Raw genomic sequence first — 72,089 nt, forward strand, 5'->3', positions numbered from 1 at the left:
GTACTTTTCAAGTCCAGCGAATCATGGCCGGACTCCGCCGAGGACCGCGGGTACCAACTGTCCCGCCCTGCAAGTTCGGTAAGTCATCAAACTTTTCTATCCGCGTAACCCAAAGGAAGCGCTTAACGTGTTTTATACAACTCTCCCAGGGCTGGACGAAGAAGGCGGAGCGGATCCATTGCCCGGCCCCGCTGCCCGAAGAGCCGGCCGTCCCACTTCTGACGAAGATGCTGGTCCCGGCGCCTTACAAGGTATCGAAGAAGACGGCCGAGAATGAGGCCAAAAAGACCCGGGGCGGCCTTCGTCGCCGCGGCACTTCGGACACAATATCTGAAGGCTCTGATGCCCATTCCGCCTCCGAAGAGGACGAGGAGGAGGAGGAAGATGAATCCCCCGCGGGGGGAAGAAAGAAGAGGGCGGCCTCCGTACACTTGGAGGCCGAGCTGCCCAAAAGGGAAAAGGCTCCTCTTCCAGAGGAGTCCACTGCCGCCGCCGACAGCGGCCCGGCATGGGATCCCAGGGCCCAGCCCCTGGTGAATTCGTAAGTATATAAAATCCGAGTACGTTTTAGGCGTCCGGACTCATCATGGCATAGTATTTTAACCTAAGCCATATTTTTTGTAGTCCGGCGAAGTCCCGTACCAAACAATCCTCATCAGAGGATTCGCTGAGCTCAGATGCTATGGAGAGCGGGACGCCCCCGAAGGCCCCTTCCTCCAAATAGGTGCATAACACTGAGGCTTCATCCCAGAAGGACCCCGGCCAAGGAGGAGAGGAAAAGATCGTGAAGGAGGCGCCTAGAGGTCAAACCTCAGGGGCCCGACACATGGGGGAAAAGATTTGCATGGGAGATGACGACGGGGGCCATCCTGAGTTCGGCTCCCAGCCGGATGCGATTCCGGAGATTTATATGGCTCCAGAATCAGGCAGGCAGCCCCCCTTGGCTGGAGGGGGCGTGCCTGTTCCATCGGCAACCTCTGTCCAACCAGAGGTGTCGGATGCTTTGTTGGTGGCGCTGAAGAGCGCCTCCATCGTTGATGAACACCGTGCCCTTATGGGTGCGGTGATTGAGAAGATTCAGTCAGCTGAGAGTGGACTGAACGAAGCCTGTGTCAGCCTTATAAGAGGCTTTGAGGTATGTTTTTGAGTTTTCGAAGAGTGTCATAGTATAGATAGTAGCCCCTGATGCACTGTTCGGTGAAAGAAAGAACCGGACAGAGGATCGAATTTATGTTCGCGGGAAGACTCATTGAATGACATCTATTTCTCTTCTGTTATAAGCAGGCGTCTGTAGCGGCTGCTGCTTCTCATACTGCGGAGATCTCCGGGCTGAATCAAAGTCTGGAGCGGGCCAAAGAAGAACTTGTCCAATTGAAAATGCAGTTGAGAGATAAACAAGGTATGGACAAGTCTTGTTCGCGTTTATTGCGAATGAATTTTTAGTATGAACTAAGCTTCATGATTTGCGCTAGGGATTGTGATCGAAGTCGAAGCCCTTAAGAAGGCTGTGGCCGAGCCGAGAAAAAGGCAGCAACAGAGCAGGCTCTTCGTGAGAAGCACGAGGCCAGGGTTATTAAAGCTGAGCAGGAGTTGCAAGAGGCCGTGAGGAAGTGCGAGACCTTGGAGCAGAGTTTAACGGAGAAAGAATCCGAACTCACCCAGGTGCATCAGGCCACGAGCGATGCCCGGGGGAAAACCCAAAGTGCCCTGCAGGGGATCCAAGAGGCGAGAAAGATCGCGGCGGGTAAGGATTTTTCCATGCAAAGCAAGTATTTGAGGAGAAAACTATGTTTCTAATTTTGAATCCGGATTTCTCAGGGGTATTTGCCGAGCTACCCCGCAGCATATCAGATGTCGCCCAATTCTACCAAGCCGAAGAAAGGAACACTGCAGATAAGCTCTTCTGGTCGCACTATTTGGCGCCGAATTATCCGGTGCCTTTTGCCGATCAACTGAAACAGCTGATCGAACTGCATAAGGCGCCGGAACTAGCCATGAAAGATTTGGTTATCCGGCTATGGCCTGCTGAGCCGATTCCAAGCAGCTACTTCGGGCTCGTGAAGCGGCTTGTAAGCGCTTGCCCTCGACTTGACGTCATCAAGCGGTCGGTCTGTATAGAAGGTGCGCGAATGGCCTTCGCCCGCGCAAAGGTGCACTAGGGGAAGATGGATGCTGAGAAGCTGATGACCGAAGGGCCGCCAGAGGATAAGGAGCACCGCAAGCCCGAATTATATTATGAGAGTGTCCTGAAAGGATCCTACCTTGCAGCGGGGCTATGCACCAAGGACATTATATTTCCATGAATGCCAATCATGTTGTCCTTTGTAATGTCTGAACAAGGTCATTTATTTGTTGCCTGTTATATAAAAGTTTACCCTCCTGTGCGGCCGTTTTATATGTTAAACCTGAGAGTTGGCCAGTCGTCGGCTTGTGCCCCCATGTAAGAAGTACGGGGGTATTCGGGATAAACCTGAGCACTCTTTATCCCAGTTTTGGGTCCTTCGAAGGAGGTGCTCAGCACAACGAACTAGGCAATCGGACTATAGGGCTTTATCACTCTCACTTAGCCATAGGAGCTTTAGTATGGTAGGCGCAGCCCCTGGTGTTCGGAAGACCGTACTAGGGGCTCTATAAGCACCTGATCGGAGAAAAAAACGATCCATCGCACGCTGCATTGGTTATGGCATTATGCGGGAGCAATCCTTAAAGATTTTGTGACCTCTCGAACAACTGACCAGCTCTCACCGTATCATGACAGTCAGTTTTCGGCTTTCTCTACTGAGGTGCTCGTCCGGAAGAACCGGGACACAATCGCAGTAGTTCTCCCAGTGCGACCTTAGCCGATATAGCGGAATGTAAGGTACCAACACATGGGAGCCGGGCAAACCCAACTATTGATCCAAGACATGATTCGGAGCTGATGCATATAATGCTATAGGTTCGGGGTGCCGAACTTCCATGAAGGTGTTCGGACTTTATTGCCGTGTTATGGGTAAACCGAAGCCCCTGGCATATTTTAAGGCATATCACTGTGTACGGATGCCACTTGACAAAAGAATTTCAATAAAAAATAACAGCAGGTAAACGTCATATAAATCCACATGTTGTATTTGAATAGTACGTCTATGCGTATGGGTACAAGTAATGTGATAAAAAAGGAATATGATTGCGGAACCTGCTGAGACCAGGGGGAAGAGGCTGAGTGCGGATCCGTAATATAGCCGGATGGTCATTGCGGGGAATGTCTAAGGATTCCCTTGCGCGTTCAAGCTGCCTCCGTATAGCCCGTCCTGGTCGACGCGAAGGTGAACCTGTGAAGGAAATGTAAGAAATATTTGCGTGCCGGAGAGCGGTTGAGCCGCTAAATGCGGCCTGTCCTGGCCTTCGCCGGAGTGTTTAATTGAGCTCTGGACGAGCCGGGCTATCCTTCCGTGAAGTAGTTCGGAGTCCCTTGACGGTGTCCGGGAGCCTGGACGTCGACTCGAGGTTCGGCTGCAAGGTGCTGCTCGTTGCTTCTGCTGCTAAGGCAGTTGTGTATTTGTTGGTGCCAAGGGAAAGTTCGGCCTTGCCATTAACCGTGATGACGCCGCGTGGACCGGGCATCTTGAGCTTACGGTAGGCATAATGTGGCACTGCGTTGAATTGAGCGAACGTGGTTCGTCCGAGTAGTGCCTGATAATCACTGCAGAAAGGGACGATTTTGAAGATTAACTCTTCGGTACGGTAATTTTCTGGTGATCCGAAGACTACCTCAAGGGCAATGGAGCCTGTACAGCTCGCTTCCACGCCTGGTATAATGCCTCTGAAAGTGGCTTTAGTGGGTTTGATTGCCGAATGATCGATGCCCATTTTGTGCACTGTGTCTTGGTAAAGCAGATTTAGACTGCTGCCTCCGTCCATAAGGACTCGAGTGAGGTGGAACCCATCTATTATTGGGTCGAGGACTAGTGCGGCTGGATTGCCCTGATTGGCGTTAACTGGACGATCCGTGCGGTTGAAGGTGACCGGCCCTAGTTTATATTATGGGACAACTAGTTCCGTTAAGTCGGCATCCCTAAGGGTGCATATTCGGTCCGAGTTGGTAATTTGGGTGGTATTTACCACATTCACCGATAGAATATGCGGGGGGAATTTCTTTTGCCCTCCCGTGCTCGGTGATCTGGGCTCTTCATCGCCATCATCGCTTTGAGACCCCTCTTCTCCGTCTTTGGCGCCTGCCCTGTCGGCTTGTTTGAAGACCCAGCATTCTCTGTTGGTATGGGTGGCTGGCGTTCCTGGGGTGCCATGAATTTGGCATTGGCGATCGAGTATGCGGTCCAGACTGGATGGACCCGGATTGTTATTTTTGGGCGGCCCTTTCCGCTGACCGGACTTTGAGCCCCTGAACCCGGCATTAACTGCTGTATTTTCGGCGTTTTCACCATATTTGCGGCGCTTATGTTTGTTGCGTCGTGGTTTGCCGTTGTTATCCATGGCTTATGATATGCCAGGTTTGCTTGCTGTATTGCTACTACGAGCCAACCAGCTATCTTCGCCCGCGCAAAAGCGGGTCATAAGTGTTGTGAGGGCTGTCATGGATTTTGGCTTCTCTTGGCCGAGGTGCCGGGCGAGCCATTCGTCACGGATATTGTGCTTAAATGCCGCTAAGGCCTCTGCATCTGGACAGTCGACAATTTGGTTCTTCTTAGTTAGGAACCGGGTCCAGAATTTCCTGGCCGATTCCCCTGGCTGCTGAGTTATATGACTTAAATCGTCAGCGTTCGGCGGTCGCACATAAGTGCCCTGGAAATTGTCCAGGAATGCATCTGCCAAGCTCTCCCACTTCCGATGGAGTTTGCCGGCAAGCTATTGAGCCAATGCCGAGCCGGCCCTTTGAGTTTTAGCGGGAGATACTTGATGGCGTGTAAATCATCCCCGCGGGCCATGTGAATGTGGAGGAAGAAGTCTTCTATCCATACCGCGGGGTCTATAGTACCATCATATGATTCAATGTTTACGGGTTTAAACCCTTCTGGGAATTCGTGATCCATTACTTCATGAGTGAAGCATAGGGGGTGTGCAGCGCCTCTGTGCCAGGCTATATCACGACGCAGTTCATACGAGTCTTGTCTGCTGTATTCGGCCCGGCCGGACTTGCTTTTAGCGTATCCGGCGTGACGGTCATCGTCCCGCGTTGGGGCGCGCCCCCATGATCCGTAGATCGATCTTGCATGTTTTGCTTTGTTTTCCAATACGTCTCGCAGGTTCCGCGTGTTACCCCGGGCCTTGGTATTTTTGTTTGAATGGCGGCGGGGTGCGGGCTGTACTTCGGGCTGATAAGCCTCTCTGTCTCGGCCACGAGGTGGCCGGTCAGCCGCATCATACGATGGTGATGTAGGTTTCAATGTCTCCTCCTCGAGTTGGGGTAGCAACCTGCGCTTTGGGTAACTCTTGGTTGGGCGCGCGAGTTCATAGTCTTCGGCCGCCAGGACTTCAGTCCATTATCTGCTAGCAGATCTTGATCAACTCGAAGCTGTTGTTGCTTTTTCTTCAGGCTATTTGCTGTGGCTATAAGCCGGCGCTTGAAGCGCTCCTCCTCGACGGGATCCTCAGGCACGATAAATTCTTCGTCGCCGAGGCTCACCTCGTCTTCGGAGAGAGGCATGTAATTGTCATCCTCTGATTCTCCGTTTGCTGCGTGTTCCGGAGGGCTAGCTTGTTCATCCTTCCGCTCGAAGTCTGGCTGGAGGGGATTATCGTCATCTTCGGCACTATCCGGAGCGTTATTGTCTCTTGTGCCAGTATCGCTGCTTTTGCTATGGCGAGACTTAGAGCGGCGCCGCTGACGCCGGTGCTTGGATTGCTTCTTGGAGGGATTATCCTCCGTTGTCTTATCGCCATCCCCCTCTTCGGGGGTGCCACCATGTATATGTCATACGATGAGGTGGCAGTCCAGCGCCCTGTGGGCGGTGGTTCTTGTTCCTCTCCTGCATCGTCGTCCATGTCGTCGATGTCTTCGGAGCCAAAATCGAGCATGTCGGTTAAGTCGTCGACAGTGGCTACTAAGTGGGTGGTGGGTGGGGAGCGAATTTCTTCGTCGTCCGCATCCCATTCTAGCCGGACATAGTTCGGCCAAGGGTCTCCTGACAGGGAGAGAGACCTCAACGAGTTTAGCACGTCGCCGAAGGGCGAGTGCTGAAAGATATCCGTGGAGGTAAACTCTATGATCAGCGCCCAATCAGATTCGATAGGCACGAATGCAGGCAGCTCGGAGCCCATGGCCGGGGACGAATCCAATGGTTCGGCAACACGGGTCTCGGAGGAGGTGAAGTTAGTATTCGTCTCTATCGCCGCTGAGTGTGCGGCCTTCGCGGCGGGGTCCACCCACCCGTCCTCAGATGGCGCAATTTGTTCCGGATTGAGGGCCGGAGTAGTTGCAGGTGTGATCTCCCGAACACTGTCCGACGGCAGAGCTAAATCATGCTCGTCGTGATTGTGCGGCGCACCTGACATGGGCTCGAATCCATCGGAGATCAAATCTCCACGGATGTCGGCAGTATAGTTCAAGTTTCCAAACCTGACCTGATGGCCAGGGGCGTAGCTCTCGATCTGCTCCAGATGGCCAAGCGAGTTGGCCCGCAGTACGAAGCCACCGAATACGAAGATTTGTCCGGGGAGGAAAACCTCACCCTGGATCGCATCGTTGCTGATGATCGAAGGAGCCATCAAGCCTTATGATGACGGCACAGTGGAACTCTCAATGAAAGCACCAATGTCGGTGTCAAAACCGGCGGATCTCAGGTAGGGGGTCCCGAACTGTGCGTCTAAGGAGGATGGTAACAAGAGGCGGGGGACACGATGTTTACCCAGGTTCGGGCCCTCTCGATGGAGGTAATACCCTACTTCCTGCTTGATTGATCTTGATGATATGAGTATTACAAGAGTTGATCTACCACGAGATCGTAGAGGCTAAACCCTAGAAGCTAGCCTATGGTATGATTGTTGTCGTCCTACAAACTAAAACCCTCCGGTTTATATAGACACTGGAGGGGGCTAGGGTTACACAGAGTCGGTTACAAGGGAGGAGATCTACATATCTGTATTGCCAAGCTTGCCTTCCACGCCAAGGAGAGTCCCATCCGGACACGGGACGAAGTCTTGAGTCTTGTATCTTCATAGTCCAACAGTCCGGCAGAAGTATATAGTCCGGCTGTCCGAGGACCCCCTAATCCAGGACTCCCACAGTGGCCACCCTTCCATTCCCTTCTTCCTCCTCGGCCACCCCTTCCCCTCCCCAGCGCCACCCCTTCCCGTTCTCTCTTGCCCTGCTCACCGTGGCCAGATCCCATATGAACCGCCGACGACTGCAGTCCACTCCGGCGCCGGCCTTCCCTTCCTTCCTGGCCCTGCGATGGCCATCTCTTCTCCCTCCGGCGCTGGCCCTCCCCCTCCTTTCCATCGGAGCCCATCTCTTCTCCCTGGGCCCTCCTCAGCAGCCCCTTCTTCTCTGGCTGTGGCAGCCCTCTGTGCCGCCGGAGCCTTCTTCCCTTGCTCCACCCAGCCCCTGCTCTAATTCTTCTTCTTCAATCCCCTTGTCCTGTTGTTCTGATTCATTTGCTACCCGCTGATGTATTTGCAGGTTGGCCTAAAATTTGGAACCCCTCTAGTATGAATATGATGCAATTTTGTGAACCAATATATGGTCTGATCTCCGATGCATGCTTATGTGTGATATGGGGATATGATGCATGCTTATGTGTGATATTGGGATATGATGCATGCTTATGTGTGATGTTCTTGTTTGTATTGTTGAACTTGGACCTATCTAAACTATTTGTTTTGTTACATTTGGAACAATGTATTGTTCAACTACAACTTATTTGAACAATTGTATTGTTAAATTTGAAACTATCCCTTCTTGTCATTGAGAACTTGGAACACCTATTTAAACTATATGTGTTGTACTTTGTTGGTGTAATTTTTTTTTTGCGTCAATATTATATGATGTCGTCCTCGATTTCTAGAATATGATAAAAAATTGCTATATAATCATCCAATTATAGTCACACATTATATTACTTCTGTTTTTGATGCATATACTAATGTTGCTATCAATTCCATAGTTTGACATCCAAACATGGTTTCGTATTGAAACCTCGGAATAATTCCGTGAGCCAATACAATAAACATCCAAACAACAGAATTCGTATTCATGTCCATTACAATTTCCTGGCTGAATTGGAATTGAAACCAATACAATACGGAGGCTTCCAATACAGACATCCAAACGCAGCGCAAAGGATAAACATGTAAGAAACATATACCTACTGTCCAGGTAGGCATATATACTGAATTTTCTCTTCTCTAACATATGTGACCTTCTATGTGCTTTAATCTCCAACAGACATTTGGACATATATAAATACATCTTGTCTTAGTAAATAGATTGAATATGAAAGTCATCTTCTACTCGCGAGCTCATTTGAACTCACGGTGAACAGTAAAATCTAAAAATAATGTAAAATGTTTCAAAAAATTCTGAATTTATTTTGGTGCAAACATTGACAAAAGTTCTCAGTGCTTGCAAAAATTTATCACAAAATGACATTTGTGAAAGTCGTGGAAAAAAATTCAAAAAGAATCGGCACTCCAAAATGTTTTCCAAAATAACACTTTTGGAGCATCATTTTTGCATATTTTGCGATGACTTCCACGAATGTTATTTCGTGATGAAATTTTGTGAGCACTGGGAACTTTTGTCAATGTTTTCCCCAAAACAAAATTAGATTTTGTTTTCAATTTTTATTCTTTTTTTGCGGATTTTATTGCTCACCCAAGCTCATTTGAGCTCGACCTCAGAAACACCACGTCCGATTGAATAGTACATTTGGATATTCATACTTGCAACTCGTGATTTGCACAACACCACAAACATACAAACAAAATAGAGGAAAGGAGAACCTGAATCATGTGCAGACTACAGAATGAGAACCACAACATCAAATTCAAGCAATATGAGATAGATTTAAGGCACTAATAAGGAGCATCTCATACCAAGCCCATTTGGAAGGAGCATATATATATATTAGATTTTAAAGGAGCACTAATTTAGATCTCTCAAGATCGCTTGAAAGTGTGAAGATCATGCTTGCGACGCCTCTCATTTTACCTGGCTCATTGGACGCCGCATACCCTCGTCCCAAGTGCACCACGTTGCATTTCACATGCTATTTATTTGTTATGTTTACCGATTGTCTCCAAATGTGATAATGTTTTGTTGCACCTTCTGATGAACCAAATACTAAAATGATTTCCACTTGAATATAAATTTAATTGTAGCATTGTTATTTCAGTTTGCAAATACCATAGACAACTGATGATTATTATGAGCTTCTAATTATTATTAGTTTGACAAAGCTGCAACCGAATTAACACTTTGGACAAAGTCGGACCAAAAATATATGTGAAATGAATATTCCTACTCTGAGACTGTAAATGAACTTATTGTTAAAGCTGAGGTGTGTATACAAAAGGGGGAAATCTATGTTTCTACATACCACATCGGTTTTTTCATAGTACAAATCTTGATATATTTCTCATGATTACAAAATGCAAGTAGATCCTATACAGACTGTTGTGCATGAAGATATATATTTCTTCTACTAAAACAATTTAACATAGGTAAAGAAAAAAGGGGAAATCTTCTTATTATGTAAGAGACATACCAGAGATGAATGGTGGTAATCTTCCTTGGGGTACAAAGGAAGGCGGTGTAGTATCATTAGGATCGAGCTAAGTAATTGACAACCTTCTGTAGTCAAGCGTTCCTTAGAACTCAGTGGAAGCATATGACACTAAGAAAAATAAACAACACTACAAATAACCATTATATATTATTGGAGTGGCAGCACCACCACAAGAACCAAGAAAATAAATGGACCGACTAAAAATAAGATGGGCATGAATTGAAGCAAATGACCACACACGCTCATATTATTGGAATGGCAACACCCTATTGAATTGAAGCAAATGATAGCACACGCTCATAACCAAACTCGTACTAGAGGGTGATGCTAAATACCGAGAGACCAAAACATAAGATGGGCACGACCGCAATCGGGCATACTCGCGCTTGTACCAAGCCACTAAACATTATTTTGTTTATTCTGGTCCAAGGCCAGCGGGTAACTTTTTAACTATTCATTTGTGCTCTAATTTTCACAAATTGCCTTCGAAGCTACCTAGCCTGTATTTCTCAGTAGCACTTTATGTTTAATTTTATTTTCTTAACTCAGATGCGTACATAACTCTATTTGTATACCAAGTTGTTTCTTTTAATTTCATGTGTTTTTTTCATAGAGTCTTGGATCTTATGTGATGCCACGTACGGTGTGGTGCTAAATGTATAAAGACCCGCAAAAGCCGCTCATTTGCTACAATTCGACAAGCTTTAGCCACAAGTGCATGTTATTGTCTTTCATCTTGAACCTTGATAAATAAAGGTAGTTGTAGTGTCAAGTTTCTCGCCTTAAGTGAGACCTATATTTTAGTTAGGCACATAGAAGGTTGCACACTTGTGTTTTATATCTTGTCTCATTCAATCTTCGCTTAGTATCTAGGAGGTTCGAAACTTCTAGACTTAGTTTGTCAACTTAAGCATGGTGCTTAGGTTAATGAACCAATCTTTATGTGACTGATGTTTTTATCACTTGTGAGCAAACCCTTTATGCTACAAAAATTAGAAAACTTCAAAAATGCAGTAATACTTTATTTTCATTTTAGTTTCATTCTAGCAGGCTCTCCCTAAAGGTAGCCACCGACCACAACAAGGGAAATTTATTGAAGCATAGGTCCATGTCCATTGAAGGAGAGGTCATCAATGCCTAAAACGGTAAAAATGTATCACTCTAGCTTAATGTTAAGCTTCGGGAGGTAACCACTTCTCACGCTCTCTTTTAATAACCACACTTTGTCTTTTAGTTTCATAATTTGTTTGAGATTAATATTCCAAAGTTCTAAGATTAGGGAGGTTATTTTTGCATGTGTAAAGACTTGTGCAATGTTCTCTATCTTACAGTTTTCATGCAATCGTGTGTTCCACTGTTTTGACATGCTTATTTTGTATCCGTTTTACCTAGCTTGAGAAATCTTATCCTATGAAAGACACTATTATACTCTCTTTTTGTCAACAACAATAAAGGAGCCCTCTGAACTGTTGCCTTTCTTTCACCTAAATTGTGAACTTGTGGACTTTAGTGGTGGCTTGATAGAGCTATAATGGCGTAGAGGCTTTTTCTAATGAACCCAATGACTTTGATTGATCCTCGATGCGCATCGGGTAACCCCCCAACCTAACCCCCTCAGGGCACTTAGCTTTTGAGTCTTATGCAATATGATACCGCAACACTCTTGTGTAGTGCTTGAGTTCTTTATGATTAATGTGAGTTTGAAGCTTTTGCACTTTTGTTTCATCTTATATTGCTAGCCTCTTCGGTGTCACACATTGCCCACTCTCACATTGGGACTTGGTGCATACTTCGGTGGCACATCTAAAACTTTGGGAGGACTTCCTCTTGTTCTCCTGCAAATATGCCCAACATCTTCTTAAAGAAACCACCATATTTACTTATCATGACATTTCCATATCTACTCTGAGTATATCGCTATGCGCTACCATCACTTTACTACATTACATGACTAGAGGCATGTTCTTTATTTTCATATGCTTTTACTTGATCACATAGCTAGCTTCATGTTATTCGGCACACATAGCTATTGTTCATCATTGCCATTATTGGAAATATGCCCTAGAGGCAATAATATTGTATTATTATATTTCCATGTTTATAATTAAGAGTTTATATTCTATGCTATAACTGCTACGATCCTGGAAAACTCGTATGCCCGTGTGGAATGATAAACGATAAAAATATGATTCCTAGTCTTGCCTCTAAGACTATATCAAGCGTTGTTGGTGATCATGTTTTTCGGATCTTAGGATATCGTTAATTGTAACGATAGTCCTAAAACAACTTTGAGAAAATGACGTTAGAAGAACGATCATATTGAATTGACCCAAACTTGTTTGTTACACTTTGAGATACAATCATCAGAAGTCAATTGTTATAACACAGAGAGTTAACATGTGATTTAGTTCCTTAGACCATGAGAGTATTGTAGTCACTTCTTACCGTACGATGAACTTTGGGGTTGCTCAAACTTCATTTTGTAACACGGTGATCATAACAACAACTTACAGGTTCATTGAAAAATTCGACAAAGGACTAGATAGCTCAAGAGTAGGATTTGCTCCTCCCGCGATGGAGAGATATTCTTAGGGCCCTCTCGGTGTGACGAGATTCATCATTGTCTGGCCAGACATAGGTGACTGGTCACGGGGATGCCGGAACATGTCAACAAGAAAGAAGAACAAAATCGGTAACGAGGAGACCGGTATAGTGAGCATGTTTATGACTCAAGAGGATACCGATATATCTCACCTCAGGTTTTGTAAAGTATCACGACATAACGGGAATAGAACATGATAACCAAAGGTTCACTGGAATTTCATTCGTGTACTCATAGGGATCGATATGGATGTCCATGGTTCCCCTATCGGTCATTGATCGAAAGCGGTTTTTGTTCATGTTGTTTTACCGAACCTGTTGGAAATATGCCCTAGAGGCAATAATAAATGGTTATTATTATATTTCTTTGTTCATGATAATTGTCTATTGTTCATGCTATAATTGTGTTATCCGAAAATCGTAATACATGTGTGAATATATAGACCACAACGTGTCCCTAGTAAGCCTCTAGTTGACTAGCTCGTTGATCAACCGATAGTCATGGTTTCCTGACTATGGACATTGGATGTCGTTGATAACGGGATCACATCATTAGGAGAATGATGTGATGGACAAGACCCAATCCTAAGCATAGCATAAAAGATCGTGTAGTTTCGTTTGCTAGAGCTTTTCCAATGTCAAGTATCTTTTCCTTAGACCATGAGATCGTGCAACTCCCGGATACCGTAAGAGTGCTTTGGGTGTGCCAAACATCACAACGTAACTGGGTGACTATAAAGGTGCACTACGGGTATCTCCGAAAGTGTCTGTTGGGTTGGCACGGATCGAGACTGGGATTTGTCACTCCGTGTGACGGAGAGGTATCTCTGGGCCCACTCAGTAATGCATCATCATAATGAGCTCAATGTGACTAAGGCGTTAGTCACGGGATCATGCATTGCGGTACGAGTAAAGAGACTTGCCGGTAACGAGATTGAACAAGGTATTGGGATACCGACGATCGAATCTCGGGCAAGTAACATACCGATTGACAAAGGGAATTGTATACGGGATTGATTGAATCCTCGACATCGTGGTTCATCCGATGAGATCATCGTGGAACATGTGGGAGCCAACATGGGTATCCAGATCCCGCTGTTGGTTATTGACCGGAGAGGCGTCTCGGTCATGTCTGCATGTCTCCCGAACCCGTAGGGTCTACACACTTAAGGTCGGTGACGCTAGGGTTGTAGAGATATGAGTATGCGGAAACCCGAAAGTTGTTCGGAGTCCCGGATGAGATCCCGGACGTCACGAGGAGTTCCGGAATGGTCCGAAGGTGAAGAATTATATATAGGAATTCAAGTTTCGGCCACCGGGAAAGTTTCGGGGGTTACCGGTATTGTACCGGGACCACCGGAAGGGTCCTGGGGGTCCACCGGGTGGGGCCACCTATCCCGGAGGGCCCCGTGGGCTGAAGTGGGAAGGGAACCAGCCCCTAGTGGGCTGGTTGCCCCCCCATGGGCCTGCCCCCTGCGCCTAGGGTTGGAAACCCTAGGGTGGGGGGCGCCCCACTTGCCTTGGGGGGCAAGTCTCCCCCCTTGGCCGCCGCCCCCTCCCTTGATGGGATCTTGGCCAGCGCCCCCCTCCCAGGGGGCCTATATAAAGGGGGGAGGGAGGGCAGTAGCATTACAGCCTTGGGCGCCTCCCTCCTCCCCTGCTACACCTCTCCCTCTCGCAGAAGCTCGGCGAAGCCCTGCCGAGACCCGCTACATCCACCACCACGCCGTCGTGCTGCTGGATCTCCATCAACCTCTCCTTCCCCTTGCTGGATCAAGAAGGAGGAGACGTCGCTGCACCATACGTGTGTTGAACGCGGAGGTGCCGTCCGTTCGGCACTCGGTCATCGGTGATTTGAATCACGGCGAGTACGACTCCGTCATCCACGTTCATTGGAACGCTTCCGCTCGTGATCTACAAGGGTATGTAGATGCACTCCTTTCCCCTCGTTGCTAGTATACTCCATAGATGGATCTTGGTGAGCGTAGGAAAATTTTAAAATTCTGCTACGATCCCCAACAGTGGCATCATGAGCCAGGCCTATGCGTAGTTACTATGCACGAGTAGAACACAAAGCAGTTGTGGGCGTTGATGTTGCCAATTCTTCTTGCCGCTACTAGTCTTGTCTTGTTTCGGCGGTATTGTGGGATGAAGCGGCCCGGACCGACCTTACACGTACGCTTACGTGAGACAGGTTCCACCGACTGACATGCACTAGTTGCATAAGGTGGCTAGCGGGTGTCTGTCTCTCCTACTTTAGTCGGAACGGACTCGATGAAAAGGGTCCTTATGAAGGGTAAATAGAGATTGGCAAATCATGTTGTGGTTTTACGTAGGTAAGAAACGTTCTTGCTAGAAACCTATACAAGCCACGTAAAAAACTTGCAACAACAATTAGAGGACGTCTAACTTGTTTTTGCAGCAAGTGCTATGTGATGTGATATGGCCAGAAGATGTGATGAATGATTTATGTGATGTATGAGATTGATCATATTCTTGTAATAGGAATCACGACTTGCATGTCGATGAGTATGACAACCGGCAGGAGCCATAGGAGTTGTCTTTATTATTTTGTATGACCTGCGTGTCATTGAATAACGCCATGTAAATTACTTTACTTTGTTGCTAAACGCGTTAGCCATAGAAGTAGAAGTAATCGTTGGCGTGACGACTTCATGAAGACACAATGATGGAGATCATGATGATGGAGATCATGGTGTCATGCCGGTGACGAAGATGATCATGGTGCCCCGAAGATGGAGATCAAAGGAGCATAATGATATTGGCCATATCATGTCACTATTTGATTGCATGTGATGTTTATCATGTTTTTGCATCTTATTTGCTTAGAACGACGGTAGTAAGTAAGATGATCCCTTATGATAATTTCAAGAAAGTGTTCCCCCTAACTGTGCACCGTTGCGAAGGTTCGTTGTTTCGAAGCACCACGTGATGATCGGGTGTGATAGATTCTAACGTTCGCATACAACGGGTGTTGACGAGCCTAGCATGTACAGACATGGCCTCGGAACACACGCAATACACTTAGGTTGACTTGATGAGCCTAGCATGTACAGACATGGCCTCGGAACACGGAGGACCGAAAGGTCGAGCATGAGTCGTATAGAAGATACGATCAACATGGAGATGTTCACCGATCTTGACTAGTCCGTCTCACGTGATGATCGTACATGGCCTAGTTAACTCGGATCATGTTTCACTTAGATGACTAGAGGGATGTCTATCTGAGTGGGAGTTTATTGAGTAATTTGATTAGATGAACTTAATTATCATGAACTTAGTCTAAAATATTTACACTATGTCTTGTAGATCAAATGGCCCACGTTGTCCTCAATTTCAACGCGTTCCTAGAGAAAACCAAGCTGAAAGATGATGGCAGCAACTATACGGACTGGGTCCGGAACCTGAGGATCATCCTCATAGCAGCCAAGAAAGATTATGTCTTAGAAGCACCGCTAGGTGAAGCACCAATCCCAGAGAACCAAGACGTTATGAACGCTTCGCAGCAGCGTGCTGATGATTACTCCCTCGTTCAGTGCGGCATGCTTTACAGCTTAGAACCGGGTCTCCAAAAGCGTTTTGAGAAACATGGAGCATATGAGATGTTCGAGGAGCTGAAAATGGTTTTCCAAGCTCATGCCCGGGTCGAGAGATATGAAGTCTCCGACAAGCTCTTCAGCTGTAAAATGGAGGAGAATAGTTCTGTTAGTGAGCACATACTCAGAATGTCTGGGTTACACAACCGCTTATCCCAGCTGGGAGTTAATCTCCCGGATGACGCGGTCATTGACAGAATCCTCCAGTCGCTTCCACCAAGCTACAAGAGCTTTGTGATGAACTTCAATATGCAGGGGATGGAAAAGACCATTCCTGAGGTATATTCAATGCTGAAATCAGCGGAGGTGGAGATCAGAAAAGAACATCAGGTGTTGATGGTGAATAAAACCACTAAGTTCAAGAAGGGCAAGGGTAAGAAGAACTTCAAGAAGGACGGCAAGGGAGTTGCCGCGCCCGGTAAGCCAGTTGCCGGGAAGAAGTCAAAGAATGGACCCAAGCCTGAGACTGAGTGCTTTTATTGCAAGGGAAGTGGTCACTGGAAGCGGAACTGCCCCAAATATTTAGCGGACAAGAAGGCCGGCAACACCAAAGGTATATGTGATATACATGTAATTGATGTGTACCTTACCAGTACTCGTAGTAGCTCCTGGGTATTTGATACCGGTGCGGTTGCTCATATTTGTAACTCAAAACAAGAACTACGGAATAAACGGAGACTGGCGAAGGACGAGGTGATGATGCGCGTCGGAAATGGTTCCAAGGTTGATGTGATCGTCGTCGGCACGCTACCTCTACATCTACCTTCGAGATTAGTTTTAGACCTAAATAATTGTTATTTGGTGCCCCCGTTGAGCATGAACATTATATCTGGATCTTGTTTAGTGCGAGACGGTTATTTATTTAAATCAGAGAATAATGGTTGTTCTATTTATATGAGAATATCTTTTATGGTCATGCACCCTTGATGAATGGTCTATTCTTGTTGAATCTCGATCATAGTGATACACATATTCATAATATTGATGCCAAAAGATGCAAAGTTGATAATGATAGTGCAACATACTTGTGGCACTACCGTTTAGGTCATATTGGTGTAAAGCGCATGAAGAAACTCCATGCAGATGGAATTTTGGAGTCACTTGATTATGAATCATTTGATACTTGCGAACCATGCCTCATACTTGTGGCACTGCCGCCTTGGTCACATTGGTGTCAAGCGCATGAAGAAGCTCCATGCAGATGGACTTTTGGAGTCTCTTGATTACGAATCATTTGACACGTGCGAACCATGCCTCATGGGTAAGATGACCAAGACTCTGTTCTCCGGAACAATGGAGCGAGCAACCAACTCATTGGAAATCATACATACCGATGTGTGCGGTCCAATGAGTGTTGAGGCTCGCGGAGGATATCGTTATGTTCTCACTCTCACTGATGACTTAAGTAGATATGGGTATGTCTACCTAATGAAACACAAGTCTGAAACCTTTGAAAAGTTCAAGGAATTTCAGAGTGAGGTTGAGAATCAACATGACAGGAGAATAAAATTCTTACGATCAGATCGTGGTGGAGAATATTTAAGTCAAGAATTTGGTGCGCACTTAAGGAAATGTGGAATCGTTTCACAACTCACGCTGCCTGGAACACCTCAGCGAAACGGTGTGTCCGAACGTCGTAATCGCACTCTATTGGATATGGTGCGATCTATGATGTCTCTTACCGATTTACCGCTCTCATTTTGGGGCTATGCTTTAGAGACTGCCGCATTCACTTTAAATAGGGCTCCGTCGAAATCCGTTGAGACGACAGCGTATGAATTATGGTTTGGGAAGAAACCTAAGCTGTCGTTTCTAAAAGTTTGGGGATGTGATGCTTATGTCAAGAAACTTCAACCTGAAAAGCTCGAACCCAAGTCGGAAAAATGCGTCTTCATAGGATACCCTAAGGAAACTATTGGGTATACCTTCTACCTCAGATCCGAAGGCAAGATCTTCGTTGCCAAGAACGGGTCCTTTCTGGAGAAGGAGTTTCTCTCGAAAGAATTGAGTGGGAGGAAAGTGGAACTTGATGAGGTGATAGTCACCCCTTCCGAACCGGAAAGTAGCGCAGCGCAGGAAGATGTTCCTGTGGTGCCTACACCGACTGGGGAGGAAGTTAATGATGATGATCATGAAGCTTCGGATCAAGTTACTACTGAACTTTGTAGGTCCACAAGGACACGTTCCGCACCAGAGTGGTACGGCAACCCTGTCCTGGAAATCATGTTGTTAGACAACGGTGAACCTTTGAACTATGAAGAAGCAATGGCGGGCCCGGATTCCGACAAATGGCTAGAAGCCATGAAATCCGAGATAGGATCCATGTATGAAAACGAAGTATGGACTTTGACTGACTTGCCCGATGATCGGCGAGCCATAGAAAACAAATGGATCTTTAAGAAGAAGACGGACGCGGATGGTAATGTGACCATCTACAAAGCTCGAGTTGTCGCTAAGGGTTATCGACAAGTTCAAGGGGTTGACTACAATGAGACTTTCTCACCCGTAGCGAAGCTGAAGTCCGTCCGAATCATGTTAGCAATTGCCGCATACTATGATTATGAGATATGGCAGATGGACGTCAAAACGGCATTCCTTAACGGCTTCCTTAAGGAAGAGTTGTATATGATGCAGCCAGAAGGTTTTGTCGATCCTAAGAATGCTAACAAAGTATGCAAGCTCCAGCGCTCAATCTATGGGCTGGTGCAAGCATCTCGGAGTTGGAACATTCGCTTTGATGAGATGATCAAAGCGTTTGGGTTTACACAGACTTATGGAGAAGCCTGTGTTTACAAGAAAGTGAGTGGGAGCTCTGTAGCATTTCTCATATTATATGTGGATGACATACTATTGATGGGAAATGATATAGAATTCTTGGAAAGTATAAAGGCCTATTTGAATAAGTGTTTTTCAATGGAGGACCTTGGAGAAGCTGCTTATATATTAGGCATCAAGATCTATAGAGATAGATCAAGACGCCTCATTGGTCTTTCACAGAGTACATACCTTGACAAGATATTGAAGAAGTTCAATATGGATCAGTCCAAGAAGGGGTTCTTGCCTGTATTGCAAGGTGTGCAATTGAGCACGGCTCAATGCCCGACCACGGCAGAAGATAGAGAAAAGATGAGTGTCATCCCCTATGCCTCGGCCATAGGGTCTATTATGTATGCCATGCTGTGTACCAGACCTGATGTAAACCTTGTCGTAAGTTTGGTAGGAAGGTACCAAAGTAATCCCGGCATGGAACACTGGACAGCGGTCAAGAATATCCTGAAGTACCTGAAGAGGACTAAGGATATGTTTCTCGTTTATGGAGGCGACGAAGAGCTCGTCGTAAAGGGTTACGTCGACGCTAGCTTCGACACAGATCTGGATGACTCGAAGTCACAAACAGGATACATGTATATTTTGAATGGAGGAGCAGTAAGCTGGTGCAGTTGCAAGCAAAGCGTCGTGGCGGGATCTACATGTGAAGCGGAGTACATGGCAGCCTCAGAGGCAGCACAGGAAGCAGTCTGGATGAAGGAGTTCATTACCGACCTAGGGGTGATTCCCAATGCGTCGGGCCCGATGACTCTCTTCTGTGACAACACTGGAGCTATTGCCCTTGCGAAGGAGCCCAGGTTTCACAGGAAGACCAGGCATATCAAGCGTCGCTTCAACTCCATTCGTGAAAGTGTTCAAAATGGAGACATAGATATTTGTAAAGTACATACGGACCTGAATGTAGCAGATCCGTTGACTAAACCTCTCCCTAGAGCAAAACATGATCAACACCAGGACGCAATGGGTGTTCGATTCATCACAATGTAACTAGATTATTGACTCTAGTGCAAGTGGGAGACTGTTGGAAATATGCCCTAGAGGCAATAATAAATGGTTATTATTATATTTCTTTGTTCATGATAATTGTCTATTGTTCATGCTATAATTGTGTTATCCAGAAATCGTAATACATGTGTGAATATATAGACCACAACGTGTCCCTAGTAAGCCTCTAGTTGACTAGCTCGTTGATCAACCGATAGTCATGTTTTCCTGACTATGGACATTGGATGTCGTTGATAACGGGATCACATCATTAGGAGAATGATGTGATGGACAAGACCCAATCCTAAGCATAGCATAAAAGATCGTGTAGTTTCGTTTGCTAGAGCTTTTCCAATGTCAAGTATCTTTTCCTTAGACCATGAGATCGTGCAACTCCCGGATACCGTAAGAGTGCTTTGGGTGTGCCAAACATCACAACGTAACTGGGTGACTATAAAGGTGCACTACGGGTATCTCCGAAAGTGTCTGTTCGGTTGGCACGGATCGAGACTGGGATTTGTCACTCCGTGTGACAGAGAGGTATCTCTGGGCCCACTCGGTAATGCATCATCATAATGAGCTCAATGTGACTAAGGCGTTAGTCACGGGATCATGCATTGCGGTACGAGTAAAGAGACTTGCCGGTAACGAGATTGAACAAGGTATTGGGATACCGACGATCGAATCTCGGGCAAGTAACATACCGATTGACAAAGGGAATTGTATACGGGATTGATTGAATCCTCGACATCGTGGTTCATCCGATGAGATCATCGTGGAACATGTGGGAGCCAACATGGGTATCCAGATCCCGCTGTTGGTTATTGACCGGAGAGGCGTCTCGGTCATGTCTACATGTCTCCCGAACCCGTAGGGTCTACACACTTAAGGTTCGGTGACGCTAGGGTTGTAGAGATATGAGTATGCGGAAACCCGAAAGTTGTTCGGAGTCCCGGATGAGATCCCGGACGTCACGAGGAGTTCCGGAATGGTCCGGAGGTGAAGAATTATATATAGGAATTCAAGTTTCGGCCACCGGGAAAGTTTCGGGGGTTACCGGTATTGTACCGGGACCACCAGAAGGGTCCTGGGGGTCCACCGGGTGGGGCCACCTATCCCAGAGGGCCCCGTGGGCTGAAGTGGGAAGGGAACCAGCCCCTAGTGGGCTGGTCGCCCCCCCATGGGCCTGCCCCCTGCGCCTAGGGTTGGAAACCCTAGGGTGGGGGGCGCCCCACTTGCCTTGGGGGGCAAGTCTCCCCCCTTGGCCGCCGCCCCCTCCCTTGATGGGATCTTGGCCGGCGCCCCCCCTCCCAGGGGGCCTATATAAAGGGGGGAGGGAGGGCAGTAGCATTACAGCCTTGGGCGCCTCCCTCCTCCCCTGCTACACCTCTCCCTCTCGCAGAAGCTCGGCGAAGCCCTGCCGAGACCCGCTACATCCACCACCACGCCGTCGTGCTGCTGGATCTCCATCAACCTCTCCTTCCCCTTGCTGGATCAAGAAGGAGGAGACGTCGCTGCACCATACGTGTGTTGAACGCGGAGGTGCCGTCCGTTCGGCACTCGGTCATCGGTGATTTGAATCACGGCGAGTACGACTCCGTCATCCACGTTCATTGGAACGCTTCCGCTCGCGATCTACAAGGGTATGTAGATGCACTCCTTTCCCCTCGTTGCTAGTATACTCCATAGATGGATCTTGGTGAGCGTAGGAAAATTTTAAAATTCTGCTACGATCCCCTACAGAACCTACAGGGTGACAAGGTCAAGGTAATCACGCTCTGATGAGTTTTAGGAGAACAAGAGTAATGAGGAAGCATTTATAAATAATTTTATTAATATTCTGAATAGTTAGAGGAACCGAAAGCATTTCGGGGTCACCGAAAGGGTTTCGGGGTATACCGGGTAATACTGATAAATAATATATAGGTGGAAAATGTTTCTTGAGATGTTAAATTAATAATAAAATGCTCTAATAATAGTTAGGAGGCTTTTATATTTAATTAAATATCAATGGGTCTTAAAAGGCCAAGTGATGGAAAGGATATTGGGCCATTTGGGCCCAATAGGAGGTGGTGCCCCCCCTTTCTTCTTGTAGAAGGAAGGGAAGGCCGAATTAGAGGGGGATTGCCCCTCCTCTTGGCCGGCGCAAGGGGGGAAACCTTCCCCCCTTTGTGGCACCCCTCCCCTCTCCTCCAACCTATATATACTAGAGGTTTTGGGCACTTTTAGATACACAAGTTTTGGAACCTTCTCTAGTTCTAGTTATAGTTGATCCAGTTAGAGCTAGATCTAGATCCTATCTAATACTCATAATTAGAAGCCCAGTGTGGTTCTAATCTTCTCCCTCTAATTCTCTGGTGATGATTAGCTCTGGACGGCGAAGCGCTACCAGATCGTGAAGACCGTATGGTTGCAAACTATGGAGAGGTCGTGCTTTCGATCTTCCATTCGAGGGATCGTTCATGAACGGTTCAAGGGACTACAAGTACAATCTACACCGACCCATTTTCTTCCGCTGCAACTCGGATTTGGTAACAATTGGATCTAAACCGTTATTGCATCTTCATAGTGTTCCTGGTTGATCGTATGGTGAATTTTTTCTGTTTTCTACTATGTTACCAAACGGTGGCATCATGAGAGGTTCTATGAGTAGATTTAGGTTTTGATCTAGATCACATGTGGATGTGAGGATTTGATGTTCCTTCTATGATTCCCTCGAGTGTTTCTTCGGTTCACCTCATTGATGACATGATGTAGCTTTACACAAAGTTCTGACAATAGATCGGCCCTGGCTATCGATGATCTGCTAATAGTTCTTTGGGCGTCATCACAGTCAAGAATAGTGAACTATCGCAAACATGAGAAGGTGATGAAGACGTTCGATCTTCTAGTAGGTCACGTGTATTGTAAAAGTTTAGTGTGGGGTTAGAGATTTTTAATTAAGTCTCTTCCCTCACACACCACAAAAGTTAATCTAGCAACAAGAATTATCGCCTTCTATGGTGAACATAGGTAGCTAGAGTTATCTAGAAACCCTAGAAACCACTTAATTAAAATTTTCCAGACCGATTAGAGGACGTCTAACTTGGTTTTGCAGGATACATTTGATGTGGTATAGCCTTCGTCATGATAATAAGGTTATGTATGAGATGGTTATATGATGTAATGTTAAGGGACCTGCGCGTCATAGTACGACATGATAGCTGGATCCAAGGGATTGTCACTTTAATGATCTGTGGGTCAACCTCGTTATTTTTACCGACGGATGTGACAGACGTGCTATGGAGAAGCCTAGAGCAAGGTGGCTTCACGAGGCGCAGGAGACCAAAAGTGTTGCCATGGCAGCAATTTTTAAATTGGTGCCACAGCGTCGTTTTTCGAAAAATTTCGTGAAGACACTGAAGGATCATGAAGACATCTCCGTTGCCCATGGCTATACCATATCATGATTTTATGAAATGCCTGAGATGTTTATCCCTTTTTGATTGCACCCTTTTGATTGCGCTATAGTCATTTTTATTAGGGTGATCTCTCACAGAAAATATCAAGTTATAAGTGCTCTTCCTAGTGTAGCAACCGTCTACAACATGTAGCTGTTCAAAGTACGTCATGTCCACATGAGTACAAACAGATTGTGAGGTGTAAAGTGGGTGAAGGTTAGACCTCACAGCAGAAACACTCGATTATCTTGAAGTTCTAGTAGAATCATTTTGAGCTTGGAGCACGAAGCATCGAAAGATGTACAAGAGTCATATGGAGATATGATCAAAAAAATTGCCTACCGATTAAAGTTCACATCATCAGTGATGTCCACTGATGGCTCGTGTCCGCGTCAGTATTTCGCCGAAGAGGAAGGGATGATGCAGCACAACTACGGTAGGTATTTCCCTCAGTGATGAAACCAAGGTTATCGAACCCGTAGGAGAACCAAGCAACACTATGTAAATGGTACCTACACACAAAAAACAAATACTTGCAACCCGACGTGTAAGAGGGGCTGTCAATCCCTCTCGGGTAAAAGATAGATTGGTCTGTATGATTCTGGATAAATAGATCTCGCAATAAAACAAAATAAAATAAATAAAGAAAAAGTGCAGCAAGGTATTTTTTGGGTTTTTAGAATAATAGATCTGAAAACAAAAGCAAATAAAAATAGATCTCGAAGCAAATATGATAAAGAATAGACGCGGGGGCCATAGATTTCACTAGTGGCTTCTCTCAAGAAAATAGCATACAGTGGGTAAACAAATTATTGTTGGGCAATTGATAGAACCTCAAACAGTTATGACGATATCCAGACAATGATCATTATATAGGCATCATGTCCAAGATTAGTAGACCGACTCCTGCCTGCATCTACTACTATTACTCCACACATCAATCACTATCCAACATGCATCTAGTGTATTAAGTTCATGGATAAACGGAGTAATGCAGTCAGAACGATGACATGATGTAGACAAGATCTATTTATGTAGGAATAGACCCCACCTTATTATCCTTAATAGCAACGATCAATACGTGTCTTGCTGCCCCTTCTGTCACTGGGAAAGAACACCGCACGATCGAACCCATCACAAAGCACCTCTCCCCATGGCAAGAAAAATCGATCTAGTCGGCCTAACTAAACCAAAGATTTGAAGAAGAAATACGAGGCTATAAGTAATCATGCATATAAGAGATCAAAACTCAAATAACTTTCATGGATCAAATAGATCTGATCATAAACTCAAAGTTCATCAGATCCCAACAAACACACCGCAAAAAGAGTTACATCAAATAGATCTCCAAGAGACCATTGTATTGACAATCAAAAGAGAGAAGAAGCCATCTAACTACTGCCTACAGACATGTTGGTCTACAATGAACTACTCACGCATCATCAGAGAGGCACCAATGAGGATGATGAACCCCTCCGCGATGGTGTCTAGATTGGATCTCGTGGTTCTGGAACTTGCGGCGGCTGGAATTGTGTTTCGTCGACTCCCCTAGGGTTTCTGGAATATTTGGGTATTTATAGGGCGAAGAGGCGGTGCAGGAGGCCACCGAGGTTGGCACAACCCACCAGGGCGCGCCTAGGCCTCCAGGCGCGCCCAGGTGGGTTGTGCCCCCTTGGGGCACCCCTCTGGTACTTCCTTGGCCATCTTGTGTCTTCTGGTCTAGAAAAATCTCCAAAAAATTTCGCTGCATTTGGACTTCGTTTGGTATTGATTTTATGCGAAGTAAAAAATAGCAACTGGCACTGGGCACTATGTCAATAGGTTAGTCCCAAAAAAGATATAAAGTTGCTATAAAATGATTGTAAGACATCCAAGAATGATAATATAACAGCATGGAACAATAAAAAAATTTAGATACATTGGAGACGTATCAACATTCCCAAGCTTAATTCCTGCTCGTCCTCGAGTAGGTAAATGATAAAAACAGAATTTTTGATGTGGAATGTTGCCTAACATGTTCATCACATATTGTTTTCTTTTGTAGCATGGACATATGGACTTTTATATGATTCAAGCAATAGTCTAGTTTTGACATGAATATTTCAATACTCAAGCATATCAAAAAGCAACCTAGCCTTTCAAAATATCAATGTTAAAACAAGTTATCCCTAGCCCATCATGCTCAATCATTGGTCCATTCATGAAACACACTCGCACATTAGCTACACCCAATGCTCAAGTACGATCATAGTGCCCCTTAGTTGGTGCTTTATAAGAGAAGATGGAGACTCAAATAAAAATAAAAATTGCATAAAGTAAATAGAAAGGCCCTTCGTAGAGGGAAGTAGAGATTTGTAGATGTGCCAGAGCTCAAAGCAGAAAAATAGAGATAAACCATTTTGAGAGGCATACTTTTCCCGCCAACAAAAACGATGTAGTAATTCCCAACACTTTCCATGCTAGATATATCATAGGCGGTTCCCAAACAGAAAATAAAGTTTATTCCTTTTTCCACCATTCTTTCACTTTCCATGGCTAGTCGTATCCACGCGTGCCTTCCATACCAACACTTTCCAAGGATTTTATTATTTGACAACATAAAGTAAATTTCTTTTTCATTTCGGAATTGTGCATCCCTAATACCTTTTCCGTACTCTCGTGCAATGACAAGTGAATAAACACTCATCTTGAGAATAACACATCTAGCATGGAAAATATTGGCCACCCCATGCCTCTTCATGAGCGGTATGATCACACAAAAAGGAAATTTATTTTGAAAATTAGAGATGGCACATACAAATTTGCTTAGAATGGCACTGAAATACCGCATATAGGTAGGTATGGTGGGCTCATGTGGCAAAACTGGTTTAAAGGGTTTTGGATGCACAAGTAGTATTCCTACTTAGTATAAGTGAAGGCTAGCAAAAGATTGAGAAGCAACCAACCAAGAAATGAAAAATCACATAAGCGAGCATTAAGCATAACTAACACCGAATAATGCACCACAAGTAGGATGTAATTTCATTGCATAACTATTGACTTTCGTGCTTGCATAGAGAATCACAAACCTTAACACCAATATTCTTACTAAAGAATAATTACTCATCAACATGACTCACATATCACTATCATCATATCTCAAAATTATTACAAAGAATCAAGTTTATTTCGTCCAATGATCTTAATGAAAGTTTTTATTATATCCCTCTTGAATATCTATCACTTTGGGACTAAGTTCGTATGTTGCTTTTAATAAGCTCAAACAAATCCAAGTGAGGAACATGAGCATAAACTTTTTCTTCTCTCAAAGTAATATAAGTGAAGCATGAGAGAATTTCTTCAAAATTTTACTAACTCTCAAATAAATCTAAGTGAAGCATGAGATCATTTCATTGAATATAATAAAGCACACCGTGCTCAAAAAGATATAAGTGAAGCACTAGAGCAATTCCATAGCTCAAAAAAATTAAGCGAAGCATATAGAGCAATTCTAACAAATCATAGCATAATTTTGGCTCTCTCAAATAGGTGTGTCCAGCAAGGATAGATGACACAAACTAAAAAGTAAAACAAGCAAAGAATCATATAATACAAGACGCTCCAAGCAAAACTCATGATATGTGACGGATAAAAATATAGCTCCAAGTAAAATACCGATGGTCGTTAGAAGAAAGAGGGGATGCCACTCGGGGCATCCCCAAGCTTAGTTGCTTGTTGCTCTTTGGATAATAACTTGGGGTGCCATGGGGCATCCCCAATATTAGGCTCTTCTTACTCCTTATTCCTTCATCCATCATGATGTCACCCAAAACTTGAAAACTTCAATCACACAAAACTCAACAAAACCTTCATGAGATCCGTTAGTATAACAAAGCAAATCACTACTCTAAGTATTGTTGCAAACCCATTCATATTTTTTTGCATTATATCTACTGTATTGCAACATTGATATGGCTTATACCCCCCGTTGAAGTCCGTAGATTCATCAAAATAAGCACACAGCGCAAAGAAAATAGAATCTGTCAAAAACAGAACAGTCTGTAGCAATCTAAAAACTTTGAATACTTATGTAACTCCAAAATTTCTGAAAAATTAGGACAACATAAGAAATTTGTATATCAATCTTGTGTAAAAAATTCAGAATTTTATCTCACTCCTGTGATTTTTAATAATTCTATTACTAGCGCACAAAGTTTCCGTTTTTCAACAACATCAAATCAACTATCACCCAACATGATCCCAAAGGCTTTGCTTGGCACAAACACTAATTATAACATAAAAACACAATCATAACAGTAGCATAATTGTGTAAACACTCAAGAACAGAAACAAAAAGAAAAAAATAAATTTTATTCATTGGGTTGCCTCCCAACAAGCGCTATAGTTTTATGCCCCTAGCTAGGCATAATGCATAGATCTAAGTCTTATCATCTTTGATTCTAGATCCATAAGATGCCCTCATGATTGATTCATTTGGTTGCTTAATTCTTGTTCTAGTGAAGTGTTCCATTCCCTTTCTTAGTGTAAATTGAAATTTAATATTGCCTTCTTTCATATCAATCACGAAACCTATAGTGCGTAAAAACGGTCTACCAAGTATAATTGGACAAGACGGATTGCAATGAATATCAAGAACTATAAAATCTATGGACACATAATTCCTATTCACAAGAATAAGAACATCATTAATTCTTCCCATAGGCTTTTTAATAGTAGAATCCGTCAAGTGCAAATTAAGAGAACATTCTTCAATATCAGTAAGACCAAGCACATCACATAAAGATTTCGGAATTGTGGAAACACTAGCACCCAAATCACACAAAGCAAAACACTCATAATTTTTAATCTTGACTTCGATAATAGGTTCCCATTCATCATGTAATTTTCTATGAATTGAGATCTCTAATTCCAATTTTTCTTCCAAAGTTATCATCATTGCATCGACGATATGTTTAGTAAAAGCTTTATTTTGTTCATAAGCATGGGGTGAATTAATCATGGATTGTAACAAAGAAATACAATAAATCAAAGAGCAATTATCGTAATTGAAGTCTTTGTAATCCAAGAGAGTGGGTACATCACTAGTTAAAGTTTTGACCGCTCTAAACCCACTTTTATCAATTTTCTCAACAAGATTTTCACCCTCCGAATTATCGGGATGCCTTCTAGCTAAAGTTGACTCTTACTCGGTCCATTTATCATCAATCTTAATTTTACTAAACAAGGAATCAATAGAAGAAACACCAATCATTTTAAGATCTTCATCATTTTTATGAAAGCAATCACTAGAAAACGCTTTTTGTAAAAATTCTCTTTTAGCTCTAAGCATAGCCGTTCTTTTCTTAATTTCATCCATAGAAACATATAAAGCTTTAATTGATTCCTCATCCTTGAGCACAAAAATTTTTAACTTGAGATTTTCCACATCGTGAGAAATTCTATCAATGCTTCTAGACATATCATCAATCTTATTCAACTTTTCTTCAATCGTAGTACTGAAAACCTTTTGAGCATTGATTAATTCTTCAATATTATTCTCAAGATTAGAGGTGTTCCTATTATTATTATAAGAAGGATTACCATAGGAATTACCATAATTATTAGAGGAATTTCCAGGAAAAGGCCTAGGATTAAAATTACCTCTATAAGCATTGTTATTGAAATTGTTTTGGGAGATAAAATTCACATCTACGGGATCACTATTTTGCTCAATCAAGGTAGACAAAGACACATCATTAAGATCAATAGGAGCACTTTTATTAGCAACCAATTTCATAAGAGCATCAACTTTTTCACTCAACGTACTAATTTCTTCAACCGAATTAATTTTCTTACTAGTAGGTGCTCTTTCGGTATGCCATTGTGAATAATTTGCCATAATATTGTCTAGAAATTTATTAGCTTCACCCAAAGTAATTTCCATAAAAGTACCACCCGCGGCGGAATCTAAGAGATTTCTAGAAACAAAAATCAATCCCACATAAAAAATTCGTATGATCATCCAATGATTTAAACCATGAGTAGGACAATTTCTTAGCATTAATTTCATTATTTCCCAAGACTGCGCAACATGTTCATGCTCTAGTTGCTTAAAAATCATGATTTGAGTTCTAAGGGAAATAATCTTCACGGGCAAAAAAATACTTAGTAGTAATACTATTGCGAGGCAAAGAAGAAAACCAAATTTTTGCACGATCTCGCAAAGAAAACGGAAATAATTTCAACTTCACAATATCATTGTACACATCTTTTTTATTTTTCATATCGCATAATTCTACAAATGTGTTTAGATGGGACGCGGCATCCTCATTAGGAGTACCGGAAAATTGATCTTTCATAACAAGATTCAACAAAGCGGCATTAATATCACAAGATTCCGCACTAGTGGCGAGAGGAGCAATCGGAGTACTAATAAAATCATTATTATCGTGTATTGGAAAAATCACACAACTTGGTGTTTTCTTGAGCCATCGTGACTACGCAAACAAGATTGCACACAAAACAGATCTGACGAGAAAACGACAAATGAAAAAGGGCGAATAAAACGGCAATTTTTTGTGAAGTGGGGGAGATGAAAACGAGAGGAAAATGAAAAATAATGTAAATTGCAAGGAGATGAGATTTTTAATTAGGAACCTGATGGATGTTGATGATATCTCCCCGGCAACGGCGCTAGAAATCCTTTCTTGATGGCTAGTGTCCGCGTCAGTATTTCCCCGAAGAGGAAGGGATGATGCAACACAGCTATGGTAGGTATTTCCCTCAGTGATGAATCCAAGGTTATCAAACCAGTAGGAGAACCAAGCAACACTATGTAAACGGTACATGCACACAAAGAACAAATACTTGCAACCCGACGCGTAAGAGGTGTTGTCAATCCCTCTCGGGTAAAATATAGATTGGTTTGTATGATTTTGAATAAACAAATCTCGCAATAAAACAAAATAAATAAAGAAAAAGTGCAGCAAGGTATTTTTGGGTTTTTAGAATAATAGATCTGAAACAAAAGCAAATAAAAATAGATCTCAAAGCAAATATGATAAAGAATAGACCCGGGGGCCGTAGATTTCACTAGTGGCTTCTCTCAAGAAAATAGCATATGGTGGGTAAACAAATTACTGTTGGGCAATTGATAGAACCTCAAATAGTTATGATGATATCCAAACAATGATCATTATATAGGCATCACGTCCAAGATTAGTAGACCGACTCCTTCCTGCCTCTACTACTATTACTCCACACATCGACCGCTATCCAGCATGCATCTAGTGTATTGAGTTAATGGCGAAACTGAGTAATGCAAAATCAGAACGATGACATGATGTAGACAAGATCTATTCATGTAGGAATAGACCCCCATCTTGTTATCCTTAATAGCAACCATCAATACGTGTGTTGCTGCCCCTTCTGTCACTAGGAAAGAACTCCGCACGATCGAACCCATCACAAAGCACCTCTTCCCATGGCAAGAAAATCAATCTAGTCGGCCTAACTAAACCAAATATTCGAAGAAGAAATACGAGGCTATAAGTAATCATGTATATAAGAGATCAAAACTCAAATAACTTTCATGGATAAAATAGATCTGATCATAAACTCAAAGTTCATCGGATGCCAACAAACACTCCGCAAAAAGAGTTACATCAAATAGATCTCCAAGAGACCATTGTATTGAGAATCAAAAGAGAGAAGAAGCCATCTAGCTACTGCCTACGGACCAGTAGGTGTACAATGAAATACTCACACATCATCGGAGAGGCACCAATGAGGACGATGAACCCCTCCGCGATGGTTTCTAGATTGGATCTCGTGGTTCTGGAACTTGCGGTGGTGGGAATTGTGTTTCGTCGACTCCCCTAGGGTTTCTGGAATATTTGGGTATTTATAGGGTAAAGAGGCGGCGCGGGAGGCCACCGAGGTGGGCACAACCCACCAGGGCGCGCCTGGGCCTCCAGGCGCGCCCAGGTGGGTTGTGCCCCCCGGCACCCCTCTGGTACTTCTTTGGCCCATCTTGTGTCTTCTGGTCCAGAAAAAATCTCCAAAAAGTTTCGCTGCGTTTGGACTCCGTTTGGTATTGATTTTTTGCGAAGTAAACACCAGCAAAAAACAGCAATTGGCACTAGGCACTATGTCAATAGGTTAGTCCCAAAAATGATATAAAGTTGCTATAAAATGATTGTAAAACATCCAAGAATGATAATATAACAGCATGGAACAATCAAAGATTATAGATACATTGGAGACGTATCATCCACATCAATGGCTATGAATAACATCAGGGTCTTGAATCACTTATTTTCAATTATGAGAGATATTGATTTGAGTGGGATTGCACTTTATATTAAAGTTTGTTTAAACACTAGCGCAAATTAATTATGAACAATGTCTAAGTGAATCTTGTGTTTATCATTATAGATCAATGGCTCGCAATATGTTTAACTTAGCCCCTATGTTAGAGAAAGAAATGTTGGCTGCAAATGGTGGAAACTATGAGGATTGGATTTAGAACCTGAGATTTGTTCTCAGGAATGCCAAGAAAGAGTATGTGCTGGATCAGCCCCTAGGTGATCCTCCTACGCCAGGTGTGTCGCAGGAAATTGTAGCTTCTTTCACTGCTTGGAGTGATGACTATGAGTCAGTCTAGTGCCTCATGTTGACTTGCATGAATCCTTAACTGCTTTAACATTTTGAACGATCTAGTACTCAATTTATAATTGGGTCACTGGATGCTCTGTACAAGAAGCAGGCAAGGACCAAACATTTTGAGATAACCAAGGCCTTGATTGAATGCAAGATGGCAGAAGGTTCCTCAATGAGTGAGCATATCGTAAAACTTGTTGGCTATGCTGATAGACTGGCTTCTCTGGAATTTGGAATTCCTCCAACACTCGACACATATATTGTACTTGCTTCACTCCCACCCTCTTACGATGGTTTTATGATGAATTACAACATGAATGGGATGGAGAAAAGTGCAAACGAGTTGTTCACTATGCTCCAAACCGTGGAGGCTAGAATGCAGAAGAAAAGCAAGTGTTGATGGTCAATAAGATCGCCAGTTTCAATAAGAAGCAGGGCAAGTACAAGAAGAAATCTCCTGGTGCCGGTGTGGCCATGTCTGTGAAGAGGAACAAGGGCGGAGCTACTAAGGAGACTGGATGTTTCTACTGCAAATAGAAGGGACACTAGAAGCGCAACTGCCAAAAAATACTTGGCGGATAAGAAGAAGAATGGTTCTTCGGGTAAAGGTATAAAAGATATACAAAGTTAATGTTATTCCACTTGTTAAATTCCTGTAAGTCAAGGGTATTTGATACTAATCGATTTCTTACATTTGCAATGAGATGCAAGGAGCTGCAAAAAGTTTGCAAGCTGAAAAGAAATGAAGTCGTTATGCGAGTCAAGAATGGTGATGGGATTGAAAGAAATATGCCCTAGAGGCGATAATAAAGTTGTTATTTTATATTTCCTTATTCATGATAAAGGTTTATTATTCATGCTAGAATTGTATTGATCGGAAACCTAAATACATGTGTGAATACATAAACAAATACCGTGTCCCTAGTAAGTCTCTACTAGACTAGCTCGTTGATCAAAGATGGTTAAGGTTTCCTAACCATAGACATGTGTTGTTGTTTGATAACGGGATCACATCATTAGGAGAATGATGTGATGGACAAGACAATCCGTTAGCTTAGCATATTGATCGTTCAGTTTATTGATATTGCTTTCTTCATGTCAAATACATATTCCTTCGACTATGAGATTATGCAACTCCCGGATACCAGAACAATACCTTATGTGCTATCAAACATCACAGCGTAACTGGGTGATCATAAAGATGCTCTACAGGTATCTCTGAAGGTGTTTGTTGAGTTGGCATAGATCGAGATTAGGATTTGTCACTCCGAGTATCGGAGAGGTATCTCTGGGCCCCCTCGGTAATACACATCATAAGCTTGCAAGCAAATGACTAAGGAGTTATTTACGAGGTGATGTATAATGGAACGAGTAAAGAGACTTGCCGGTAACGAGATTGAACTAGGTCTGAAGATACCGACGATCGAATCTCGGGCAAGTAACATACGATGGACAAAGGGAATTACGTATATTGTCATAAGGGTTCAACCCATAAAGATCTTCATAGAATATGTAGGAGCCAATATGGGCATCCAAGTTCTGCCATTGGTTATTGACTGGAGAGGTGTCTCGGTCATGTTTACATAGTTCTCGAACCCGTAGGGTCCGCACGCTTAACGTTCGTTGACGATATAGTGTTATATGAGTTATATGATTTGGTGACCGAATGTTGTTCGGAGTCCCGGATGAGATCATAGACATGACGAGGAGTCTCGAAATGGTCGAGAGGTAAAGATTGATATATAGGACGATGGTATTCGGACACCGGAAGTGTTTTGGAGAAAACCGGATAGTCATCGGAGTACCGGAGGGGGTACCTAGGTCATAAGAGGGGAGCACACCATCCCACAAGGGGCTGCCCCCCCCCCATGGCAGCCGCCCAAGTGGGGAAAGGAAAGGGGGAGGATTCAGCCTCCCCTTCCTTCTCTCTTCCCCCCTTTCCTTTCTTCTCCGGCAAATAAGGAAAGGGGGGCGCCACTTGGGGAGGACCCCAAGTAGGATTCAACCTACTTGGGGCGCCCTCCTGGCTGCTCCCTCCTCCCCCCACCTATATATATATATATATATGTGTGTGTGTGTGTGTGTGTGTGTGTGTGTGGGAGGGGACGCCTAGCACAAGCACAACAATCCCTTAGCCGCGTGCAGCGCCCCCCTCCACCGTTTCTACCGCCAGTCATATTTTCGTAGTGCTTAGGCGAAGCCCTGTGGAGATAGCTTCACCATCACTGTCACCACGCCGTCGTGCTGCCGGAACTCATCTACTATCTCGCCGTCTTGCTGGATCAAGAAGGCAGAGGACGTCACCGAGCTGAATGTGTGCTGAACGCGGAGGTGCTGTACGTTCGGTACTTGATCGGTAGAAGCGCGAAGAAGTTCGACTACATCAACCGCATTGTTAAACGCTTCCGCTTACGGTTTACGAGGGTATGTAGACACACTCTCCCCTCTCGTTGCTATGCATCTCCATGGATAGATCTTGCGTGTGCGTAGAATTTTTTTGTTTTCCATGCAACGTTACCTAACAATGGCATCTGAACCAGGTATATGCGTAGATGATATGCACGAGTAGAACACAAAAGAGTTGTGGGCGGTGATAGTCATACTGCTTACCACCAACGTCTTATTTTGATTCGGCAGTATTGTGTGATGAAGCGGCCCGGATAACCTTACATGTCCACACACATGAGACCAGTTCCACCGACAGACATGCAACTAGTTTTGCATAAAGGTGGCTGGCGGGTGTCTGTTTCTCCTACTTTAGTTGAATCGAATTTGACTGCGGCTGGTCCTTGAAGAAGGCTAAAACAGCAAACTTGATGAAATACCATTGTGGTTTTTGCGTAGGTAAGAACAATTCTTGCTAGAAGCCCGTAGCAGCCACGTAAAACTTGCAACAACAAAGTAGAGGATGTCTAACTTGTTTTTGCAGGGCATGTTGTGATGTGATATGGTCAAGATATGATCTGTTATATGTTGATGTATGAGATGATCATGTTTTGTAATATCGACAACCAGCAGGAGCCTTAGGGCTATCTCTTTATTGTATGAAGTGCAAACGCCATGTAATTGCTTTACTTTATCGCTATGTGTTAGCAATAGTTGTAGAAGCAATAGTTGGCGAGACGACACCGACGCAACAATGGAGATCAAGGTGTCGAGCCGGTGACGATGGAGATCATGATGATGCTTTGGAGATGGAGATCAAAAGCACAAGATGATGATGCTCATATCATGTCACATATTTTGATTGCATGTGATGTTTATCTTTTATGCATCTTATTTTTCTTAGAACGACGGTAGCATTATAAGATGATCCCTTCACTAAATTTTAAGATAAAAGTGTTCTCCCCGAGTATGCACCGTTGCCAAAGTTCGTCGTTTTGAAGCACCACGTGATGATCGGGTGTGATAGACTCTATGTTCACATACAACGGGTGTAAGACAGTTTTACACATGCAAAATTTATGGGTTAAACTTGATGAGCCTAGCATGTACAGACATGGTCTTGGAACACTGGAGACCGAAAGGTCGAACGTGAGTCATATAGTAGATCTCTGTTGGAAAAGGTAGTGCCTAGGAGGCGCTTAGGCACGCCTAGGCGCTAGGCAATAGCCAAACGCCTCGCCTAGGGCATAAATGGAGGTCTAGGCAGGGCAAGCAAGGAATTGCCAACCCAAGGAATTTCCATTTCTAAAAAGAAAGAAATCATGCCACATACTGCACTGATATGCCAAACGGGTTATATTTCAATGGCAGTAGACAATAATTAATTTATTTGTATGCCCTAAACTAATATCAACACCCACATAATAATCACAAATACACTATGAGTAAAAACTATATCACCGCCTAGGCCGCGCCTAGGGCGCTTATGCACCGCCTAGGCACTAGGCGAAGGCCAACCGCCTCACTTACGCCTACCGCTTTTTTGCAACCTTGAGTAGATATGATCAACATAGAGAAGTTTACCATTGATGACTACCCCATTTCACGTGATGATCGGACATGGGTTAGTTGATTTGGATCACGTGTCACTTAGATAACTTGAGAGATGTTTATTTTAAGTGGGAGTTCATTAGTAATTTGATTAATTGAGCTTTATCAAGAACTTAGTCTTATAGTTTTGCATATCTATGTTGTAGATCAATGGCCCGAGCTACCGTTCCCCTGAATTTTAATGCGTTCCTAGAGAAAGCTAAGTTGAAAGATGATGGTAGCAACTACATGGACTGGGTCCGTTACTTGAGGATTATCCTCATTGCTGCACAGAAGAATTATGTCCTTGATGCACCGCTAGGTGAATGGCCTGCTACAGGAGCTGAAGCTGATGTTATGAACGTCTGGCAAGCTCGATCTGATGACTACTCAATAGTTCAGTGTGCCATGCTTTACGGCTTAGAACCGGGACTTCAAAGACGTTTTGAACTTCATGGAGCATATGAGATATTCCAAGAGTTAAAGTCAATATTTCAAGCAAATGTCCGGGTTGAGAGATATGAAGTCTCCAAGAAGTTCTATAGCTGCAAGATGGAGGCGAACAGTTCTGTCAGTGAACACATACTCAAAATGTCTGGGTATTATAATCACTTGACTCAGCTGGGAGTTGATCTTCCAGTTGATTGTGTTATTGACAGAGTTCTTCAATCACTGCCACCAAGCTACAAAGGCTTCGCGATGAACTATAACATGCAAGGGATGAACAAAACAATTCCCGAGCTCTTCGCAATGCTCAAGGCTGCGGAGGTGGAAATAAAGAAGGAGCATCAAGTGTTGATGGTTAACAAGACCACTAGTTTCAAGAAAAAGGGCAAGGGAAAGAAAGGGAACTTCAAGAAGAATGGCAAGCAAGTTGCCACTCCTGGGAAGAAGCCCAAAGCTAGACCCAAGCCTGAAACTCAGTGCTTCTACTGCAAAGGGACTGGTCACTGGAAGCGGAGCTGCCCCAACTACTTGGTGGATAAGAAGGATGGCAAAGTGAACAAAGGTATATTTGATATACATGTTATTGTTGTGTACCTTACTAATGCTCGTAGCAGCGCCTGGGTATTTGATACTGGTTCGGTTGCTCATATTTGTAACTTGAAACAGGAGGTGCGGAATAAACGAAGATTGGCTAAGGACGAGGTGACGATGCGCGTCGGAAATGGTTCCGAGGTTGATGTGATCGTCGTCGGCATGCTACCTCTACATCTACCTTCGGGATTAGTTTTAGACCTAAATAATTGTTATTTGGTGCCACCGTTGAGCATGAACATTATATCTGGATCTTGTTTAGTGCGAGACGGTTATTTATTTAAATCAGAGAATAATGGTTGTTCTATTTATATGAGAATATCTTTTATGGTCATGCACGCTTGATGAATGGTCTATTCTTGTTGAATCTCGATCATAGTGATACACATATTCATAATATTGATGCCAAAAGATGCAAAGTTGATAATGATAGTGCAACATACTTGTGGCACTACCGTTTAGGTCATATTGGTGTAAAGCGCATGAAGAAACTCCATGCAGATGGAATTTTGGAGTCACTTGATTATGAATCATTTGATACTTGCGAACCATGCCTCATGGGCAAGATGACTAAAACTCCGTTCTCCGGAACAATGGAGCGAGCTAATGACTTATTGGAAATAATACATACCGATGTATGCGGTCCGATTAGTGTTGAGGCACGCGGTGGGTATCGTTATTTTCTGACCTTCACAGATGATTTTAGTAGGTATGGGTATATCTAGTTAATGAAACACAAGTCTGAAACATTTGAAAAGTTCAAAGAATTTCAGAGTGAAGTGGAGAATCATTGTAACAAGAAAATAAAGTTTCTACGATCTAATCGTGGAGGCGAATATTTGAGTTATGAGTTTGGCCCTCATTTAAAACAATGTGGAATTGTTTCACAACTCACACCACCTGGAACACCACAGCGTAATGGTGTGTCCGAACATCGTAACCATACTTTATTGGATATGGTGTGTTCAAGGATGTCACTTACCGATTTACCACTATCATTTTGGGGTTATGCATTAGGGACAATCGCATTCACGTTAAATAGGGCACCGTCTAAATTCGTTGAGACAACACCGTATGAACTATGGTTTGGCAAGAAACCTAAGTTGTCATTTCTTAAAATTTGGGGTTGCGACACTTATGTCAAAAGGCTTCAGCCTGATAAGCTCGAACCCTAATCGGAGAAGTGTGTCTTCATAGGATACCCTAAGGAAACAATTGGGTACACCTTCTACCACAGATCCGAAGGCAAGATTTTTGTTGCCAAGAATGGAACATTTCTAGAGAAGGAGTTTCTCTCGAAAGAAGTGTGTGGGAGGAAAGTAGAACTTGATGAGGTAATTGTACCTTCTCTCAATTTGGAAAGTAGCACATCAGATAAATCCGTTCCCGTGATGCCTATACCAACTACAGAGGAAGCTAATTATGATGATCATGAAACTTCAGATCAAGTTACTACTGGATCTCGTAGGTCGAACAGAGCATGTTCCGCACCAGAGTGGTATGGTAATCCTGTCTTGGAAGTCATGTTACTAGACCATGGCGAACCTACGAACTATGAAGAAGCTATGATGAGCCCAGATTCCGATAAATGGCTTGAGGCCATGAAATTTGAGATAGGATCCATGTATGAGAACAAAGTGTGGACTTTGGTGGACTTGCCCAATGATCGGCAAGCAATTGAGAATAAATGGATCTTCAAGAAGAAGACAGACGCTAATGGTAATGTCACCATCTACAAAGCTCGACTTGTCGCGAAATGTTTTCGACAAGTTCAAGGGGTTGACTACTATGAGACCTTCTCACCCGTAGCGATGCTTAAGTCAGTCCGAATCATGTTAGCAATTGCCGCATTTTATAATTATGAAATCTGGCAAATGGACGTCAAAACTGCATTCCTTAATGGATTTCTTAAAGAAGAATTGTATATGATGCAACCAGAAGGTTTTGTCGATCCTATAGGTGCTAACAAAGTGTGCAAACTCCAGCGATCCATCTATGGACTGGTGCAAGCATCTCGGAGTTGGAATATATGCTTTGATGAGGTGATCAAAGCATATGGTTTTATACAGACTTATGGTGAAGACTGTATTTACTAGAAAGTGAGTGGGAGCTCTGCATTATTTCTGATATTATATGTGGATGACATATTGTTTATTGGAAATGATATAGAATTTCTGGATAGCATAAAAGGATACTTGAATAAGAATTTTTCAATGAAAGACCTCGATAAAGCTGCTTATATATTGGGCATCAAGATCTATAGAGATAGATCGAGACGCTTAATAGGACTTTCACAAAGCACATACCTTGATAAAGTTTTGAAGATGTTCAAAAGGATCGGTCAAAGAAAGAGTTCTTGCCTATGTTACAAGGTGTGAAGTTGAGTCAGCCTCAAAGACCGACCACTGTAGAAGATAGAGAGAAAATGAAAGTCATTCCCTATGCCTCAGCCATAGGTTCTATCATGTATGCTATGCTGTGTACCAGACCTGATGTGTGCCTTGCCATAAGTCTGGCAGGGAGGTACCAAAGTAATCCAGGAGTGGATCACTGTACAGCGGTCAAGAACATCCTAAAGTACCTGAAAAGGACCAAGGATATGTTTCTCATTTATGGAGGTGACGAAGAGCTCGTCGTAAATGGTTACCTCGATGCTAGCTTCAACACTGATGTGGATGACTCTAAGTCACAAACTGGATACATGTTTATATCGAATGATGGAGCTGTCAGTTGGTGCAGTTCCAAGAAGAGAATCGTGGCGGGATCTATGTGTGAAGCGGAGTACATAACTGCTTCGGAAGCAGCAGATGAAGGAGTTCATATCCGATCTAGGTGTAATACCTAGTGCATCGGGTCCAATGAAAATCTTTTGTGACAACACTGGAGCAATTTCCTTGACGAAGGAATCCTGGTTTCACAAGAGAACCAAACACTTCAAGACACGCTTCAACTCCATTCGTGAAAAGGTCAAGGATGGAGACATACACTACAAAAAAAATACACTTCCGTGATGATACGTGTTTGTCACAGTAGGTCACGTTTTCTGTCATGCATGTACATCCATGACGATTTTATGACAGAATCAAGATAGTCATACCTGTGCTGTCGTAGAAGTGTTCCATGACATTACCAAAATTATCATCACGGAAGTGTCCACTTCCATGACGATAAATCATGCGTCATAGAAGTGCTTTCGTCAAGGGTGACCGACACATGGCATCCACCGTAACGGGTCGCCGTTAAGCTATTGGGTTCCGTTTGGATCCGATAACCCGTTAACAACGCGGACCAATGGGGATTTTCCACATGTAAAATTCTCATTGGCCGGCAGATCCACGTGTCGGCCAGGCGTTCGGACAGTTGTCATCCAACGAATGGACGGAACGCGCCTATGATACATCGACATGTGTCTCGTCCCAACAGTGGCCCACTCAGGTTAAAAGGCCGGGCCTGTCAAAATAAGCGGGCCGGCCCATTAGCGGCCTACTTGAGTCAGGCCCATTTACAAGCACGGCCCATACAAGTTACACAGAATCGGCCCATCAAAGGCCCATTCTAGATTTGACAATTTCCAGCCCATCGTCAGTTTAAGCCCGTTAACGGCCCGCTACGTCTTTGGGCCCAATTACGGCCTGAGCTTCTTTCGGCTTGTTAGCAGCTGATGTCGCTTGAAGCTACGTCGGTATTTCCCCAAAGAGGAAGAGATGATGCAGCACAGCGACGGTAGGTATTCCCCTCAGATATGAAACCAAGGTTATCGAACTAGTAGGAGAACCAAGCAACACAACATAGACAACTCTTTCACACAGATAACAAATCCTCGCAACTCGACATGTTAAAGGGGTTTTCAATCCCTTCCGGGGTACGGCGCCTCAAGATAGGCAAACGGACGTGAGGTAAATTGTAGTAGATTGATAGATCGAATGCCAAATAAAATAAATAGAAATAAAACATAGCAAGGTATTTTTGGTTTAATAGATCTGAAAATAAATGCAAGGAAAAAGTAGATCGCAAAAGCAAATATATGAGAAAGAGACCCGGGGGGCGTAGGTTTCACTAGTGGCTTCTCTCGAGAAAAATAGCAAATGATGGGTGAACAAATTATTGTTGGGCAATTGATAGAACTTCAAATAATCATGACGATATCCAGGCAATGATCATTATATAGGCATCACGTCCAAGATTAGTAGACCGACTCTTGCCTGCATCTACTACTATTACTCCACACATCGACCGCTATCCAGCATGCATCTAGTGTATTAAGTTCATGGAAAAACGACGTAATGCAATAAGAAGATGACATGATGTAGACAAGATCTATCTGTGTAGAGATAGATGAGGGAGTTCTGGACTAAGGGGTCCTCGGGCGTCTGTCCTGTTAGCCATGGGCCGGACTGATGGGCTGTGAAGACACAAAGACCGAAGACTCTACCCGTGTCCGGATGGGACTCTCCTTGGCGTGGAAGGCAAGCTTGGTGGCCAAATATGAAGATTCCTTTCTCTGTAACCGACTTTATGTAACCCTAGATCTCTCCGGTGTCTATATAAACCAGAGGGTTTAGTCCATAGAGATAAGATATAAGCAATTATAGTCATACATGCTAGACTTCTAGGGTTTTAGCATTACGATCTCGTGGTAGATCAACTCTTGTAACACTCATATTCATCAAGATCAATCAAGCAGGAAGTAGGGTATTACCTCCATAGAGAGGGCCCGAACCTGGGTAAACATTGTGTCCCCCATCTCCTGTTACCATCGACCTTAGACGCACAGTTCGTGACCCCCTATCTGAGATCCGCCGGTTTTGACACCGACAATGGTGCTTTCATTGAGAGTTCCACTGTGCCCTCCTCAAAAGGTTTGATGGCTCCTTCAATCATCAACAACAATACTGTCCAAGGGGAAACCTTCCTCCCCGGACAGATCTTCGTGTTCGGCGGCTTCACACTGCGGGCCAACTAGCTTGGCCATCTGGAGACACCTAAAGATATCCGCGGAGACTTGATCTTCGACGGATTCGAGACCACGGCAGTCGCTCCCCGTTGCCACGATGAACATGACTTAAATTTGTCATCGGGCCATGCCCAGGAAATTGCACCTGTAACCGCTCTGGCTTTAGATCCGGAGCAGATCGCGCCATCCGAGGACAGGAAGTTCAACCCCGCCACAGAAGTCGTAGATTTCGCGGCGTTGGAGCCACACACAGACCTAACCTCGGGTGGTATCTGTGTCTCCGGAACCTCGGACTCGTTTCCGGCCATAAGTACTGAACTATGCGTGTCCGCACACGTCGAGCTAGATCAATCATCGATCATCGAATTCAGCGCAGCGGACATCTTCCGACACTCGCCTTTAGGCGATGTGCTAAACTCATTAAAAAATCTATCCTTAGTGGAGGGCTCACAGCCGAATTATATCCGGTTCGAACTGGAGGCTGATGACGGGGAATTTTGACTCCCACCCGCCACCCACTCATAGCCACTGTCGAAGACTTAACCGACATGCTCGATTACGGCTCCGGAGACATCAACGGTATGGACGACGATGCCAGTGAGGAGCAGAACCAAAACCCGCCGTTCACCAGACGCTGGACGGCCACCTCTTCGTACGACGTATACATGGTGGATACACCTAAAGAAACTAACGACGATGACAAAGAAGATCCAGTTGAGGATAAACCTCCTGAGACACAGCCCAGACGTCGGCGTCAGCAGCACCGCTCTAAGTCACGTCATGCAAAAGATAGCAATACCGGCACCGAAGAAAACAATACCCCGGACGATGCCGAAGACAATAAAGACCCTGTTGAGGCAACCTCCGAACTAGATAAACGGGAAGACGGGCACATTAGCCCTGATGAACAGGCCATACACGAAGACTCGGAGGACAGTAATTACCTGCCACTCTCCGAGGATGAGGAGAGCCTCGGCAACGAGGATTTCATCGTGCCTGAGGAACCTCTCGAGCAGGAGCGCTTTAAACGCCAGCTAATAGCCACTGCAAGGAGCATGAAAAAGAAACAACAGCAGCTTCAAGGTGACCAAGACCTGCTCAACGATAGATGGACAGATATCCTAGCAGTCGAAGAATACGGCCTCAAGCGCCCAACCAAGGGTTACCCGAGGCGCAGATTATTACCTCAGTCCGATGAGGAGGCGACGGAACTTGTACCACGCGGTCGGGACAATGCGGCCAACCGACCACAACGCGGTCGGGATAAAGCGACAGCTCAAGCCGAATAGCAGCCCGCCTCACGCCAACGAAAAACAGAGATAAAACAGCTTGGGGTCATACATACGACCCTCGGCAAGACCTGGACAGTGGAGCGGAACATACCAGATCGATCTACGGATCGCGAGGACGTGCCTCGACACGCAACGTCGGCTACCTATTCGGACGTGACAAGTCTAGTCACGCCCGGGCCGAAAACCACAGACGGACTCCATCTGAGCTACGTCGCGACGTGGCCCAATATAGAGGCGCCACACACCCACTCTGCTTCACTGACGAAATAATGGAGCATGAATTCCCAGAAGGGTTTAAACCCGTGAATATCGAATCGTACGATGGGACAACTGATCCCGCGGTGTGGATCAAGGATTTTCTTCTCCATATCCATATGGCCCGCGGAGATGACCTCCATGCCATCAAATACCTACCATTAAAACTCAAAGGACCAGCTCGGCACTGGTTAAACAGTCTGCCGGAAAACTCTATTGGCAGCTGGGAGAACTTGGAAGACGCCTTCCGCGACAACTTCCAAGGAACATATGTCCGGCCACCGGATGCCGATGACTTAAGTCACATTGTCCAGCAGCCCGGAGAGTCATCCAGGGAGCTCTGGACTAGGTTCTTAGTTAAAAAGAACCAAATCTTCGACTGTCCGGACGCAGAGGCCCTAGCAGCCTTCAAACACAGCGTCCGGGATGAGTGGCTCGCCCGCCACCTTGGTCAAGAAAAACCAAAATCCATGTCAGCCCTTACCGCTCTAATGACCCGCTTTTGCACGGGAGAAGACAGCTGGCTCGCTCGTAGAAGCAACAACACTAGCGATCCGGGCACTTTCGAAGACCGAGACGGCAATGGCAAGCCACGACGAAGTAAACACGAACGTCGCAATGATAATGAAAGAACACACGACACGGCGGTCAATGCCGGATTCAGCGGCCCCACACCCGGTCAACGAAAAAGCCATTCATGGCAAACAGAGACGGACCATCCAATTTAGACAAGATATTGGATCGGCCCTGCCAGATTAATGGCCACCCCGATAAACCAACTAATCATACCAACAGAAGCTCCTGGGTCTTCAAGCAGGTTGGAAGCTCAACGCCGAACACAAGGGGAGGAGGCCGCCCGGTGATAGCGACGACGAAGAGATTCACCAACCAAATACCAGGGACCAGAAGCAATTTCCCCACAAAGTAAAAACAGTGAACATGGTATGCGTGACGCACAACCCTACAGGAGAGCAGGAGAAGCACTCCCTCCAGGCTAAGGATCATACTACGACAATATCAGCCGAAGTACAAAGCGGTCTTATTAAACCGCATACCTTGTCGGCCATTAAGCCACCGGTCTCCATCCAACAGGATCGACCAATTTCGGAGCTGGATTAGTAGTTCGACTTCCGCCGTTCGCCTCATATACCTGCGCAATCTGTACCACGCATATGCACTTAAGATACCCTGGGCATCGGTTGAAGCACAATACGAGCGAGCCTGCAAGTACTCCCATAACCTCTTTTTTCTTTTCTAACCACATTTTCTTTTTCATTATTCCCTCCACAGGCGGCTCAATGGCTGGCCACGGATTCTATCGGAGCTCAGCTTCATATACTCACCCAAAGGCTATTCCCTTCAAGGAGTCCCTTCACCAAGGACAGGCGGCGCAGCCGTGCGATAGGAGGTCCAAAATAACTTTTTTGTAGACCGCACTCTCTATTTCAACCCTGTAAAGTGTCTTTTTCCTCCGCCTTCGACCCCTAGCATGTCAAATAGCCGGGGTTGCAGCTTTTTTATCTATAAAATAACGATTGGCATATCACTCAGGTCCCAGTAAACACAATCCACATCCAGCATTCGCTTTTTTCTATAAAAAACTGAATTTGGCTCATGTGGTTGTTTCACATATACACCTCGGCATAACTGGCCAGGGGCTTGGTATGGGAACAAATGAGTTGCCGACAAGTCCGAACAGCTTTATAGCGTACTTCGGTGTCGTGAGTTTGGCCTTATATGCATCAGCTCCGAATCATGTCTTAGGTCAATAGTTGGGTTGCCCGGCTCCTGTGCTTGCTACCTTACATTTCGCTCTATCGGCTAGGGTAGTAAAGGGAGAACTACTGCGATTGTGCTTCGGTTCATCTGGTCAAGCACCTCAGTAGAGAAGGCCGAAAACTGACTGTCATGATGTGGCGAGAGCTGGTCAACCACTCGATGACTTACCGAAAACTTTCGCGATTCCCTCCGTATTATATGAAGGACCTTATTCTTCAGGTCATATATGTAACACACCGTATTGGAATAAGCCATATACATACCACGGGCTATATCATAGTCCCACCATAAAACTCCTATGGCTAAGTGAAAGTGTTAATGCCCATAGTCTGATTGCCTAGTTCACCGCATTGACACCTCCTTAATGGACCAAGACGTTGGGTTAAGAGTGATCAAATGCTTTTCCGAGCACCCCCGTACTTTATACGAGGGGGCTGAAGCCGATGACTGGAAAACTTTTAGATTAATACAACAATGTCCGCACAGGAGGAACAAAAGTTTTAGGCGAAACTACAAAAAATAGCCTTATTATAATATTGTCTTTTACAAAATTCCATACATTTCACTCGAATATCATGTTTTTCGAGCACTGACCCTCTATCAAGCGGGCACCCTCCAGGACATCCTCGAAATAATGCTCTGGTGCGTGATTGTCCTTGCCCTTGGGTGGACCCTTCGCTGCAACATCAGTGGCCTTCATCTTCGCCCAGTATGTCTTGACACGGGCAAAGGCCATCCGTGCACCTTCAATGCACGCTGACCGCTTAACGGCATCGATACGCAGCACCGCATCAGCAAGTCACCGCATCAAACCAAAATAACTATCCGGAATTGGCTCATTCGGCCAGAGCCCGATCACGGCGTCCTTCATAGCAGAACCGGATAGTCTGTGGAGCTCGTCATCTGTTCGTTCAGCAACAGTGGGCGCTTTGACGCACCGAACTGTGACCAGAAAAGCTTCTTCGTCGCACACCCTTCTCGCACTTGGTAAAATTGCGCCGCATTGGAAGCACTCTTCGGCAAGTCCAATAACGCATCTGGAGAACTCCACACTTGTGTAAGCGGAGCATAATTCGGATCACCGAACTTAGTTTGCAATAAAAAGGGCTTACCAGCCGCGATCTCCCCAGCTTGTCGGATCTCCTCCCGGGCCGCTCTAGATTCGGACCGCGCTTCCTTCGCCTCTCGTAAGGCCTTGTCAAGATCAGCCGTTTTGGCTTTATTATCCTTCTTGAGGAATTCACAGCGGCTAGCGGCATCCTTTAGCTCACGCGCCATCGTGGATATTCTCTCCTCGCATTAGCGTCGCGCAGCCTGTTCGGCCTTTAACTCGGCAGATGCCCTCTGGCAGCCACATTACCAATTCGGGCCTGCTCCTTGGCCCGTGCCAGCTCAGCCCGAAGGATCTCAACCGCGGCGGCACCATTTGTAGTCATGCATATCTCAGTATACAATATTTCGCGTCATGCTTACATTACAAAGCACATGCTTGTAGGGACTACCCCAAAAACATACCTTGCGACTCATCAAGACGCCTGTTGATAAGCGTAAGGTCATCTTCCGCCACATCAAGCTCCAGATCAGCAACTTCTGTAGTCCGGGCAGACGCCAGGGAAGTGACAGCCTGCGTTTCAATTCATCATATTATTTCCTGGACATATCTTTTTTTGATCCTCTGATCGCCTCCCTCGGGAAGCCAATCCGAGTCTCAGGGGCTACTACCTATACATAGGTGCAGTTTGTGAATAAAACACAATCAAAAATTCCACAGTACAAACCTCGAAGCCTTGTAGCAGGCTCGCGCAGGCTTCATTCAATCCGCTTTTCGCGGACAGAACCTTTTCAACCACCGTATCTATCAAGGTACGATGTTCCTCCGAGACGGATGCCTGTCGCAGCATGTTCGTCAATATATCCGGCGCTTCTGGACCTCTAGAAGCTGCTGTATGAGTACGGCCTCCCTTCGAAGGGATCCCTTTATCTCTCCCCAGAGTCGTCTTTGGCTGTAGACCGGACAATCCGGGGCCTTTATTGTTGCCCCCGGACCCTGGGCTACCGAAGTATCACCTTAGGGCAGTGTCTTCATCACCCCTCGCACCACTTGTTGATTAGGAGAGACCCTCCGGGACGACACCTCAAAGTCGTCTGCCTTATTGGGCGAGGAGACCGGTGGAGGTGTCTCGCTTTCCATCATCTCCGGAAGAAGATCTCCCAAGGAAGAGGATTGGTGAAGAAGACTATTTGCCGAGCTGCAAAAACATATATTCTAGATGTTACCTTGGTAACAGGAAAGGAACGGGATATGTTATCCTTGTTCACTTATGATTTGCCTGAAGGCTTGTCCTCTCTATGGGACTGCGCAATGACGTCGTCCTCCAAGCCCGAGCCACCCAATAGGGGCATCTTGCCTCGCTTAGGAGCCGTTTCCTCCCAACCTTCGGAGGCGGCCCTTTTCTTACCATGGGGAGAAGAGATGTTGACTTCTCCCTTGTCTTCGGACGATGGAATTTTGATTCCCCCGGACACAATGTCTGATATACCTTCGGGACGGAGGCCACTTCCGGTCCTCCCCCTCTCCACCTTGTCCTCCTTCATAGGCATCTGGTATGGTGCCGGGCCCAGCATCCTTGTTAATACGGGATCCGCCGAGTCTTCGGGGAGGGGGGCCGAACACCTGATTCGCTCTGCTTTCTTTATCCAGCCCTGGAAAAAGATAAGTTTTACTCAGTATTGCATTGCGGCATACATAACTACAAAGTGTTCGGGAGTTGAGCGCTTACCGAGGTATCCGGGTGGTTGTAGTTGACGCCGATGTCCTTGGTGGTGTCTGGCCACTATTTTCGTTTCCCGAAAAACAACTTCCACATCCCTTTGTGCGTAGTGGCGAAGAAGTGTTGGAGGGTTCGTGGTCCTTCCGGATTAAACTCCCACATGCGGAGAGGCCTACGTTGGCATGGCAGGGCTCGGTGGACTAGCATTACTTGAATCACGTTGACAAGATCAATGTCCTTCTCAAGGAGGGTTCGGATGCGGCTCTGTAGAGTCTGCACTTCATCAACTGATCCCCAGTCCAGCCCCTTATTAATCCATGATGCAAGCTGTAACGGAGGGCCAGAACGGAACGCAGGTATAGCTGCCCACTTGGAACCACGGGGTTCTGTGACAAAACCAGTCCCGTTGCCATTGGTTGGAGGTTTCGGTGAAAGAGCCTTTTGGCCAGAGAGTATTGGTAAGCTTGCTCACTACAGCACCGCCGCACTCCGTTTGTTTCCCATTGACCACCTTGGGCTTCACATTGAAGGTCTTGAGCCATAAGCCGAAGTGTGGGGGAATTCGGAGGAAGGCCTCACACGTGATGATAAATGCCGAGACGTGGAGGCAAGAATCTGGGGCTAGATCGTGAAAATCTACTCCGTAGTAAAACATGAGCCCCTGAACAAAGGGGTGAAGAGTGAACCCTAGCCCTCGGAGGAAGTGAGAGATGAATACAACCCTCTCGCCAGATCTGGGAGTTGGAATAACCTGTCCTCGAGCAGGAAGCCTGTGGGGGATCTCCGCCGTCAGGTATCTGGCCGCCCGAAGCTTCACAATGTCCTCTTCTGTAACAGAGGAAGCCTCCCATCGGCCCTGTGGGCTGGGTCCGGACATGATTGGGAAGCTTGAAGCGATGAAGTCAAACCTTGGGTGCTAGAACTCGAGGTTGGAAAGGCTGAGGAGAGGCTTGGCGTAGAAAGAGACGATCCTTGGCACCTTTATAAAGGCGACGGGTATCGAACGCCTCCTCCTAAGCCTGAAAACCTGCCTATTCCTAAGGAATCTTCCTAGTGGAACGGTTGGGTTACCCACGCTCGTATTGATGAGAATCCCGCAATAAGGGGAAACGATCTCTGCTTCGACAAGACGTGCCAATAAGAGCCACGAAACGTGGAACGACAGGGCAGGAAACGGTTCGAAATAATGACCGGGCAAACGTGATGTCACATTACCAAAAGTTGTCAGCAGATTGGACTCGTGAAATATTATACTCTTTGCAGTTGTGGTCATTATGTTGCAGATCCGGACACGTTCGTTGCATCCGAAGACTATCTTGGAGTATTCGGGAAGGGGAACCCGCCTTACAATGCCGAAGACAATCTGCGCGCCGGACACCTCGTCATTGAAGCCTGGTTCAGGGGCTACTGAGGGAGTCCTGGACTAAGGGGTCCTCGGGCGTCCGGCCTGTTAGCCATGGGCCGGATTGATGGGCTGTGAAGACACAAAGACCGAAGACTCTACCCGTGTCCAGATGGGACTCTCCTTGGCGTGGAAGGCAAGCTTGGCGGCCAAATATGAAGATTCCTTTCTCTGTAACCGACTTTATGTAACCCTAGATCTCTTCGGTGTCTACATAAACCAGAGGGTTTAGTCCGTAGAGATAATATATAGGCAATTATAGTCATACATGCTAGACTTCTAGGGTTTTAGCCATTACGATCTCGTGGTAGATCAACTCTTGTAACACTCATATTCATCAAGATCAATCAAGCAGGAAGTAGGGTATTACCTCCATAGAGAGGGCCCGAACCTGGGTAAACATTGTGTCCCCCGTCTCCTGTTACCATCGACCTTAGACGCACAGTTCGGGACCCCCTACCCGAGATCCGCCGGTTTTGACACCGACAATAGACCCCATCGTTTTATCCTTAGTAGCAATGATACATACGTGTCGGTTCCCTTTCTGTCACTAGGATCAAGCACCGTAAGATTGAACCCACTACAAAGCACCTCTTCCCATTGCAAGATAAATAGATCAAGTTGGCCAGACAAAACCCAACTATCAGAGAAGAAATACGAGGCTATAAGAGATCATGCATAAAAGAGATCAAAGAGACTCAAATACTTTCATGGATATAAAAAGATAGATCTGATCATAAACTCAAAGTTCATCGATCCCAACAAATACACTGCAAAAGAGTTACATCATATGGATCTCCAAGAGACCATTGTATTGAGAATTCAGAGAGGGAGAGAGATAAAGCCATCTAGCTACTAACTACGGATCCGAAGGTCTACAAAGAACTACTCACGCATCATCGGAGAGGCACCAATGGAGGTGGTGAACCCCATCCGAGAAGGTGTCTAGATTGGATCTGGTGGTTCTGGACTCTATGGCGGCTGGACGAATATTTCGTCGACTCCCCTATGGTTTTGGGAATATTGGGGTATTTATAGAGCAAAGAGGCGGTCCAGGGGGCATCCGAGGTGGGCACAACCCACCAGGGCACGCCTGGGCCTCCTGGCGCACCCTGGTGGGTTGTGCCCCCCTCGGGGCACCCCGCAGGCGCAGCCAGGGCCCATTATGTTCCTTCTGGTCCAAAAAAATCTCCGCGAAGTTTCGTTGCATTTGGACTCCGTCTGATATTGATTTCCTGCGATGTAAAAAACATGCAGAAAACAACAATTAGCACTTGGCACTATGTCAATAGGTTAGTACCAAAAAATAATATAAAATGACTAGAAAATGATTATAAAACATCCAAGATTGATAATATAACAGCATGGAACAATAAAAATTTATAGATACGTTGGAGACGTATCAGCATCCCCAAGCTTAACTCCTACTCGTCCTCGAGTAGGTAAGTGATAAAAACAGAATTTTTGATGTGGAATGCTGCCTATCATGTCATACATATCCTTTTCTTTATAGAATGGACAATTGGACTTTTATGTGATTCAAAGGAATAGTCTAGTTTTGACATGATAATTTAAATACTCAAGCATATCAACAAGCAACCATGTCTTTCAAAATATCAATGCTAAAATAAGTTATCCCTAGCCCATTATGCTCAACCATTGATCCATTCATGAAACACACTCGCATATTAGCTACACCGAATACTTAAGTACGATCATATTGCCTCCTAGTTGATGCTTTTGTAAAGAAGATGGAGACTCAAATTCAAAAATAAAAATTGCATTTAATTAAAACAATAATGAAGCTAGCCAACTCGCATGGAGAAGGCTCCCTCGATCGGTTCCTTTGCTGGCCGTCAGATCGCGGTAAAAATCCCACCTCGGGTCTCCTCATCCGTTAGATATTCACTTCCTATTTCACCAGATCGTTTCTTTCACGCGTGTATGACCAGTGGGCCGCTTCGTTGGTGGGGTCGCTATGTGTTGGCTGGGTTCGTCCGCATGAAGGTCTGATTGGTCGTGCCTCTTGGAAAGCCCATTGGCCCCCAATCCCCACGCACGCCCGCACCCCTCCCTCCTCCCTCGCTCGTCTCAGCCGCCACCCCCACGAACCCTAGCCGCCACCCCCACGAACCCTTAGCCGCTCCCTTCCTTCATCCGTCCTCCTCCCCCTCCCTGCTACGAGCCCCTCCCCGGCGGCCGCGAGCTCCTCCTCCTCCGTTCTCGCTTGCTCCAACCCGAGCACGCTGGCGGAGACACGAACCGTGAGGCCCCGGAGCAGTTCAGCCAGCACCGCAAGACCCCGGAGCAGTTCATCCAGTACAGATCCCCTCCGTACAAGAGGAAACCCGTGGCCAATCCAGCCAACAACGACGACGCGTAGGAGAGCTCGACCTTGATGAGGAAAGCAGCGGGGTTGGTGCAGCAGCGAAGGTCGGGGTCGGCCGTGGAGGGAGGCTTGCTGGCCGAAGCAGCAAGAGCAAGAAGGTTGAGGTGGTTCAGGTTTGCCTCTATCTCCTCCCCCCTCTCTTTCCCCCCTTTGTCTCATGGATGAGGCCATTGGTGCACGCGAGTAGTGGGTCGAGCACGAAACGTAGCAGGAGCAAGGAGCTGGAGGTGGTTCATGGTTTGCCTTTAGCTCCTCTCTCTCTCTCTCTCTCTGGACATGCGTCTTTTTGTTCATATACTGAACCATGAAATTGTATGTTCATGTTCTTTATATTTATGTAGATATTTAAGTGCATTAGTGAATGTTCTGGGGCTGATACAGCAGCTAAGCTTTGGTGAGACCTCATGTTCTATGTGGATCACATAGAAAATAGAAATCCTAATTTCTGAAATAGATTGAATCATGCACACATTAGTTGGATCCAGCGTGTGAGATTGCAGAGGACTCAACAAAGGGTTTGCACTTATTCTATAAATTCAGTATCAGGTTAGTGCCTCTGTTTAGTGATTATATAGTATGCCTTTTGAACTTGCAGAAACTGAATGCATATAAGAATCGAGGACCTTCACAGTGGCTTCATGATGATGATCATCTACCGAGGCATCAAGATGAGCACATACATCATCTTGGACAAGCAGATGTGAATTTCTTCTCGGTATGCTTCTTCGGTTGTCCCTCCCATCAACTCTCTCAACTCCCAAAGCATTAACCCCCTCCTGATTGTTCATGTATTTTATTTTTGTTTTGTTTTTACCAATGCACTTTTCTTGGCATGTTTTGGTGTGTTCCTTCCTACGGCGAGCTCGACCATTTGCTCCGTAGTGAGTTTTTTTAACTCAACAGGAGCAAATAATTTGAGAGGATGGTAATCATGTGGAAAGTGGTATTGTGATGTGATTTATTGGCCTAAGAAATCACATTATACAGGTTATTGGCCTAATAGGCTCTCTTTGACTGTAAATTCAATAAGCATGTCCAAAGGATGGTTTTGTTTTATTAGTTTCATGAAAACGGTGGGAGTTTAAATAGCATCGATGCTTGGCACAGAGTGAGATTAACAAAACACTGAATTGAAGATCAGTTTTTCTCTTTTTCAGAAATGTCTAATGTAAACCAATTTTCTGGGTGCTTTCCATTGGGTATGTACAAAATATTTTTATTCCCAGTTTCTGGTTTTTATGTGCATAGCAGGTTCAGAACAAATTTCACAAAAACATAAACATTGTCATCCATCCAAGATGACCTTCTCCTGTTACTTGTACCTAAGCTCTCCCCCCTCTTTGTCAATTTGAGAGGCTTGTTTTGTTCTTCCAGAGAAATACAGCTGCTTGTCTCTATTTACCCATTTGTTATAAAAAACAACACTTATGTCTACTTATTCCTCAATACTCTGCTCTTACTTTATCCTCTGTTTTTCTTTCCCAGTTTTGTGTGTGTGTGTGTGTGGGGGGGGGGGGGGTCTACACTCTCCCACGAGATAAGTGTGGATGCAATGGATATTGACTGTGGCTGTTTGTATAAAAATTGGGTGCTTACATGCTTGTCGAAATTTAGTTCTGTAAAAGACAAATATTGCTATGATGCAATGATCAGTGAGGAGTAGGATAGTTATAGAATTCTTCCTCAGTTTTCATTGAGCAAAGTTTGGATGTGTCTGTTGCCGTAATTACCTCTCTAGATTTTTCTTGTACTGAGAAATATTAGAATTTATAATCACTATTGTACATGGTCATTAATCTGTGCGAAGTTTTATCTCTTCCGTACAACCAAAGCTCAGGTGCAATTCATCCTTGTTAAATTGGAAATTCCCATTGAATCCATCCTGGGTCGTTCTATCTTCTTTTCCATAAATGTTTTATGCTGGTGACAACTTTATGGTTCAGTATATAATTGCAAAGTAGTTTATGGTTCAATGTTTTTGTATTACATATGCAAATTTATCATTTTTTGGTTGTTTGTTGCTTCTTGCAGCATCCCGAGTACATATGTGAGGCTATGGGAGTACTTTTTCATGTGATGATGGGAGGAACGAATTGTACCATGTGAACAATCGCTGGTAGTTTTGAAGGTTTCTTCCCAGAGTGGCTTATCAATTATTTGGTCCTGCACACCCTAATTAGGATTGGTATTTCATTTTTTTGTTCACCATTTAGATATACATTTTTTGCTTGGCCTGCTGTATTTTCTTGAAGTAAACACTGTATTAGCTCTTTTACAGTTAAAAATGCATGCTTACAATATATAGCTGCTAATTTGATGCTCCAATCTTTAATTTGCTAATATGATATTCAACTATACTTTCAGGAATAAGCTGGTCAATGCAGGAAACTCTGAAAGAAAGCGACTAAAATCAACATTTGAAGGTACATCCTGTATTATGTTACTACAGAAATTGACATTGTGGTCTGTTATTGGGAATCATGAGTTTCCTGATAGTGAGACCCATTAGTAAGAATTTGTTTAGACAGAAGTTCCTATATAGATGTGATGTACTGGTGTTTTGATCCATTGTCTCACCCATACTTCACCTATCTGGATTATTTAGCTCGAGCAATTTGCAGAATCTTATACTTCAATAAGTACAACAATATTAATTTTTGGAGTAGTAGAGTAGTCATATATAGGTATATGACGTTAGTCATGATCGCACCTATATGTTGTGTGGGTTCGGCATATCCTAATTACTGAAGCAAAAATCAGTGCCATGAAAGATTAATTTGAGAAAATTTAATCTAGCATTTCTTTCATATGAACTTAAGGGGAAGGCGCTTATTTCACAGGCTAAGGTTTCTGTTGGTTACTTCTTCTTTTTGCCCTTCAGTTCATCGAAAAATGAAGAGGATCATGCCTTTCTGTTGGAATTGCTTTTCTGGTTTAAGCAATCATTCAGGTTATTGAAATACTCTGATGCCTCTTTTCTTCGGTCATTACTAATGATGAGTGTCGTGTGTCTGATACGGTTTCATGAGAGTAATTACCAGTAGTGAGAGCTTTCAGATTAGGGATTACGAATATGAAGTAGATGTGCCTTATATATAGACGCCTAACAATTAAAAAACTAATACTTATCTCTAATCATCCTTACATGCATACATGCATGCGAGATATCTCTGTTTTCAGACCCTCTCTCTGTTACACATTTCCATGAAAAAACAAAAGTAAAAGGGAAAACTCACTTTTGGTTCATATGGTGCAGACCAGCAAGCGATTGTTAATGAAAGGTTTGATTTGCAGGTATACTGAAATCAAGGTCTTTTATCTAACTGGTTGGATAACTACTTTTCAGGTCTATGCCTTTAACTAAAATTAAGCATTTAATTACTGTTCTGTTGTGTTATTGATTTCACCGCTTTTATGTCAGCCGATTAGTTCTGAAGGATTCCACAACGGCTAATTTAGATTATGCAACTTTCGACCAAAAATAATTATTGACATGTATATTTATCAAGATCTTTTATCTAATTGGTTGGATAACTACTTTTCAGCTTCAACATTTGGCTCATTCTTGTTTTTGGTAATGTTTTCTTGATAGTGGAGCAGTCATGGACCTGTTATAGAGATCTTGGTGAAAAACTTGTCACTGCAATTCAGTCAAATGGGTGTTGAGATTGAAGTTTCTGCTTTTGTTGACTTTCTGATAAATTACAAAAACATCGACAAGGTAAAGTTATGCTTCCTTGCTGTCCGATGTATCATGTTTTTCATGGTAAAGGAATGGCAATTTATATGTCTGTAGGTTATGTGGGAGCCTTTTATAGAGTCCTCATGTTTTCAGTTAAATATACTTCGAAAATGTGTTTTTCATGCACTGGATGTATCTCCCAGTACTGTGGTGTCGCTAAATTCAAGCAAGCAGCTTAATGTTAACATATCAGAGCCCTTCATCGAGGTACATGATCTTGGCATACTGTATTTTTCAAACTTGTCAAGAGATAAATTATTGTTCTGTCCTATCTTCAAGTGATTAACATTATAGTTTTCTGCTGCCACTGTCATCTTGATTAATGTGATTCAGGAATCAGGGCAGTGGTCTGCGGATAGAATGTAGCTATATATCTTATCTCGGGGAGCATCACACCTATTTAGCTTAGAAGTTTTTTTTCTTACATTAAACTCAGCAGTGTGTGATAATTCGAGACAAGGGGATTGATGATGACACAGACTCAGTCTTAGGGCTTGGCTTCTTACCGGTGGAGAGCTCCTCCATGTTTAAAATAGCATGTTTTAGTTCTGATTACAACCATATAGGTATTCATGTATAAGATTGTTTGCTTTCAGTTCTGGTTAAATCATCTTGGATGATCAATCAAATTTCCAGTGATGATACTCTAGCCTTCATCGAGGTACATGATCTTGGCATACTGTATTTTTCAAACTTGTCAAGAGATAAATTATTATTCTGTCCTATCTTCAAGTGATTAACATTATAGTTTTCTGCTGCCACTGTCATCTTGATTAATGTGATTCAGGAATCAGGGCAGTGGTCTGCAGATAGAATGTGGCTATATATCTTATCTCGAGGAGCATCACACCTATTTAGCTTAGAAGTTTTTTTTCTTACATTAAACTCAGCAGTGTGTGATAATTCGAGACAAGGGGATTGATGATGACAGAGACTCAGTCTTAGGGCTTGGCTTCTTACCGGTGGAGAGCTCCTCCATGTTTAAAATAGCGTGTTTTAGTTCTGATTACAGCCATATAGGTATTCATGTATAAGATTGTTTGCTTTCAGTTCTGGTTAAATCATCTTGGATGATCAATCAAATTTCCAGTGATGATAATCTAGCGGATCAGGCTTCTAAACCACTATCACTTTCCTGACAGAAGTTGTGCATGTAGTACATGTTTTCGGTTTAGCAAAGCTCTTTTTTAGTTAGAGATCAATTTTGAAGACTAACATGTCATATGAATGCCACCAGCTTATTAGCAAAAGCCTTGATCTTTCCAATTTTGTAGGTTGAGGGAATACTTTGCTACTTCAAAATCTCCAGATAAAAGTTGAAGAATTCGTACGATAATCGATTGGAAACATATATCTAGCAGTTCATTTTTTTCATGCGCACAATGGGATAAATTGATGTAACACAAGCCTTTACAATTTAGTGCTGTTGTTATAGAATCGGGAGACTTGCTTTGTTACCGTACTTAGAGTTGCCGATTTCTTACTATAGTAATAGCCAGGAAGGTTTGTAGTCAACTTATCTGCAGTTGTAATTAGTCGACTTATGCTGCTTAAATTATTGTTCTTTGGTGACCAGTGAATGGGCAATTGACTCTTGCGTATATGGCCGATCTAATTGTTCGGAAAATCTTCAGCACATTGTAGTATGAAAGCTTTTACCCCACAAAAAAATAAAAATACGAAAGGTTTTGATTTTTTTTCTTGGGGCTTCTCCGTACAACTTTTACTATTGTATTCACTATAGTTTTCCTGTATTGAACTGATTTTCCGCTTGCATTGTACTCCCTCCGTTCCTAAATATTTGTCTTTCTAGAGATTTCAAATGGTTACCACATACGGATGTATATAGACATATTTTAGAGTGTAGATTCACTCATTTTGCTCCGTATGTAGTCACTTGTTGAAACCTCTAGAAAGACAAATATTTAGGAACGGAGGGAGTAGATATCATGTCTTAGAGAAGGAAGTTTTGTATGGCAGTTGACTCTCTTCTCCGATTCAGATTCACAGCTAAATACCCCAACTTCTTTTTTTCAGCCCTTGACGTTTTCTCCTACTTGCTAATGCAGGATGGAAAACTACTTGTTACATGTAGTCTTCAGAACCTGTGCTGAAATGGCATTTCTTTGTTTGGAAAGTGTTAAATTTTGCAAAACTTTTGGCTGTCTTGAATAGTTTTCAAGTTGTTTCAGTGACATCAGTTCTGCTAAGAGGTTTTAAATGTGAACCTAACTACCTGTTACCATAAGTGACCAAACTTGTGGTGGTGTGCAATGTTCACCTAACTTAAAACAGATTGCGCCCTGTCTTTTAATTTACCATCCATCCGTCAAGTGAGCTCAAACATAAATTCTGAACATTCAGACAACCAACCAAGATGCAGGTGCATTAGAGCATGGAAAAGGCAAAGCTCCCAAAGAGTAATTGATATTTCCTCCACTGATGATGACGAAAACAACTGAAAAAGGCCAGAAGTATCAACCTATACTCGCCTACAGTTACCCAACTCTTCTCCCTGTACAAAAATAAATAAATAAATAAATAAATAGATGTACACACGGGCGTTTAAGTTGGCATACATGCTTGCCCATGAACAAGTCTATTGATACATGTTTTTTTCAAAGCACGAGTGTTAGTGGGTCTCTGCGCCATTTGCATACATGATTTCAAATAGGTCATTATATTTTTATTAAAGGGAATTAAACCATGGATATTTTTTCATTACGCACATGGATTTAGCGTGATTTGGCATGCGCAACAGGTCCATGATAACCATATTTTCATCTATTTTCATCTAAAACAATGCTTCCTTAGCTCGTCTGTACATGTTATACATTTTTTTTTCAACTCGGATTTCGCAGCGTAATAACCATATTTCCAATATATCATGATTTAAGAAATGAGCTTTCTACTACTGATATCGAATAGGTCCTTGCAAAATAAAACTATTTTCATCGACAACATGTCTTTAGCGGGTCTCTGCGCCATTTGGCGCAACGGGTCAACTAGTAAAGTAAAAGAAAGGCCTTTCGCAACGGGAAGTAGGGATTTGTAGTGGTGCCAGAGCTCAAAGCGAAAAATTTAGAGATAAAAACATTTTGGGAGGTGTATCCATCCCACCAACGAAAACGGCTTAGAGTTCCCAACACTTTCCATGCTAGATATATCATAGGCGGTTTCCAAACAGAAAATAAAATTTATTCCTTTTTCCACCATACTTTCACTTTCCATGGCTAGCCGTATCCACGGTTGCCCTCCATACCAACACTTTTTAAGGAATTTATTATTTGACAACATAAAGTAAATTCATTTTTTCATTTCGGGACTGGGCATCCCTAAAACCTTTGCCTTACTCTCGTGCAATGACAAGTGAATAAACACTCATCGTGAAAATAACACATCCAGCATGGAAAATATTAGCCACCCCTCACCACTGCGCGAGCGAAACAAACACACAAAAGATAAGTTCATTTTGAAAATTAGAGATGGAACATGCAAATTTGGTTAGAATGGCAAAACAATACCGCATATAGGTAGATATAGTGGACTCATGTGGCAAAACTGGTTTAAAAGATTTTGGATGCACAAGTAGAGATCATACTTGGTGCAAAATGAAGGCTAACAAAAGATTGAGAAGCGACCAACCAAGTAACGAATAATCTCATAAGCAAGCATTAAGCATAATTAACACCGAATAATGCAGCACAAGTAGGATATAATTTCATTGCATGACTATTGACTTTCGTACTTGCATAGGGAATCATAAACCTTAACACCAATATTCTTACTAAAGCATAATTACCCATCAACATAACTCACATATCACATCGTCATAGCTCAAAACTATTAGTAAAAATCAAGTTTATTTTGTCCAATGATCTTCATGAAAGTTTTTATTATATCCTTATTGGATATCTATCACTTTGGAACTAATTTTCATGTGTTGCTTTTCATAAGCTCAAACAAATATAAGTGAAGACCATGCGCATAATTTTTCTTTCTTTCTCTCAAAATAATTTAAGTGAAGTAAGAGAGAATTTCTTGAAAATTTTACTAACTCTCAAATAATTCTAAGTGAAGCAAGAGAGCATTTCTTCAAAAATAATAAAGCACACCATGCTCAAAAAGATATAAGTGAAGTACTAGAGCAAGTCCATAGCTCATAAAAAATTTATGTGAAGCATAGAGAGCAAGTCTAACAAGTCATGGCATAATTTTGACTCTCTCAAATAGGTGTGTCCAGCAAGGGAGCAAGACTTAAAACAAAAAATAAAACAAGCAAAGACTCATATCATACAAGACGCTCCAAGCAAAACACATATTATGTGACGAATAAAAATATAACTTCGAGTAAAATACCGATGGTCGTTAGAAGAAAGAGGGGATGCCACTCGGGGGCATCCCCAAGCTTAGTTGGTTGCTCATTTTTGGATAATAGCTTGGGATGCCGGGACATCCCCAAGCTTAGGATCTTCTATCCTTTATTGCTTCATCCATCGTATGATAACCCAAAACTTGAAAACTTCAATCACACAAAACTCAACAAAACCTTCGTGAGATCCGTTAGTAAAAGAAAGCAAATCACTACTATAAGTACTGTACCAAACCAATTAATATTTTGTTTTTGTTTTATATCTACTGTATTCCAACTTTTCTATGGCAAAAACTCATCAAAGAAAACCATAGAGCCATCAAAATAAGTACACAACGCAAAGAAAACAGAATCTGTCAAAACAGAACAGTCTGTTGCAATCTGACTATTTTGAAAACTTCTGAACCTCCAAAAATTCTGAAAAACTAGGAAGACCTGGGTAATTTGTATATTAATCTTCTGCAAAAAGAATCAGGGCAAAAGCTCTTTTTGATAAAAAATGAGATTTGTTTTCGTGAGTGCAGATTTTCTGTTTTTTCCAGCAAGATCAAACAACTATCACCCAAGAAGATCCTATTGGTTCTACTTGGCACAAACACTAATTAAAACACAAGAAAACACAATCATAACAGTAGCATAATTTTGCAAACACTCAATAATAGAAAAAACCAAATAAATTTTATTCATTGGGTTGCCTCCCAACAAGCGCTATAATTTTACGCCCTTAGCCGGGCATAAAGCAAGGATCTAAGTTTTGTCATCCTTCTTCTTAATTTTCTTAGAGATGGTTTCATCATGGTGTTTTGTAAACACAACATAAAACATATTATCCATGGCAACTTTATAATTCCTAAGTTGGTTTCCGTCATAACCCCGTTGGTTTCTGGCAACAATCCAAGAGTAATGTTGATTAACATTATTGAAAACTTGTTGGATTATATCTAAAACGGGGACTTCCTTTTTAAGGTTCTCATCAAAGATTTTATTATCCCCAAGCAAATGTCTTAAATCATAGTCACTATTGTAAAGAATTTCATCTATCACAGGTTTTTCACGATTCATACCATAAAAATCAAAGATTTCCCTAACTTCCCGTATTATGTAGTCAAACTCATTCATAAGAACGAGAGTGGCCAACTTTTTAGCCCTAGGATTCTTTATGTCGGGAAGCTCAAAAAACAATCTTTGCAAAGTAGGATGTGTTGAGGATATAACCATTAGAGTCACCCGCCCAGGAGGGGCCAGGTTACGTTATAATGATCATCACGTGAAGCCCAGTACCAGGCTAGAGGATGGGGATCAATAGTGGGCTTAAGACCCGGAGGCGGCTTAAGGCCCGTAGTGATAAACCGCCGTTATGACAAGACTTGTAATGTAAGGCAAGAGTAGTTAAGAGTCCGAGCCGGATACTGTTATAAGCCGGCCGGGACTCTGAGAGCCGCGGGGCGTCAACCTCTCTATATAAAGGGACGACCCGGCGGCGGTTCAGGATCGAGAGACAACAGATCGAGAGCCGGGCATAGCGATTAAGCTCCCTGGTCATCGAAACCCTAAGTAATACCACCTCAACTGGACGTAGGCTTTTACCTTCACCGTAAGGGGCCGAACCAGTATAACCCTCGTGTTCCTTGTCCCGTTTAACCCCTTTAAGCTTCCTAGCTGCGATGGCTCCACGACTAAGTCCTTGCACGAGGACATCTGCCGTGACAATTCCACGACAGTTGGCGCCCACCGTGGGGCTAGTGCACGGTGGATTTGAGTTCTTGAAGGGCAGCTTCGAAGGGCTCAAGGGATACGCTGTGGGCCGGATGACCAAGAGTCATCGCGGCAAGCTCTACATCGACGATGCAAATTGGGGCCCCGACGCCCGCTCAATTGAGTACGGGTACCGGGTCCCCTTCGGCGGAATCCATGTCTTTATTGGCAAGATTGGTGAGCCGGGCCCTGAGCCGGACCTCTGCACCGATCTCATCGAGACGGCTCAACGTGCACGACCCGCCCGGACTTTACCTGCCTTGAAGCGTGCTTTCGTGGGATGCGTCCATGGAGAGCTCTCTGAAGGATCTGGATCTGGTGATGAGACGGCCGCTCGCTCTGACGGCGAGTCATCCACAGAGGAGACCGATTCGTTATACCAACTTCAAGATGGCATGCTCAGGGGTTGTTCCGATGGCGACAGTATTCCGGACCCCTTTGAGCCGCCGAGCCGGGTTGGAATCTTCATGACTGGCGCACAACCTGTTCAAAACCCCACCGCCGGGGCAGGAAGCCCTGTGCCCTCGCCGGCTCAGGTGCTGATGGATCTCACAGATAAGATGACGGTCCTGTTAACCGCTACGGTCGCCCCGGCGGATCAAGCTCGGCATGACGCGGAGGTGGCACAGTTAAAGCTCGATCTAGCAAAGGCCAAGGAGGATATGGCGGCGGAAGGGATCAGGATGGCTGCAGAGAGGGCGGCTCTCGACGCCCAGACTCAGCTGATTCAAGCTCAGTCTTTCCGGCTCACGATGGATCAGAACGCGTCCAATGAGATCATGAGAAGGAGGCATCAAAAGGCCCAATCTCGACTCCCTCCGGTTTACGATCCTCGAAACCTCTTCAACACGCCTGGTGCAGGGCCCAGTAGCCCGCCAGAGATCACGGCGCCCGGAGCTGGAACGCCAATCCAGCCCCAAGTGATGGGGCCTCCCCGGGTGAACACTACCCCGCCTCAGTACGTGCCAATACCACCGGGTCATTATGCCAACCCGTTGGAAAACATGGTCGCCGCGGCGGCGCGACTGGCGGCTCTCCCAATCGATGGTGACTCTCCAACGGCGGTCGAAACCCGCCGGGCCAGAGAGCTCCTTCAGACGGCTCTGGCGCAACAGGAGGCATATTCTTATAGCCGAGACAGGATTCATTCAACCCCTCGTCCAGGCCGGAGCCCGAGTTATAGCAGGCACATGGTCTCAGCGACCGGCTCAAGCAATGTCCGACGCCGTGACTTGCCTCCTGGCCACGGCCCGGTTCAAAATGAAGCTTTTAACGCGGTGGACCAAGACAGAGCACGGCAAGAGGTGGAGCAGGCGGCTTAGTTGACGGCTTACCAGCCACTCCCGGCTTATCCGACGGCTTCCATCGACGCGGGTATACCTACGAGGACCGGAGGTGTTCCTTGTCTGGTGCCGGCTCTCTGTAATGAACGTCTGCCCAAGGATTTCAAGGGGCCTAGGAAGGTACCTAATTACATGGCTGATTTACAACTCAGAGCATGGATCGAGAGTTATGAGATGGCTATGGAGTTGCTGGAGGTCAGCGAAGCGGCAATGGCCAAGTACTTTACCATGATGTTAGATGGGACTGCCCGCACTTGGTTGAAAGGACTGCCACCGAACTCTATCGGGTCTTGGGCTGAACTAAAAGCCCGGTTCATCCAAAACTTCAAAGATACCTGTAGGCAGTCTATGTCAATTGTGGATTTGACTAACTGTAAGCAGCAGGAGGGTGAGTCTACAACCCATTGGGTTCGCCGGGTCAAAGAGATAATACATTCATCTGATAAGATGGATGCCGGCTCTGCAGTCTTAATGTTAGAGCAGAATTGTCGTTTTACGCCCCTGAAGATGAAGCTCGGGCGGCTCAAGCGCGATTGCAATGATATGGGTACGCTGATGGCGGCTCTGGTCAAGTACGCTGACTCTGATAGTACCAAGGATCCCGCGTCGGATGATGAAAGGACAGGGAAGGGAAAACGGAATGGCAATGGCAAGGGCCCCCAGCATAACCCGGCGAACCAGGGAGGTAATAAGCGTAAGGCTGATGGCAGTATGGAGTTTGTGGCCAACACCAGTTCACAGGGTAACAACCACCGGCGTAAGGGGAGACCACCTCCCCGTGCCGGCGGGTCAGGCCCGACGCTTGAGCAGTTGTTGAATGAGCCTTGTCCAAGGCATGGCTCTAGGGAAAAGCCGGCCACTCATCTATGGAAAGACTGCGCAATCATGAAGGCCTTTAAAAATTCCAATGCTTTCAATGGCAACAGTGGCCCGGGCGGCGGCTCAGGCGCTGGCGGCTTTCATGGCCCGGGCGGCGGTTCAAATTCCAATTCTCAGAATGTTCAAGGGGGCTTTAATCAGCAGTTCGGCCAGGGTCATCAGCAGCAGCAGCAGGGGGGATACCAGACCAATCCAAAGCAGCTCAATGGCGGACAGTATCATGTGTTTACCACCAGTCTGTGCAAGCAAGATCAGAAGCTTCATAAAAGGGCTGTGAATGCTGTTGAGCCGGCGGTTCCACGCTATTTAAGATGGTCTGAGCAGCCTATTGTGTGGTGTAGGGAAGATCACCCTCCCCGGGTTGATAATCCGGGTCACCTGGCCCTGGTGGTGGCTCCTCAGGTGGGGGGATATAAATTCACTAAAGTGCTCATGGACGGAGGCAGCAGCATCAACATCCTCTATTATGAGACCTTCCGTCGTATGGGGTTGATTGATAAGAACCTCAGCCAGTCCAATACTGTTTTCCATGGTGTGGTGCCTGGTAAGTCGGCATATCCAGTTGGTAAGATCGAGCTAGAAGTGGCTTTTGGAGATGAGTACAACTACAGGGCGGAAAAATTAACCTTTGAGGTGGTTAAGATAAGAAGTCCGTATCATGCTTTATTTGGCCGGCCGGCTTACGCCAAGTTCATGGCACGGCCGTGTTACGTGTATTTGCAGCTCAAGATGCTGGGTCACAATGGGACCATTACGGTTCATGGCAGCCGAAAGATAGCCTTGGAGTGTGAGGAAGGTGACGCGGCTTACGCTGAATCTGTTTGTGCGACAGAGGAGTTGAAGTTTTACAAGGACAATGTTGACCCGGCAGATATGACGTCTTTGAAAAAGCCGACCACGGAGCATGAGCCGGCAATAAAATTTAAGTCAGCTGACGAGACTAAACTTGTTGACTTTGTTCCAGGTGACTCATCTCAGCAGTTCGGCATCAGTGCCAATCTGGATCCGAAATAGGAAGGCGCGCTCATCGAGTTCATCCGTGAGAACAGGGACATTTTTGCATGGAAACCTTCTGACGTGCCAGGTGTACCTAGAGAACTCGCTGAGCACACTCTCAATATTGATCCGAAATTTAAGCCGGTCAGGCAATTCCTTCGGCGGTTTAATGAGGAGAGGCGGAAAGCCATTGGTGAGGAGGTGGCCCGGCTCTTGGCGGCCGGGTTTATTATTGAAGTTTTTCATCCAGAATGGTTAGCTAACCCGGTGCTCGTGCTCAAGAAAAACGGCACCTGGCGGATGTGTGTGGACTACACGGATTTAAACAAAGCTTGTCCGGCTGATCCTTTTGCTCTCCCCCGTATTGATCAAATTATTGATGCTACGGCGGGTTGTGAGCGCTTAAGTTTTTTGGATGCTTATTCTGGGTACCATCAGATTAAAATGGCAGTTAAGGACCAGGAGAAGACGGCGTTCATCACTCCCTTTGGAGCATTCTGTTATGTGTCTATGCCTTTTGGGCTCAAGAGTGCACAGGCGACTTACCAGCGTTGTGTGCAGAATTGTCTTCATAACCAGATTGGGCGCAATGTTCATGCCTATGTGGATGATATCGTGGTTAAATCCAGGGAGAAGGAGACCCTGGTAGATGATCTTAGAGAAACCTTTGATAATCTCCGGGTTTACAAGATGATGCTTAACCCGGCCAAGTGTGTTTTTGGTGTTCCCGCAGGCAAGCTCTTGGGTTTTCTGGTTTCTCACAGAGGCATTGAAGCTAACCCGGAAAAGATCAAGGCAATCACCTCTCTGGCTAAGCCGGCGTGCATAAACGACGTCCAGCGTCTGGCGGGCCGCATCGCTGCTTTGAGCCAGTTTATAAGCCGTTTGGGTGAAAAGGCCATGCCACTGTACCAGTTGATGAAGAAAACAGATGACTTTATCTGGAATGATGCTGCTAATGTTGCTTTTGAGGATTTGAAGAGACAGCTGGCTGAGCCCCCAGTCCTTGCTGCTCCTGTTGACAAGGAGCCCTTATTGCTGTATGTAGCCGCTAACACACGGGCCGTCAGTGTGGCTGTGGTGGTGGAGCGTAAGGAAGAGGGTAAAGAGTATCCGGTTCAGCGCCCGGTTTACTACGTCAGTGAAGTACTCATTGAGTCCAAACAACGGTATCCACACTGGCAGAAGCTTGTTTATGGGGTATTCATGGCAAGCTGGAAGCTTAAGCATTATTTCCAGGGTCACCCTATCACTGTGGTTAGTTCTGCTCCCCTAGGAGATATCATCCAAAACAGAGAAGCCACGGGAAGAGTGGCTAAGTGGGCTATAGAACTTGGGCCTCATGGTCTGAAATACATGCCACACACTGCTATCAAATCTCAAGCATTCGTGGATTTCATCAACGATTGGACAGAGCCGCAGGTGCCTGAAGAGAAACCGGATAATACATACTGGACTATTCACTTCGGCGATTCTAGGCAATTGGAGGGCTCGGGGGCTGGAGTTGTATTAACTTCCCCTCGAGGTGACAAATTTTGCTATGTGCTACGGTTGATGTTTCCCTGTACTAACAATGCGGCTGAGTACGAGGCCTTGCTCCATGGTCTTCGGATGGCTAAGGAGATGAGCTTGAGCCGGGTAAGGTGCCTTGGCGACTCAGATTTAGTGGCTCAACAAGTGTCCGGCAAGTGGGATTCCAAGGACCCTCTCATGGCGGCTTATCGCCGCGAAGTTGATGCCATTGCTGGACACTTTCAGGGTTACCAAGTAGAGCACATCGATCGCAGGAAGAACGAGGCGGCTGATGCATTAAGCCGGCTGGGCTCTCAGCGAAAGCCGGTGCCGCCTAATACTTTCTTGGACATTTTGCATAACCCTTCCGTTAAGTTGCCTACAGAGGAAGACTTGGCTGTCCCTGACCCGGAGGCACAGTTGTTGGCGGCTCTCCACATTACCCCAGACTGGACAGTACCATACTTGGCTTACATGACCCGGGGAGAATTGCCTGAGGATGAAACTTTGGCCAGACAAATAACCCGGCGGTCTAAGTCAATGATAATTATCAATGGAGAGCTGCATCGTCGCAGTGTCATTGGAACTTTCCAGCATTGTGTTTCCCCTGAGGAAGGTCAAGAAATCTTACGTGAAATTCACGAGGGGGATTGTGGCCATCATGCCGGCTCAAAGTCCCTTGTGGCCAAGGCTTTTCGTCATGGTTTTTATTGGCTGACGGCTCATGCTGATGCAGAGGATTTGGTCAGTAAATGTGACGGTTGCCAGAGGTTCTCGCGACGGGCTCATGTGCCGGCTCAGGAATTGAGGATGATTCCAATCACTTGGCCGTTTGCGGTCTGGGGGCTTGATATGGTTGGGCCTTTTAAAAGATCCAAGGACAAGAAGACCCACCTCTTGGTGGCAGTCGACAAGTTCACAAAGTGGGTTGAAGCAGAGCCAGTTAGTAAGTGTGATGCAGCCACAGCGGTTCAATTCATGAAGAGGGTAATATTTCGCTTTGGCTTTCCACATAGCATTATAACAGACAATGGTACCAATCTGTCTAAAGGCGCCATGGAGGAGTTTTGTCAACGAGAGCATATTCGGCTTGATGTTTCATCAGTGGCTCACCCTCAATCCAATGGTCAAGCTGAGAGAGCCAACCAGGAAATCTTGAAAGGCATCAAGCCCCGGCTTTTGGTCCCTTTGCAACGGACGCCGGGTTGTTGGGTGGAGGAGTTACCCTCCGTGTTATGGAGCATCAATACTACTCCTAACAGGTCTACGGGTTACACGCCTTTCTTCATGGTTTATGGAGCGGAGGCGGTCCTCCCTAGCGACATTCGTCATGACTCGCCTCGAGTGGCGGCTTATGAGCGGGCGCGCCAAGATGCTCTTGACTTGTTGGATGAACAGCGTGATGTGGCAGCGGCTCGCTCGGCGATTTACCAACAAGACCTGCGCCACTATCACAGCCGCCGGGTTAAGTCCAGAGTCTTCCAGGAAGGTGATCTGGTGCTCCGGCTCATCCAAGATCAAACAGATGCACACAAGTTATCCCCGCCTTGGGAAGGGCCCTTTGTGGTCAGCAAGAACTTGCGCAACGGGTCATACTACCTTATCGATGTTCGGGAGCACAAAGATTCACGTAAGTCGGAGGAAGAGACCCGTCGGCCGTGGAACATAGCTCAGCTTCGGCCTTATTACACTTGAGCCACCGGCTCTCATAATGTACATATTTCTATAGCCATGTATATATTATGATAAATAATAAAGCAGGACCTCTGTCCTTTTTTCCTCCAAAGGTAAATGTGTTACAGCACTGCATGGTCACTTGGAGGTGGATCCGGCTTATGATCGCATTCGAATCTAGCCGTTAACAATATGGTCACTTGGGGGCTTCCTGTTCAAACATAGGTCGTATTCGAACCAAAGAGAACATAGCTGTCGATACCCACTTGATTGGCAAATTGCCGAGCTCATTGGGGAGTTTTTCTTGATCATATTTGAATCATAGCTCAACCCCCTTTGGGAACCGACGTGGATCGTATTCGAATCAGCGTCGCTAAACAACTCTCAAGGTCATTTGGGGGCTTCCTGTTCAAACATAGGTCGTATTCGAACCAAAGAGAACATAGATGTCGGTACCCTCTTGATCGGCAACGCCAAAGCCACTGGGGGCTATATGATCGCATTCGAATCTTAGCTTAACCCCTTTGGGACGGTTCTCTGGTCGTATTCGAATCAGAAGCCCCTAAGTTTTGATATTTTGGTTTGCAACAAGTTGTTTTGATCATATCAACAGTGTGCAAGGGCGGTTCTTACTCCGCCGGCTTAGCTTTGATTAACAATGTTGATAGCACACAATAAGCATTATCGATGCTGATGAACCGGAGTTGAGTTCTCAACCTCATTATTTGGGTTACATAAACCGGAAGTACACTTGAAGGCTTGTAAGTATGCTATTATGGTTACCTTCGAGGGTATAATTGAGGGCCGGTCTTTGGTGACTTTGGTTCATATTCCGGGTTATCGGTAAAGTATATGACTCTCAGTGCGGTAAGCGCCCAGAGACTTGTGATTTGTTTTCTATGCAGGACAATTAAAGACAGCTTTTTAACTTAAGAAAAGTAGATGATCGAACATAACCCGGAGGAATATAAAGGAGCAGCTTCAATGGAGTTAAGCATTCTACACGTGCACAATGGCACGACAAAATTAAGTGTTTATCCTACTCTATTACAAGACTCCCTGAGTCCAAAAGGTGAGGCATTGTTTTTAAGGTGTAACCATGAGCCGCCTAAGAAATCAAGGTGCTTGTTGGGTTGAAGCTCCCGGCTCATCCCTCTCCGCTCCTCCGGCTATTTCCATGACCTGGAAGGTTGATGATTTCCTGTCAATGCCGCTCAAAGCTTCAAACTGAGCCTCGTCATCAATTAACCCGGCCGGGTCAACTTCTGGAGCGAAGGTATGCTTACGAGTCGGAGGGATCAGGCTGATTGCTTCATAGCGTGGAGTGGGGATCCTCTGATTCTCCGCGTCATAGCCTGGCTGATATTTGGTAAGGTCGGTGTCATTCCCACTCAAGGTGGCCACCGGGCGCACACTCTTCACACAGGCGGCAAAGTCTTTCTGGTCAAAGGGGGTGCCGTCTTCCTTCAGGCTGGGGGTATCCAAGAGCGATGTCGGCCGGGTCTAGCTCCGGGAGAAACGCCTTGGCCCGGCTCAGAGCAGCTATAGCTCCGGCTCTTGTAGAAGCCCGTCTCAGCTCTTGGAAGCGCCGAGGAAGAACGGCAAGCCGCCTGAGTACGTCTGCCAGGTGGGTGGGAACCTCATTGGACAGAGCCACAACGGCTAAAGCACGTTGTGACCCGGTGTAGAGTTGCTCCACCAAAGTGTAAACAGCTTTCAGCTTGGTCAGCACGTTCCGATTAAGATTGGAGCTTCTGGGACCTGCATAATAACGTCAGGTGAGCCGGTGGCAATGGTGGGACTTATGAGACATGAAGAATGTAAATTTGTTAAAAGCCTACAGAATAACTTACCGAAGATTGCGGAGACCATCTGTGACACATGGTGTTTTAAGCCGGAGAGTTCGGCGGTTCTTTCAGTAAGAGTAGCCTCCGCTTGTTCGGCCCGGCTGAGCAAGGCAGTCTTCTCGTCGGCCCAAGTTTTTCTTTCTGTTTCAAATTTTTTCTTCAGTTTTTCTTGTGCAGCAACACTGAACTCAAACTTGGCATTGGCCTTCCGGGTCTCAGTTTCCTGAGTCTTCAGGCGGTTCTTCAGCTCAGAGATTTCCGATTCAAATTTCTTGCAGGCAGCCTGTACAAATTCCGGGTTACAGTTTGAGTGGTTATCGTGCAACATTAAAGTCCCAAGCACTTTGCAAGCAAAGACACTTGGCACTTGGGGGCTAATGTATGCTGAACGATTCTATTTATAAGTGCCGGTTCATGAAGGTAAGCCGGAAGTTAAGTCTACAACATATTCTATCATAAGTAATAGACTTGGGGGGCTAGCATGGTAAGGATGATTATGGAGTAAGCAAGAGAGTTGTACCTCAGATTTTTGCTGTATCTGCTTCACCATGTCAATCTCCAGGTCCCGGCTGTTGTGCACTTGACCAATATAACCAGAAACAATGTCTCCAATGCTCAAGTTAGCATAGTCAGTGATATCCAGTCTGGCCCTGCGGCGCTCCAGCAGTTCTTCTTTAGCAGAGCATCTGGCCAACACAGTGGGTCTTCCCGGCTCAACATATTCGGTCCGGGTAATCACCACATCCGGGTCATCGGCCGGTTGAGCTGAGCTGGGGATCTCCGGGTTGTCAGAACTCTCCATGGCTTGTTGTTCAGTTGGAGCGGTGGTTTCTGGAGCTGGTGCAGACGGCAGCTCAGAAGCAGAGGCGTTGGGTTCAGTCAAGACCGGTTCTTCGACCGGGTGACTTTTCTTTGCCCTCTTGCTGAGCTTTGCTTGTGCACTGAAAGTCAAAAGGTTAGTGCAAAAACATGAGTAAGATAAGCACAAAATAAGATGATCATCATTACCCGGGTGCAGTCTTGAAAGCCGGCAAGTTAGATTGCATGGAGTCACCGGAGGAAGGTGAAGTTTCCTGATAGTTTGAATCAGAAGAATTGAGTGGTTGGCGAGTGATGCCCGCCAAAGGATGAAAAGGATATAAGTTGGAGATAACCTCGGTCCGGCGCTTCCTTGATGCTTCGGGTAAGGCGGAGGAGAGGTCTGCATCCTTGCTGGCCTGGGTTTGCCTCCGGCTCTCATGAATCTGTTGCTTAAAAAGAAATTGAGGATCTTGATAAGCTAAAGGATGGGAAAATCTTACTTTCCGGGTTACTCTTCGGACTTTTAGGCTTGGCAAGGGGTCCGAGTCGGAGGAAAGTATAGTTACCTCTTCAATCACCGGGTTACTCGCTCTGGTGTCCTCCTGTTGATAATCAATGTCAATAAGGTGGTTAAGAACAAACAAAAAACAAGAGAAGAGCATAAGAATGAAGGGTTACCTCTGACTCGGAGGTGTCATCCAGCTGAAGCAGGTCTGAGGCGCTAGGCTTACTCCCCTTCTTGCGGGGAGCGGCTCTCCTGGCGGCTTTCTTAACCTTCCTGGCTTTTTTAGCAGCCTCATGATCATACTTGACCTTCCAGAACTTATCATTAGCCTGAAAAATACAACAAAGGTTTCTTGAGGTTAAGGTGAAAATTGTTAAAATGGAAAGTGAGGTGCTCATATCAGTGGCTTACCGCCGGAGCCGGGTTAGCTTTGCAGAAGGGACTTAAGCCTGTCCTCCCGCAGTCTGCTAAGCTCTCATTCAGAAGGGACTTAGTCATGTCGTCAACGACGTCCTCAGGTAGGTCGTTGGGGCTGTGCCGCAGAGGATCATCCTTCCGGCCCGTTTAATCACACATTAAGTCGGGGCGGCGGCTCAAGGGAATCACCCGCCAAGCAATCCAGACCCGGACCAGATCAACACCGTTAAGGCCGTTTCCCAGAAGAGCATTAATCTTGTTGATGGTGGGGATAAGCGGTTGTTGCTCAGCTTGAGATAATTTGTCTGGCAGGGGGTGATTTGACTCCAGACGCAGGGCGCGAAAGCCGGGCAGAGGGTTTTCATCAGCCGGAGAAGTATCCTGGCAGTAGAACCATGTCTGGTTCCAATTCTTTGGGTGGCTTGGCGGCTCAGCATAAGGAAAGAGGCAATCTCTCCGTCGTTGGATTGAAATTCCGCCAAGTTCCAAGCTAGGCCCGTTGGCACACTCGTTCTGGCGGTTCAGATAAAACAGCTCCCTAAAGAGCAGTAGGCT

The 72,089-nt window shown here is 44.9% G+C and overlaps 1 protein-coding gene across 21 annotated transcripts; it reads left to right on the plus strand.

The window, feature by feature from the left end:
* The first annotated feature begins 51,341 nt into the window (after nucleotides 1-51,341).
* LOC109757918 (uncharacterized) lies at nucleotides 51,342-57,013 on the plus strand. Of its 21 annotated transcripts, none has more exons than XR_012182180.1 (9): nucleotides 51,342-51,804; nucleotides 52,287-52,406; nucleotides 53,723-53,819; nucleotides 54,056-54,114; nucleotides 54,573-54,641; nucleotides 54,986-55,037; nucleotides 55,284-55,412; nucleotides 55,488-55,640; nucleotides 56,708-57,013. XR_012182180.1 is itself a non-coding variant. In XM_073496753.1 (5 exons), the coding sequence occupies exons 1-4, from the start codon at nucleotides 54,939-54,941 to the stop codon at nucleotides 56,051-56,053; spliced, it is 405 nt and encodes a 134-aa protein (XP_073352854.1). In that variant the 5' UTR covers nucleotides 54,659-54,938; the 3' UTR covers nucleotides 56,054-56,094; nucleotides 56,708-56,885. The 21 variants fall into 21 exon arrangements, 5 of the variants coding, with proteins under 5 accessions (XP_073352854.1, XP_073352853.1, XP_073352850.1 ...); XR_012182188.1 differs by lacking the exons at nucleotides 54,986-55,037; nucleotides 56,708-57,013 and adding exons at nucleotides 56,030-56,094; nucleotides 56,221-56,577 and having other exon boundaries at nucleotides 53,723-53,807; XR_012182189.1 differs by lacking the exon at nucleotides 56,708-57,013 and adding an exon at nucleotides 55,767-56,156 and having other exon boundaries at nucleotides 55,577-55,640.
* Nucleotides 57,014-72,089: the final 15,076 nt, after the last annotated feature.

This window comes from Aegilops tauschii, chromosome 4, assembly GCF_002575655.3.
Source record: "Aegilops tauschii subsp. strangulata cultivar AL8/78 chromosome 4, Aet v6.0, whole genome shotgun sequence".
In the NCBI taxonomy this organism is placed as follows: domain Eukaryota; kingdom Viridiplantae; phylum Streptophyta; class Magnoliopsida; order Poales; family Poaceae; genus Aegilops; species Aegilops tauschii.

Bases quoted from the DNA above. Each gene is read 5' to 3' on its own strand.
- LOC109757918 (XM_073496749.1), top strand. From the start codon at position 54,939: ATGGTGCAGACCAGCAAGCGATTGTTAATGAAAGGTTTGATTTGCAGG. The intron at 55,038-55,283 runs GTCTATGCCTTT...TTTTCTTGATAG, and splicing joins GTTGGATAACTACTTTTCAG to TGGAGCAGTCATGGACCTGT. The intron at 55,413-55,487 runs GTAAAGTTATGC...ATATGTCTGTAG, and splicing joins ATTACAAAAACATCGACAAG to GTTATGTGGGAGCCTTTTAT.